The following is a 72,089-nucleotide window of genomic DNA, read 5'->3' as shown; positions in this document are numbered from 1 at the left end:
TGAACTGGGAGCCCATCAGAACCCGACATGACATCCGGGCTGGGCTTGGGCCTTTTTTTATGTTCTTTTTATATGCAGAGCACGCATACAATAATGAAATTGGGTGAAATAATACATCATTAATCATTCTCTTATGTTAAGAGTTTCATGAGGCATTTTTTCAGTTTATTTAACACCACCGCAGCAGAAACAATAACTGTCTCCCTATTAAGAGATACGGTGTGAGCATTTACACACGATTTTAAATCATTATATAAGTCTGGTTTTTCCCTCATGTATTTCTAGGGGAGTAGTAGGGGAGATACTATTCATTGAGGCTAATAATTTCACTTTGACTGCGTGTGGCTATTAGCGCTGATCTTTGGGAATTGGACAGAGAGGGGCCAATTTTGCTCAAAATGTCTGCATATTACCTTATTTAAATATCACGGGATATTGGTAGCACAGTTTCACTCTGCATTGTATCCTTTTGAAGGTGATTTGAAAATTCCACATTTTTGTCATTTGAGCAGGTTGAGAGGGCGCGAAAGCCGCGCAATCCTTTTGTGAATTCACCCCTCAGTGTTACTCTCTACAATGTGTCATATGTGTAATGGAGACCTAGCAAATGAATTCGGTAAATGAGTATTTTCTTACTCAAAAAAACTTTTGCAATTGTTCGCAAGTTTTTTTTGCTGGCATATTGCTCTGTTTCCACCAAGAAAACAGTATTAGTGTCAGTATTAGTATTAGTCACATTTGCGAACATTTGGTAATAAATGCCAAAACTTTTGAAATGTCCCTGAACTGTATGTTCAATGTCCTGAAAATGTGCCCACTTTCGATTATATCAAATTTTCAACATAAAAAGTGTGATTTGCAACATTTTTTCTGACGTTAATTGTGACACATTTTTCCCGATCAAAACAAACCCCATACTTGCGTGCTATATGCGTTAGCATGTGGGAGCTCTGTAAGGACTTGCAAATGTATATCTGCCATCTACAAGCAACAATCTTTTGTGAAACGCAACACTGCCAGCATTTATATTCTCAATGTGAGCATTGCTTGCAAATCCCTTACCCTTACCAGGGCCACTGGTTCTTACTGTCCTCCAGTTGAAGACCTAATTCACATGTTAGAGCCTCGGAGGCCAGGGCCTCGGAGAATGGGGCTTCTGGGAAGTGTCTGTTAGTAATTCAACCCCGATCAATCCCATTAACACAATGAATGCGGCAATGCATCATTTATGAATGACAGCAGACCACAGTGTGGACCGGGTAAAATATCTTGATGATATCTTTGATGTTGAATTAAAGTGGGTTAATGCACTGTTCAGCAGTTGAGAGGTTGGTAATGCACAAAGGCAGATTTGAAAGCAATTCAATAATAATCCTAGTTCTGACCATGCAACCCTCTCTCCTACAAAATAACGTTCCCAGACAGCAAAACGTCTCAATTACATTTTGAGGGAATATTTTATCCCGGTCGCAGTTTGAAACACGTAGTTCATGTTGTAAAATGAAACAAAACCAAAAAATGAAAAAAACACGTGGTTGGGAAAGAACATCATAGGTTGTCTTGAAATGAAAATTGGAATATCTTTTTTTAAAGATACAAAGCTACTTGGTTAGGTTTAGCAATAACAAATCATAGTTAATATTAAAATGACTCCAAAATTGAAACAAACAATAAAGATGCAACCAAATTACTTCAGGTTGAGGGAAAAAACTACATGGGTATGTGTAGGCACAAGAGTACACGGGACACGGACAGCAGTCTCCATGGCGAAGACCCCGTTTGTTCCCCGACCCGACCTCCTCCCTAAGCTGAGTTCCGGGGACTGATTTAAAACTTGTTTGTGATACGTCAAAAGCAAACGTAGTCCACGACCAAATATGTTTCCCTCGAAACGTAATTCACAATGCAGTTTTGTTGTATGGGAACGCAGTTGTTCGTAGACTGGTCTTGATCATGGGATACTGGCTCCTCAAGAAGCCACGCAAATCGTGTGAAGGCAGGTCGTAAATGATTAAGCTGGACGTTCGCCACCAATCGACAGTCAGCATTTTGTCAGACTTTGTGGGCCTGTTTTTCTGACCCAGAAGCCAGAGTTCTTTGTGAAAGATGGAGAATTAAATTCACCATATTTGCTAAAAATCGTAAGCTCACTGCCATAGCTTTTGGCAGGAGACTATAAAAGCGTCCCTGGGAAGGGTTCTGTCACTCCATCTTCTCGGTGAAATGCTGACTTGTGTGGGTGCCAGAGGAATATGCAAAGACGAAAATTAGTCAGTACAAAACAATGGTTGTGGTGGTCTACAAAGGAGGAATACTGCCCTCGTGATTTCATAATTATGCACATCCCTGCTTTCAAGTCGAGGCAAAAATCACAAAACTCACATTACAATAGTTCAGGAGCACAATCTGCAGCAGTCATTCTAAAACGATCACGAAACAGTCCAAGGTAATCATGGAGTCCATTCGTCTGTCTTCCTCCATTGGTAAACTCGCACAGAAATGTACTATATCGCATGAGCACCGCGCCACAAGCTTCCCTTTGCATTGAATATGTATGAATACAAATGCAAACTCTCAGCATGAGTGCGCAAGTACAAAATACATTTGAAGGCAGTATCCCCATCACAGGAAAGGTGACGCCATGGATGATATGTAGAGAATGAGCGCAACTGTTGGAGCATATTGATGAAAATATTTCTCCCCAGTGGGGAAAAAATAAATAAATGGTCATCATCTCATGCTCCTGCTATATAATATCCACTGACTAAAGCAATGGGAACCGCTTGTGTGTTTGTCAGCTTGCAAAAAGAAACCAGCAGCAAGTAAATCATAGAGTCTATGTTATGAAAAACACATTTTACTTGACTGCAACCTTAACATGTCAGAAAATAAGAGTCGTGTTTATGAAAACCTTCTTCTCTGTTAGTTACGAGAGATCCTTTGGTTTCCAGGAGTAAACCTGAACATCCCCAGCAATACCCCCGGGACCAGGATTTAATTTCTAACTTTGTTTAAGAAAAAGAAAATGTTATGAATGTTCAAAGGTAATGCAATTCCAGTCGCCATATTTCTGTCGTATAAAAATCGAATTTCCAGAGGTGGTTTCGTGCACCTTTATTGCATGGAGATCAATAAACGGTGCCGGGGCAGCTCCAGTGGTGCGAAGGCAGCCGCTGTTTACCGGAACACAAGAGGGACTATTCACAAATATTAGGTATGAACAGCGTTTATGTTATGAATATAGAGCAGGCCTTGAGGCTGGCCGTTTAATAATAAGGGGAAGTAGGTAAGGGGGACCTTGAAAAACCAGTTTAGCGTTAGGAAAACATCATTCTGCCTCCCATCGCCTCCTCTAACACAGCAGCAAACGAAAGCACAACTGTGTTCAAATGATCAATCCTATAATTGCTTCAAACATTTGACAGCCGACTCCTAAAAAAGGTATATTCATTTGCACACTAAAATAATATTGTAACGCTCCCTCATGAATAATGCAAAAAAGCAAAATGCACTTTTGTCCCATTTTTACTTAACTCAATTCCAGCTTTGCATTATTTGTCTTTATCACTGTCTCCTAAAAAAACAACAATGACATTTACTGTTTTCCAGTTAAAACAACAAAAGCAGCATAAAACTGATTTTCCACTCTAATTTACATAATCCATTTGACACCTGCTTTTTTTCCTCCTCCTCTCCACCTGCAATTCTGATAAATCCATAAGACACCGCAGTCCTACGGAGCATGTATTAAATCAAGTAGTTGTTAGCCAAATCAGCGCTTTTCCATGTACTGCTAGTACCGGAGACGGCAGAGGTGATGGGGAAGCACTGAGCGTCTCCGTCCCCCAGAGAGTATGTGCTGATGATATGCTAATGCTCCCCTCACATGTCTGTCAACGGCTGCACGAGTGTACCTTTGCCGGGAAACTAATCTGAGTTTTATTGGCCTGCCAGAAGGAATTTATACATTGCTATTAGATTACCGGGGTTGGCAGCTGTACAGTGCGTAGAACTAATGTACTCTGTCACAGATTGTGTGCACAATGAACTCGGGAGGAAAGTAGCCAAGGAAGCATGCAGTTGTAACAACGCCATCGGAGGCCGGCAGCATCTGTCCCGATGGCATCGGCGGAAGCGATGAGTCATCCTTTAGGACGATATGCATATACAGCGTTTCACTCCACGGTTAAGTGGAAACTTTCCACGGATTCAGACAAATTGTTCTGATCAACAGTAATTGAAAGGGGGGGCTCATGTGTCGAAGATACTGGGGATACGGGAGGGCACGGCCTAGCACAACACTTTCAGTTTGATTTATTCACTAAACTCTCTGCGAACATCTGAAGAATCTCTGACTGCATCGCTGCTGTTACACAGATAAAAGAAGGTCAGAGTTAATCAAATTGTTGACACACTCGCGGGTCTCCTTCGATTATTACTGTACGCTCATAGCGGTAAGCTTTACGAGCAGCAGTGAGCGCCTTATTGACATCCTCTTGCCCTGGGTGTTGCCTCTCGGGTCATGTTAAGTGTGTCTTTTAAGAGACTAAATCTATACTATATCTACTCGGATTAAAATGAACTGTTTACCATCAGCTGTGACAACATTGTGCTCACCAAATTCATTTCTGTGAGCAGCATCCATTAAAAGTGGTCCAACAGAGCGACAACACAAGGGGTTCAGGTGATACTGCAGGTTGTGAACAAGCCAAGTTAGGAACCACTTTCTAAATAGATGAAAAACGAGAGGTGAAAAAAAAAACAATGACAGCTAAAGCTGAAAATGAGCACCTGTAATGGAGCTGACGATCTCTCACTGTACTGAAAAAGTGTGTAAACGGAACGGTATAAGCAAAAAGACAATCTGTTAGGTTAGCCATTTCACTGTTAGCATTTGTTTCCCCCTACTAATCAATGAGAACCTCTCGTGCTTATTCTTTTTTTTCTCTTCTTATTGTGCTGAATTTAACTTTTAGTGATGCCACTACAATCTTTGCTTTGTTGCCGCGCATGTGAGCGTGGCTCGCTCATGGCCGCCCACTCTGCTCGCGCTCATACAGCGTTACCGGTTGATGATGCCATCGTAGCACGCAACAAAATGTGAGGTGGGAAGGGATCTCATGGTGAAATACCCGCAAAAAACTCTGCAGCCCCCGCCCTCAGCTCTATTCAGCGATTTACCATCTTTCAGCTTAATGTTTTGGTTCCAAGATCCACAACTTTACAGTTTGGTTCAATCTCACTGTGCACTCTCCGCCCAGCCAACTCTCACATTGTAGCTATTCAACAGTTGCAATGTAAACCTATCCGCAAGTGATGTAGAATAAAGAGCAAAAAAAGGTCTACCTAATTTGGATGGGTCCAACAAACATGGACTTTCACCCAGCAGACTGGTGTTTGTGTCCCATGTGATTCCATGTCTATGTTGACTTATTTGATCATAGTTCTGTCGTGTAACTTTTATTCTTTAGTTGCACCAGTGACTGAACAAAAATACATTTATGAAAAGACACTGTATGTGACAAGCGGGAACTAATTATTTTCAAATCACGGAGGCACTCTGCTGAATCAAGAACAAATCTGAGGGAAAATACCATTTACATCTAAATATTGTCGTGCCGCAGAGACGTCCTGTTCTACCCATCATATTCTACAGACTAAAGGAAACATATTGGTTTGGTAGGAAGGAAGTTAGTATTTTATGGTCATATACATTTTCACACATACACAAAATTTGACTTCTAAGATTTGACCCATCCCTGGATATAGGGAGCAGTGGGCTGCCATTGATCGGCGCCCGGGGAGCCGGGGGTTCAGTGTATTGCTCAGATACACTTCAACACATGACACGTCGCAGTCGGGGATCGAACTGTTGACCTTCCGGTTTGACCTTCCGGTTCCCAGACAACCCTCTTAATCCAGTGTGCCACGGTCACCCCACCAGTGTGCCACGGTAGACCCCACACCATGATCATTTTAATGTGTTTCAAATGTAAATGTGTGTAAAATCATTCATTCTTAATATTGTCAGAGGACCCCCTTCCCAAATAATTAGAGAACAAAATCACAACATGACAAAACAGGAGAGAAATGAAAGTGGGCTGTAAATATGTATTATGCCACATTCAACTGTAATGACCAAAATCAATATTTTGCTTAACCTCACCATCACTGCCTGCAATTATGAATCCATATTTAACGTATTCAGGGTCATATCACCAAATGCTTTGGGAGCTTAAACCTTTGTCTCCGTCACTTTTTTCTTTAAAAATACAATGCATATCCGAGGTAACGCTAGCCTTCTTGAGCACATTTAGACAAATAACTAGTTTTGTAAATTAGCCGAAACATTTTTTTATTTAATGAATTTAATCAAACTATTTGGCAGTACATTCACAGCCCAGTAGATGGCGCTCTGAGGCCCACAATTGGCTCCCCTGGCTGACCAGAATAGCTGGTTTACATAATGCATTATGCTTGATTGGTATACATGTAAATAAATTCAAGAAAGACAGCATTGACTTTGAATTCAGAATGACTGAAGAACCGCTGACTTCATTGTGTCCCCACTCACTCACCTCTGAGACCAAACCTTCGCCCGGCACAAAGTAGTTTCCTACCTCTTTTTTAAAAGCCTCTGTTGCATCTGCAACTTTTCTCCCGCTCATGCTGACACTTCCCTCGGGCAGCAGGCCTTTATTACGCGGCCGCCCCCGAATGATATAAACACACTTTCATAAGCATAAAAGCAGTGGGGAGCGAGAAAAACATACAGAATGCACATCCCTCCATGAGGGCACTGAGGAAGAAGAGTGCGTGCAGAGCATTGTCATAGATAGAGAAGCCGGCCGACTGCCCGGAGATGTAGTCAGCATGTTGTGTCAGCGAGGCCATTCAATGAATCACACGCTGTGCAGCCGCTTAGGTGATAAATAAACAAGCATGAGGTCTAATATACAAGATAGGACTCATTGTTGGGGCCCCGGCCTGTATTTCATAGCCTGGGCAGTCCCGATGATGGATGGCCTGGCGCCTGGTAATATTTCTTCCACAATCTTGGTTCAAGACATTTTGTTGAAAGTGCAGGAAGCAGTCCGCTGTGGAGGTAAAATAAAGGTGGGATGGGGAGTGCCGCGCGGGGCCAACCCCCACGATTAGCCGGGAGACAAATTTGATTATTCATGACTCAGTCGGGTAGAGTGCTGAAGCGGTTCTGCTTGGTTTCAGACGGAATCACAGAATCAATCAGGCTTTTTCGATCCATCTCTTTCAAGCCATTCCAATATATTCCCTTCGACAGCCACCAAATGTTTTTACTGCAAACCCCTAATGACATTTTTTCTTTTAGAGCATGTGCATGCGTGTGTGTGGTAATCCACTTAATTTTTTTTGGGATAGACAACACTTTCAGGCAACAAATTGAGCCACAATGTCTAAAAAGCATTCATGTGCACACTCGTTGTTTCGTGGCAACAGGTTCCCATGAGAAAACAACAACACCTTGAACAGCGTGGCCCTTCGTGACCGCACAGCATTTGCCTTCAGTAGAAGAAACCCGAAGGCAATATGACGGAGGCTAAAGGGGGAACAGAAATAAATAATGAAGGACACAAGCAGAACCTGAGGTAGGGTCTTGACACCTTGTCCAATTATCGTCATTTTCCCTTTTTTTTTTGTACAACAGCTGACAGCAATTGACAACACTGCCACACACAAACCTACAGACACGGCGTCTGAACACACAAAGGAAAATTACACGTTTGCACAGGCGGAATCCATCACCTGTGATTGCACCCCAAACACCAAACGGTGTGCTCTCCGTCTCCGTGTCTCGCCTCTCGTTTCAACGGCAAGCAGAACGAGCACGACTCCGGTGCTCAGAAGCAAACATTACTCCCTGCACACCTTGTGTTTTGCTTCTTCCCAGTTATTCGAGGTGTTTTCTCTCTCTGGTTGGTGGTCCCCACTCTCATACCACATCCAAAAATAAAATAAAAAAAGAACTCACAACCCCCCGAAGGGCTCTTCTGTGAAAATTAAATCAAGGTGGAGATTCAAGGAGTGAGACTTTGAAGCTTTCGGCGGTTTTTGTTTCCCACATTTGAGCTAACGTTCAACGAATGTGGATTATTCTATTGAAGGAGGTGGACTCTGTGTTTACATCATGATGCGAGGTGCTCAAACGCAGTCAAAGCCGATGGACAATGTTTTCCTGATGTCGAAAATGTCTTAAGATGTCGGCCATGTTATCTACCCAGAGAATTGTTTTTGTCGCTGCTGTTTACATTCCTTATTATGCAAATTTAAAACATGTACTTTATTTAAAACAGTTTTTGTCTTGTTAGTTTGTCATGTTTTTCTTGTGTTGAAAATGGGCTACAGCTGCGTTTCATTCCTGTGTTGCACAATAACATAAATAACACAATAACATAAATGATCTAAATATATATATATAGAGAGAGATGTTATAATGATATATATATATATATATATATATATAAATACATTTAAAATAAAGTGAAATCAAAATTAATAAATACATAATTTTATTTTATAAATATTTTCAGAATTTCCACTGTTTTGCTGATATTACTGTATTGTTGTGTAAGCCGCCTTTTAGAGGTTATAAACAAAAAAAGGATCTCCAGGAAGTATCATTCTTCACTTGCAGTAATGACGACTAACGTAGCTGCAGCTGTGGACAGCTTTAGTTGAGTTAATCCTCTGCACTTTGTGTGTGTGTGCGTGTGTGTGTGCGTGTGACCTGAAGCCACGTTTGACTTAAGCAGAGCAGCCACTGATACATGAAGCCCCAGGGATCCGTTGTTGCTAGAGACGCTTATGACTCTCTCCTCCCCTACAATGGTGTGCGCTCACTCAGACTGAGAAGCTGCTCTGATCCTCAACACAACTCTAAAAGAGGACTTGGCTTTTTCATTTCACAGTTATAAGGCATCCATCACGACAGTGTTTGGAGCCTGACCACAAGTCGCGTTTAGACACGTTTTTTTTTTTAGAGCAAAACAGAGATTTAATGTTGCATTAAAGTGAACCCAACATTTTGTAACCGTGAAAGGAAACTTGTGAAAAAAAATATGCTGCGACTCAGAAAATGTTCCTTCATTGTATCAGGCGAATGTATACGCTCCATTTATGATAACATCAAAATAAATTTTGTATCTGACTACCATTTTTTAAACAGCTTATAAATTCGTCCCTCTTACGCAACCTATTCATTCTTCTTCTCTGAGACGTTTAAACCATAAAGCCCCACTCAGTGCTGCTGTGTTGTGGAGGGACTTGTGAACACCCATGAATGAGCTGTTTGTAAATGTAAAGGAGAGAGTCCCGCTGTTCCCCCGCAGAACGCTGCGTAGCCTCCATGCTATTTTACAGAAGTACCCTCTCTGTGCAGCTGCTCGGGCTTTAAAGAAGCAATTAAAAACAAGACATTCTCCCGGAACTTTCACCGGGCTGCTCGCCTCATATGTTGCAGTAGATAAGCCGCTCCAACAGCAGAGCCTATTTTTCTCCCTCTCGCGGTGCGAGGTGGGTGAGAGGATGTAGGGAAGAATAACACGCTCTCTCTCTGCAAAGCTTACTTGACAAACTACGGCGACCAAGTTGCAGAAAAATCAACGGTGACAAACGATTTTAACTTGCTAATCACACATTGATCTTTGGCTATTATGGGCAAACGATTATCTTTTTGAATAAACTAGAAGGGCACCGTTTCTCCGTAATCCTGCTCACAAACCCCTCGATCCCCCCCTCCCCAAAAAATTAACCCAAAAAATAACCTACTGGGCGGAGGCCATCAAAGTGCTTAATTTGCGAGAATTGATCAATTTTCATTCCTAGCAATGATGACTCCACACAGACATAGGGTGCTGACTATGACAAAAGCCATCGAGCAGGGCTCAGCAGTAACAGTTGCCAGGTTGCCATTAGTAACCATTTAGAGAAATTGGCAACCACCTTTTGAAATTTAAGAAAATATTCAGCAAACAGCTAAATCTGCAGCCTAGATCTGCAGCCTTGATGTCTTTGCACTGGCTTCCTGTCCAACAAATAATTGACTTTAAAATCCTGCTGTTGGTTTACAAAGCACTGAATGGTTTAGGGCCAAAATACATCTCTGATCTGCTGCTACCTTATGAACCATCCCGACCCCTCAGGTCGTCTGGGACCGGTCTACTTTCTGTTCCCAGAGTCAGAACTAAACATGGAGAAGCAGCGTTCAGTTTTTCTGCTCCACATATCTGGAACAAAGTCCCAGAAAGCTGCAGGTCTGCTGAGACCCTCAGCTCATTTAAAGCAAGATTGAAGACTTTTCTGTTTGCTGCTGCCTTTAATTGAACCACATTCAATTCATATATTAATACATTTCCTGCATTTCTGCATTCTACTACTGTATTTTATTTCTTACACTGTTCTTAATTGCTGTTAAATCTCCTTTTCTTTTGCCTATGTTTTGATGCTTTTAATGGTTTTAAAAGGACTGCACAATATATCGCCATTTCCTCCGGGACCGAGTTCGTGCAAGGCGTACATTATAAAACGCAGATCGGCAGAGATCTTTTCCAGACGTGGTTTGTGTGCGAGTAATTGCAGAATTGCGGCAGTGTATGGTTGATTGCGTGCAGCGTAATGTCTCAGGGAGACATTGATTATTGTTTCAATGTATGTTTTAAATCTCCTTTACTTTTTACTACTGAATTTTATTTCTTACACTGTTTATTTAATTGTTTTTAAATCTCCTTTTCTTTTGCCTTATGTTTTGATGCTTTTAATGGTTTTATGTGAAGCACTTTGAATTACCTTGTTGTTGAAATGTGCTATACAAATAAACTTGCCTTGCCTTGCCTAGAACAACTACATTCTGAATATTTGTTGCATTCGCGATATTTCAATATTACTTTTTACATTCAGAACAGGAACCAGACATCGATTCACATGCATTGGTGCATTTACTTGCATGCTGATTCAGAGAAAGTGGCAGCAAATTAAGTTGCTTCTCTGCTGGGGAAAAGTTTGACTAAACAGCTCAAACTAATTTTCAAATTGAATTCAACGGACAACAAACAGATAAAACTGAACGAAAAAACAAAAAGGAAATGTGTGAAGTTCTCAGAGGTGAAGTATCCTGCCATTGCAGGATTCATTTCTGAGGGATCTGAGAAGAACGGCAAATGACAGCAGCTGCACAACTGGCATTTTGCAGCCCAAGAATTGAGGGCGGATGTATTAACTGCTATAACTTATTCTATATTGTTTCAGTTCTGATTCGACAGAGTACATTTTGTTGGCTTGTCGGCATAGAGAGCCAAGGTCAAACCAGAATGTTTTTTTGCAGAAAACTTCATTCAATATGGCTGTTTTCAAACCACGGTTACTGACAGTGGAAAGATGAACCAAGACGTGTTTGTTGAGTTGTGAGTGGTTTTGTTCCTGTCCAGTTTGAATGAAGTGTGTTTTACGATGAGTTTACAAGGCAATTAAGCCAGTCTTAGTTTGTATTAAGAGAGAAACTCGAATGAAGAAGGTTGTGCTTTTAGCATAGACTGTATAAAAGAAGTGGACGTAGTCCTCGTGAAGTCACCCATTGGTTTGTGGACTGTCGTTATGAAGCCTTGAGTTTTATGATTTCACCGTCGCCAACGTGGTTTTTTTGCATCCAACGCCCGCCCTAAAGCAATACTCGACTTCATGGTCTATCATGATGATGATCATGCTGTATTGAAGAAGACTTGAAACTAGAGATTAAGACCATAAACTCAGGTTTACAATGTTTACTGAGGTAATAAATAAGTGAGCAGTAGAGTCATTTTCTCATAGACTTCTATACAATCTGACTTATTTTTGCAACCAGAGGAGTCGCCCCCTGATGGTTAGTAAAGAGAGTGCACGTTTTAAGACACTTCCGCATTGGCTTCACTGGGTAGAACCGGAGGTTGCTGTTGTTTTTAGGGTTAGATGAAATTGACCTTTTGAGTTTACTTTGTTTATTTACGAGGCTCAGCTCTTGCATCTTGGTACATGTAGGCATAGACAACGCAGGAGGGATCAGCATTTTCAGTCATTATAGCACGCAATGCGTAATGTATTTCGGCAGTGGACTAATTTACCATCAATTTACCGGAACACTGACTTAAGTACCAGCACTGCACAGCTGTTAAATCTCTTTTGTTATTTTTTGCCTTTCTTTGACAGGGCAGCTGAAGAACGAAAAGTGGGGGAGAGAGGGGGGGGGGGGGGGGCATGCAATAAAGAGGCACGGATGGGATTCCAACCTGGGCCGATATAGTACTCAGCTTAAGTACATGAGCACCCACTCTATAGTTGAGCTACCAGGGCACATAGTCCTATCCACCCTGGTTTAAATAAAGGTTTAAATGTATAATGGCAAGCGGCATGTGGTAATTTATGTAGATATTAACCTCAGGCCCATGCTTCTTCTCTCAGAAAAATAGATAAAAGAAATGCTGAATGAGATTACATTGAGTTACAGAAGTTAGTTAACAGAGGATGTTTCTACTCATGTGTTGTCACTCTAGATCTGTGGGTCAGCACAAATAATTTCAATATAGTATTTTCAACAACACTACATGGGTGCACATACTTCTAAATAAAAATATTTCATGTATTTGGCTCATAATGGGGAGGAGTTAGGAGCATGTCACATTAGCTGCTAATGCTAGCTCTAGCTCGCTCCGTTTGACTGTTAACTGAACTGTACCGTCAGCATACAAGTCAACCCCAAATTAGTGCTATGGACATTTATGGTTCCAGATTAATATCTTATGGTACGTTTGCATATCTTACACACTGCAAATGTTAAGATTTCACTCAGTGTTGGACAAGATAGTTTAAAATTGATATTAGCTAGCTAAGAATGGCACACACTAGATTCACAGGAGCACAGAAAGTAAGATGGTTACTCTAAGGTTGACTGGATCTGTGGGGGTTTTGTTTTTTGTCATTGTAGCCATTTTTCTGTTATCTTTACACCCCTTTCTGTCTTATAGAGGTGACTTAAATGTTGATTTTGCACCAACCTGTCAACTTCTCTGTTTTTTCTAAATATAAAAAGCACCATGCTGCAGTGTCCGGTGGAGGCCATTACCATGGGTAGCCCAGCTGGTGGAGGCAGCTGAAAAATGGCTCGGGGAGCTGCCCATCTATCACAATCTGCCCCTCTTCTTCACGGAGAATCCATCACCTTAGATTCGGCCTGGAGTCACTCTCACCCAGGTAATTTTCAGCAGGGGAGGGGAAACTGAGCCGGGTCAGGGCGTGAGGTTTCACCCATGAAAGTGACCTCAAAGGTAAAGTCAGAGGCGGCTGGATGGACAGATTTACCTCCTCCGGGGCTTTTTACTCTGATGATGAACTCTGATGTGAGCTGTAAATAGGCGTGTTATTAAAGTGTAAATACAATGCTCCTGGTGGTTAAAAGAGGACCTTGGTTTTTTATCATGGGCATATTAAACCCTAATATTGATCCGTCCCTCCCTGCGACTCTCCTTCTCTCTGCCCCCATCTTCCGCTTTGGGTTTAAGATATATAAAGCCTTGACCTCACCATCTGCTCCAGCTGGTCGGATCAAAGATTGCCAATCTTGTTCAAAGAGTGTTCTCCCAAAGGCACTGTAGTGAGACAACAGAGACCTATACACATAAGTTGTCCATGTCACCAAGCGTAACGCAAACAATTCAAACACAACATGTTTTTGTGGTCGCTATTACTGGTCTCCATCTGTACTTTCAAATCGAGGAAACAGGCCGAGCAAATTGAAAAAGAGACAAATGGCCTGGACCTTCGGGAGGTTTCATTTATCAACAGACACAATCTGATCTAAGTATCCCGGGTGCCATTCAGATTGAGCACCTAGGTAGTGACTTAAGGGTTCAGTGTGCTTGAAATGAACCAGGGTTTGGTATTCCTTTTTTATTTTCGTATCGTTCAATCGTGGTCAATCGAGATCGTGATCGGCAATCCTATCGCCAGAGAGTGGCGGTGTGGCTCAGCGTCTTGCCAGGGCTATAAACAAGCAATACATTTACATAAATAAACATTTATGAAAGAGTGTGAACATTTTCATGTACATATCTTAACGTAAATAAAGAAACGTACTCTCTAGTATTCAAACAGCGGCTCCCTTTCTGTCTGTGCGTCTGTGCTTGGTGCGACAATATGACAGCATTAACAGTGTTCAGTTTAACATTAGGTTAAAGGCGAGACATTACAGGCAAAAACATGCACTGGTAAATTTTGAGATTTGGGGCTATTTAACTTCAATAACATGTCTTGTTTCAGACGAGTGGAAAGAGAACATCCAACATAAACATTTAGGTGTTATGTTACTTCTTTATCTCTTTGTGTCTGTAGATTTCGCCTTAATTCACAAATGTTAATATTAGATAATGCCTTATTTGTATATTTAAACAAGCTGTTCCACAAGAAATACCTCTGAATGTACAGTAGAACACAGACTTTTGAGATTATTTTTAAGAACAACTTCGTTCTAAAACAGTTAGTCAAAATCACCCTGATATAGACAGAGGGAAAAAAACAATTGTCCATCAGCCTTTCAATCGTCGATATACGATCCGATTGCGAATCAGCACAAGCCTAATCAGCACAAATGAGCTAGGTGGTAACACACCGTCAGACCTACTAATGACTGCATCCCTCTGGCTTCCAGTAAGAGTTCTGTCTTTTTAAAGTTGGATGGATTCCCACACGGAGTTGTTTTGGAAGGTAAGTTGCCATTTAACCAGCGTTTATTCGGCTACTGAGCCTTTGCACACACTTTACATCAGTTTACTCTTTCTAGTGCGCTCAAACTGGACTCCCTCTCGCAGTTTAGAATAGCTTGTTTTGCAATTCATTGTAACCTGTGATAGGGGACCGACCAACTATGGGGTAGGAAAAACAAAAAACAAAACTTGAAACTAGAAGGCAATGGTTCTGATCAGTGTTTGTTTGTTGGAGGAAATAGATACAGTGGAGTTCACATGATGATTGTATGGCCTATTACCTGAAACGTGTAGCATTAAATAATGCTAGCTTTTTGCTGTTTTCTAATACCTTGATAGCGTAAGTTAGCTTGACTCATGTATTCCCAATGGAAACTTGTTTTTAGTCCACAACTCCTGTAATTGACACTGTCAGAAACACAGGAGGCAAGAGTGGAGACTGAAAAAAAACAATTTTTTTTAGGAAAACGATAGCAGTCCCACAGTCACCTGATGGAGAAATGTACAAATCATGAGAGGCTAAATCTAAAATAAAAAAAAAGAATTGGAATGTGCTACATTAAATGATCATTTTCTGATGTTGCAAGCAACTTTTGTAAACTTATAGATACTGTTGGGGTCTGGCGACGCCTCCTGGCTGGCTGAGCCCCTCACATGTGTCCTTCCTCATTTAAGCCTGACCTGAGATCTGCCAGAAACTCCACCTAGGATAACTACACCCCCAGCTCTGGCCAAAACCGGATGCTGGCCCTCCATTGGCCAAGAAAATGCCCCCCGCTGTTTGTGAGACCTGGTTTATAAGCGCTAACACAGCGAGATCCAGCATCTTCCCTCTGGACTTCGTCCTGGGACAAGAAGATCCACTGGGCTCTTCTCTCCCCCGCCCAGCATCACGCTGACAACAGAAGGCCCACGAGGACCGCCGGCCTCATCAACCCTCATCTCAGCGCGCACGCGCCATTCGCTAGCGCGATCCGTTCTCTGCCTTTCGTGTGCACACCAACGGTAGGACAACTAAACCTCTTTTCTTCACCGATCATTACCGGGGGGTACGAATCGACAACGTGCCTCAGCCGACGTTGAACCACAGGCCCCCCTCTCTGCAGCGAGGGTGCCGAATCCGCACCAGCTCAAAAGCCGTGCCGAAAAGCAGCCCCACTCCTCGAGGAACGAACAATTCCTCCACGGACACTCTCCCCTCTGCAACGAAGCTTCTCACAGTAAGAGTTCACGGTGTCTGGGCATAGTTTAGCTTAATTTAGCCTTAGTTTAATCTAGGTTATTCATTTATGTGTTGGTATTCCCGTATTTTGTTGTGTTAAGTCACTGTCGTGTTATATTGAGGTATTGCGCAATCATCGCGGACCAAGGAGTCCCGTCATATTGTGTACTTCCTGCTATGACTGATTTGTTTGGGGATTATTTTATTTCATTTTGTTCTTACTCTATTTTCCTTAAATCAGCTCTGAGTGAAGTGTAGGATCGCGGCTATCGTGCATAAGCGCCGTCAGTTCACGAACGACAACGGCAGACTTGTGCAAGATAAGATCAGCGTTCCTCATTCCCACTACAACGCGAACCGCACGCAGAAGCTTTGATTCCTCTCTCTATCTCTTTTTATTTCTCGCTTTCCCTTACACCCACACACAGAGCTGCTGATTTTGGGTGAACCTCTCGCCCTCCATTGTCCCAACACACGTGCTGCGCCGCCACACGTGATTACACACACAGCTACGATCGTCTGCCATTTTGTCTAGGTCACTCGAGTCCGCCATCTTGGTTTGTAGTTCTTAGCTGTAGTTCTTAAGGCCCCTCCCTTTTCATCACTGATTGAATAGGTTACACCCCCCTCGTTTCACACACATAGAGTTACACACACACATACTTGCATACATACATCCTCACCTATATACATATATCCTTCCCCATTTTATTCATTTGACTAGGTAGTAGACATATAATTGTGTGATAGTGTTTGTTGGTTGCAATATTAATTGATTTGATCATTTACTATTTTTATTTTAATAAACTCTGTTATACTTGAAAGAGCAGTCGTCTGTGATTACTTGTGCATATGTGTGTAAGATAACTGGATGTAGTAGCCTGTGCCTGAACTTGCACTCTGAATGTGTAGTCAGACTATTGACATTAGGAGTGGCCACTAATTATGAGACTTAGTTTTATCGTTTGGTTATTAGTCCCTGTTCACAGGGTGGTGCCCCGTTGTTATTAATAATCATTAATAATTGTTACTTACATTAATAATTCTATTGATGTCAATAATTCAGTTTCTTAAATGCTGATAACCCAAACACACTCCTCTACGTTCCCAACAATACAAACTTCAAATATTGTCAGTTATGAAGAGTTGAGAAAAGCACAAAATGCAAGAAATCAAGCTGCTCAATGCATTGGAAGTTGTCTTTAGTTTAAACGTATAGTAGCTAAGATAAGGAAGTCACCTTTTCTTTATTTCTGAACCACCACCACAAAACCTCTGGTCTGGATGAATCATACGAATGGTAATTAAGGCACACACTGTCAAACAGTTGCCCCATGAAAACATTCATGGTGCAAGTTTCTTCAAATAAAAAGCCAGGGGCAAGATCTGCATACCTGGCTAATCACTATGTAAAGTGGGTGTGCTTGGCCGATTGTTTGTTTCAGAACATTTTCAAAAGTTGTTGGATGCAGCACCCCCATGTTCTAACATCAGAAAGCTGTGGGGGAAGTGTTTCAGGGTGTTTGTATGAAGCCATCCTCGTCACTTAAAGACTGTTATGAATGAAGATCGAGTGAACAGACTGAGATCGAGGCGTTTAGCTCAATTCAAGCAATAACATTTATTTGTGACAGAAGTATTATGTCCAGCAGTTAAACGTGCACGGACTCTAACCAAAGGCAAAAGGCGCAAAAGTGAAACCTAAGGGCGCTTATACAGAGTGCGCAGGCGTGTCCATTCTGGTACTCCTTGTGGAGCCATTGGTCAAATTCAAAGCAGAGGCGGATTTGTTTCTAGCATTCAAATGGCCTGATGGAGCACTGGGCAACGTCACCCACAATGGCTCACGTCCGGAACCCGCCTTCTCTGGAACGTCAGTGTGTGTGAAATGTTGGTGTACAGCATATTGTTAACACTTAAGGTGCAGAAAAAAGGGTGCAGTTCTAAACTATTTCGAAGTCTCTGTGTGAATAGATAAAAAGAGCTCTTCTCCTACTCTAAGATGGCAGTTTCCGCCCTAATCTGGTGGTTTAAGCAAGTGTTACTTTCAGGGCCACTGTATCTGTTTCTATCTTACGAACGGGTGACGGAATGCCCCATTCTGCGTTTTTGACCTACTTACAGTGACCTCACAACTCCGCAATATAAGCTTTACAAGTATAGCGCATATTATTTAACAGTGAATGAATATATTTTATTTACAAGACACATGGCTCAGGAACACCTTGGTGTACTGGGTAGTCCTATATGTCAAAATGCTTCACTATATTTGCAGTGTAAAACATGGTTAATATTTTTTATTTAAAAAACAAAAACTACTTGTTATGTTCAAGAAACAACACTGCTTAGTTAGGTTTATGAAAACATCATGGTTTGGGTTAAAATAAGTGTTTTTTATGTCAGTTAAATAGCTTTCATAATGTTTTCAGTCAACGTTGAGTTTTGATTTCATGCGGGACATGAACTGGGTGAAAGTCTGCTTATTGTTTTAATAACCATCCACCCAACACCCTCCCGACGCAGACTTTGCAACTCTTTGTACTACATTACCTATCTTCCGGAGCCGTTGCTGTGACCGTCTAATATTGACACATTAACATTGGAGTTAATTGAAAGCCTTGTACATTTCATACAGAAGCTAAAGGGTTACTAGGGTGTCGGTATCAGATGCCGATGGCTATGACAAAACGTGGATATATGATGACATGGGGAATGCGACCGGGCCTTTAGATGTTTGACGAAAGAGAGGTGGATGTTAGAGCTGCCATCACAGATGTTACATTGAATTAGGCCCACAAAAACCTACAGAGTGCTCCACTTGAGAACCACCCTCCACCACACCAGCTCTTAACACCAATCACATTTACACTGAACTGTAATCAGCAGTGATAAGGGGAACTCAGCTAGTGTCTGTGTGGGGGGGTCAACAAACATCCTCACTTTTCACAATCATTGGACGTCAGTGGCCAATCAGATTGCCATGCTTCCTTGATTCCATACCAATGTAATTTTGTTCCACAAGCAATAGCTTTGCCCGTGAATGCAAAATCAATGAGAAGTTGATTACAGCCATTCAAAGCTTCCCAGTGTGCAACAACTTTCTTTGAAAGGCCACAGGAATAAGCATCTCCGAAATAATGATTGGAGGAGGCTTGCATGCATCGGTGGGGCCGATGCTGAGCTTGAAAGCAAATGTATCGATTTTTCAATGTCTATTTTCCATTACGGCTATCTAATTAGTAGGGGTGTAACGGTTCACAAAATTCACGGTTCGGTACGATACAGTGGAGCCACGGTTCGGTACGTTTCGGTACAGTAGAAAACTATAAATGCCAGAGAAATGTACTTGATTTTAAAATATATTTATTCATTACAACTAACATCATAAAGTTATTCTTTGACTTTGATCAATGATGGAACTATACCTGAGTGACCCATCTTCTGGGGTGTCTTCTTAGCAACACATAAGCATAAAAAACTAAAACTGCACCTTAATGTTATGTAGTATTGTTACTTACATCTTGCAAAAGAGCTTTTTAATCTCAATGGGACTACCTGGTTAAATAAAGTTTTTTTTTTAAAAAAGATAAAAAAAAAAAATTTTGAATTAGTTTTTTGTTCAAACTTATTCGGTTCGTCATGCGTACCGAACCGTGAGCCTCGTACCGAACGGTTCAATACCAATACGCGTATCGTTACACCCCTACTAATTAGCACTTGTACCATTATGAAAGGCAATACTTTTTTCATTTTTGGCCTGTCAAAACCTTTTTTTTCTTTCTGCAGACCACATAGAGGCCCCGACACTGCTTTCCTATCCGTCAGTACGGAGCAACCCATCAGCCAAGTTACTCGTGGTGTGAGTAAAAAGTTTACTTTATACGGCTTGCAACAGTACACCCTAAAACCTCAAGATCTAACACATCTTCAGGCTTCAACCTTTTGCCTCAAGGCGGAGACATCAATGCACAGAACGCAGTTGGATCACAAAACAAAATGAATGGCCTCTCTTTACACTTTCTGTGGTATTTTCACACACAATCTGTTAACCTAAAGAGACATAAGTGAGATTTTTAGTCCCCCTTAAATTAATCTGCAGGGACCTTACTTAACGCCCCTTAAAATAACCAGCAGCAGCAATGACGTTGAAGCAACATCGATACGTGATTGTAGGTGATAATGTTGGCCAATCTTGCAGCCGACTTTTCCATGCCGAAATAACTTTCTCACACAAAAGAAAAGTGACTTTCTGTGGCTCATTTGTCAACAAATGTGAACTCAAGTATCAAGAGAACATGATGTATTTACCAGAACAGAACAACAGGAGAAACATAGAATTTGGAAATCATTATCCCTTCTCAATTCTGGTTGTATTCAGAGCCGTGTTGATTATGAGTTTGTTTACCATATTAAGGCGTACAGATGGAAACTGAGCCCTTTGGAGATTTCCTAATGCCTCATAACTGACAATGATAAAGCAATTTACTGCCTACAAATGCCATCAAACACATGTTCATCGAGTCAAAAAGTCAGACGATATATTCCAGGTACCAAAAAAGTCTTATCTAATAAATCACTGCGTAAACACGAGGGGCTTCAAATACTCACAGACTCCATATTGTCGAAGAAGAAATCACCAGTAGCACACCTCTCCATGTCTGCATCATCATCTTTGTGGATCCCACATCAGGGATTAGTCTCGGCAGTTATTAGATGATTTCTAACCAGGCCTGCAGGCAAACAACAATGGAACAAACAATCATAACCCAAGCCAACTGGATACATATCAAACCAGCACATGACAAATAAGCCTGTCAAAGCCCTCCCTAATCTTTGTGGCTCAAAAGATACAGTTGCCTTTGACAAATCATATTGTGAGATGAATAATGAATTACATGTCAACACTTTACGAAACGGGATTCAGATGGAGTGGCGTGTCCTGGAGGCTGGCTGTGTCTGGAAGGTCCTTCTCATTTTATCTTATTGTGTGACACAATCATTGATTGCCCTGACACTGTATCGTGCCAGTATATGAGTTCATACATGTGACCACAACATATCACTATTCAAACCACTGGTTTTTGCTGGCATTTTAATGACAACTGCTCGAACTGGTTAAAAATTAAAGCTACTACGAGGAACTTTAATCGTGTGTTGATTTTGGCGGTCCCTTTGGACAAAAGCGGTACTGTTTCTGTGTGCAGTCTGATTCCTTTTCGAAAACTTCTCATTTTACTGCAGCAGGGTCTGACAGTCTTGGTTCTGGTTCTCCTGTGCCTCCCCGTACTCCAGCTGGTCCCAGAAATAACGGAATGGGCCTCCAGCAGCGTGGTGTCGGTCTTGGCCCCCAGCTGGGACCGGCGGAGCAGGGAGGTGAAGCTCTGCCCCTGCTGCCGGACATGGAGCTCTTCTCTTCCTGCTGGAGCTCAGACTGCAGGTTGAAGGCGGCATCGAAGCCAAATCCAGGTCTGTCTGCGGTGCCTCTGCGGTGCAGTAGTCTGAGCTGAAGGAGTTTCTGGTGAACTGGTGAGTTTGTCTGAATTCTCGTGGAATCCGACCTAGTGGCTGATGGTCACGGTTACTTATGTAGGTCATATAGAGCAGCGGTTCCCAAACTTTTTAGGCCACGCACCCCCTTCTACATCCCGACCGGGTTCACGCACCCCCAATCCCCCCCACCTTAAAAAAAAAAAGCAACAGAGCCTTTATAGCCGCATACAAATCGGACTAATGAGACAACAGTTTACTCGCGCGTGGCATTTGTTTACAAGACAAAAAACACAAAAAAACTTCCTGCACTGTGCCTTCGAAAAGGTAACGGAGGTACACCAGAAGATTGGCCAGATTGGCCACATCTACAGACTCGTCTACTTGCAGAGAGTAAAACTCACTCTTCTTCACGCGACCGACTAATGTAGCCAGGATGTCTTCGGACAAAGCATCGCTGCGGCGCGACACAGTGTTGTTGGATGCGGGATCACGTCCAACTTTTTTGCTTCTCTCTCTCCAATCATACATTCCACCATCGCTTTAAAATTTTTTGTCCCTCTCCACCACCGCCTCTCCTTCTCCCTATTACGCGGTCAGAATACTACCACAACACGCCGCCTGTCTCCGGCAGAAATGCGCTCATCCACGCACGGGAACAACACCGAGTTGTAATATATACCTCCATAACACCCCGCCACTCTCGGCTCATACCTCCCCAGCAACGCGGCACATCACCCGGTCACAATACCTCCAGAATATCCCCCGGGTGAAATCCGGGACTTGGTTTTATGGTTCCGAGTGGCGGGCTCTCACCCGTTGGCGCCGGGACGCGAGGTCTCCAGCCGCCGCGAGGCACCCGATCGCCAGGTCTGTCAGCCCTCAGAACAGGCCACGGGTCAACAACTTGTGGGTGGCAGGGTAGAGGCGAGGCGGATCACAGAAAAATAATAAAGACTAGAATATGGCAAAGAGATGTTGATGAGAAACGTATTTGTAATATGTCAAACACAAACGTAATCGGGGAGAAAATACGTTTGTGGTCAAACGTAATTGACAATGCATTATAGTTTTGGGGGAACGTCATTTTTAGGAGACAGGACTGCACCATGAGACCACCATTACATTTTTCCTCTCGCGCACCCTCTAGAGGCAGCTTGCGCATCCCCAGGGGTGCGCACACCACAGTTTGGGAATCCCTGATCCCTGAACTTTAAATCAAAATACCAACAAAAATAAGTAAAGCTAATTTTGGGTTAAACACAGTGCAGACATGCGACGAGGACGTGGAGGAGAAGCATATATTTTGCGCAGATATCATTTACAAATATTACTGGGTACATTCCATATTTCAAAAACACAAATATTGACAATTTGTAAAATTGATTATTATTATAATTTTATTTCAAGATCTGAACTGCAACGGCTTCTCAAAGAAATATCAAAACGTTATTCAGTTAAATACACTGAGGCTTGTGACAATAGGTAGACAGGTAGCTGGGAGTTGAGTGCCTGGATACTTGAAAGTGTGTCCCCAAAGGATGAAAAAAAAGTCCAGGGTGCAGATTATGGCCCAATCCCCCTTTCCTTGACACCAAGATATCGGTAAATCCAACACACTGCACCTTTAAAGCAGCAAAAATATACATAGTACTTTGCTCACAGCAGAACAACACTATTTATAGTGCCCTTTCTGGATACTCAAAACACTCTAGATTAGGTAGTAAAACACAACACAATCAAAGAATAGAGAGGAACATCAAATCTTTAAAATGAAATAAAAGCATTATTAAAAAACGTTTTCAGCTACTAACAAACAGTAAACACAACACTGGCATATTCAAGGATTTGTTACATTTTATTTGCAAAATTATGAAGGCATTATGAAGGCAATGTTCAAGTGAAGGCTGATGTTCTTTTATTTCATTTTAAAGATTTGATGTTCCTCTCTATTCTTTGATTGTGTTGTGTTTTACTACCTAATCTAGAGTGTTTTGAGTATCCAGAAAGGGCACTATAAATAGTGTTGTTCTGCTGTGAGCAAAGTACTATGTATATTTTTGCTGCTTTAAAGGTGCAGTGTGTTGGATTTACCGATATCTTGGTGTCAAGGAAAGGGGGATTGGGCCATAATCTGCACCCTGGACTTTTTTTTTCATCCTTTGGGGACACACTTTCAAGTATCCAGGCACTCAACTCCCAGCTACCTGTCTACCTATTGTCACAAGCCTCAGTGTATTTAACTGAATAACGTTTTGATATTTCTTTGAGAAGCCGTTGCAGTTCAGATCTTGAAATAAAATTATAATAATAATCAATTTTACAAATTGTCAATATTTGTGTTTTTGAAATATGGAATGTACCCAGTAATATTTGTAAATGATATCTGCGCAAAATATATGCTTCTCCTCCACGTCCTCGTCGCATGTCTGCACTGTGTTTAACCCAAAATTAGCTTTACTTATTTTTGTTGGTATTTTGATTTAAAGTTCAGGGATCAGGGATTCCCAAACTGTGGTGTGCGCACCCCTGGGGATGCGCAAGCTGCCTCTAGAGGGTGCGCGAGAGGAAAAATGTAATGGTGGTCTCATGGTGCAGTCCTGTCTCCTAAAAATGACGTTCCCCCAAAACTATAATGCATTGTCAATTACGTTTGACCACAAACGTATTTTCTCCCCGATTACGTTTGTGTTTGACATATTACAAATACGTTTCTCATCAACATCTCTTTGCCATATTCTAGTCTTTATTATTTTTACAATTGGTCCGGCAATGAGTGGCTTTAGCTGAATAAGCTGAGCCATATCAACATGAGACGCTGCCATTTGCATGTGGGAGACTTTATTCATTTATCACATCTCAGATACTCCCGCAAATGAGGGAATTAAAGGGGGTCGGCTGACACGAGCTAACATGTGAAGACGGAAAAGAAGGAACGAGTGTTCAAGGGACAGAGAGTTACAACAAGGCAGGTAAAGAAGTGGAGGGGAAATGTATTTTTTACAGATAAGAGAGACTCCTCCAGCAACAGATAACAGCGAGGAACAGAGAGTGGGCAGTAAAAGCTACGATATTTAGACAGAGAATGGCTTTCAATGGATTTTGCGAGTGTGTGTGCGGGGGGGGGGGGGGGGGGGGGTTATAATCCAAACCGCTGCCACTATTAAGAAAGTGCCAGGTGATTGAACTTGGGAGCGATATTATCATGAGTGGGACAAAAAAGTAATAAGAGCCGCGGATAGAAAATTAAAAAACGGCATCTGAGCTGGTGGTGTAACGGACCGTTTTAATCCGTAATCTGTACGGATCCCCCCTCGCGGTTCGGCAAACATATTGTAGCGACCCTGTACAGTGGGTTGCCTGTTCTGTGTCGGGAGCTAGTGATTGTGGGGTTAGACCGGAACCGGAAGGGGAGTTGTTGTTGTTGTGTAAAACACACTGTAGTAGTCCGACGAATAATGTTCGCTAGAGACTCGGAAATAAGAGGACGGTTGTGGTGAATAAACCTATTGAAAGGACCCTGTCTCCGACTCTGTAAGTGGAACATTACACTGGTGTCAGAAGTAACTTTGTGACGGACGTAGACGTAACGCCAAATCCGTTCGTGAGCTTACCTAGCTTCGGTTGGGAGCTAGCCAGTTAGCTTGCTTTGGTCATGGATGGTGTCGGCAGGACGGAGGTGAAGAAGGAAAGGAGGGACATGGAGGAGGAGGGAGAGTGCGGGTGGTCGGAGGACATAGCCAGAGAGTTCACGAGAGGCTGCGGTGAAGATGGCTAGAGATGCGGGTATGGCTCCCTCATCATTTCCCGCCATTTCTCCGGGCAATGGAAATAACGATGGCGGCGCCCGGCGACAACCAGTAGCAGTCTCAATGGTGAAAACACCCAAATACTCCGGTAGGTCTGACTGGGAAGCTTTCCTGGCCCAATTTGAGATATTATCAGACGCCGGGGGATGGTCCATCGAGACTAAAGCACTGCAGCTGGCTTTGTGCCTCACAGATGATGCGCTGTCCTGTCTTCTGCTGCTGAGTCCGGAGGACACATGTAGTTATCAAGCGCTGGTGGGGGCTCTTCAGAGGTGTTTTGGACAGTGTTTGCAGCCTGAGCTCCTGCGTAATGAACTCAATAATTGTTGCAGAAAACCTGGGGAGCCACTGCGGGCATTAGCTAACGACATTGAAAGCCTGTCGCGGCGGGCTTATGTTCACATGCCACCCGAAGTACAGAGTGAGCTGAACTGTGTGTCCAGGTACAGCTGCAACACACACAGTATTTGCAGACAGCCTTGTATGGGGCTGGAAACTGTCAAAGAGAGGGGCTACCTGCCGTGAGGGCTGCAATGCAGAGCCCCTCAGAAGAAGAGAAACCGGCATGGTTGACTGAAGTGACTGAATTGATTAGGGCTGTGTCAGTACAGCAAACACACCGGCCACGACCCAGGCCCAGGGTCTGCTGGGAGTGTGGTCAACCAGTGCACTTTGCCAGGGACTGCCCCGAGTCAAGCAAGTTTCAGGGAAACGGCTCAGGGCCCGCATAGAGGAGGTTATGCGGACCCCGGCCCTAACTCCAACCCTGTCTTCACAAGCCTCAACATCAGATGGAGGAGCCCAACATCACAGCCGGGGGAGCCAGGCTCCACTTCCCCCAGAAGCAGATGACAGCACATGCTTGGAGCCTGTCGTTGCAGTGGGATGTACCGGTAAGGGCGATTCTTGTTTCGGCCCTGTCACTGTGGAAGGAGTACCCTGTTTTGCATTAATGGACACAGGATCAACAGTAACGTTGGTGAGGCCAGATATGGTCCCGGCCAGGACTCTGTTTGACCCCACCGCGGTGCGATTGTGCACAGTCACCGGAGAGCTGGCACCCATGAAAGGCATGTCTGTTGACTATATCTGTGGGGGGGATGACTGTACTGTACCGGGTGTGGATTGACACAGGGGACGCGCAACCTATCAAGTGCCGCCCACGCCGCCTCCCGCTGGCTCGCCAGCGGGCTTGTGATGAAGCGGTCACGAGCATGCTGCGGGCAGGGATCATCGAGCCTTCTGACAGCCCCTGGGTAGCAGCAGTTGTCATGGTTCCAAAAAAGATACGCGGCTGGTGACTCTGCTCTGACTACAGGCCTGTAAATGGAGTAACAAAGAAGGATTCATACCCACTGCCCCGCATTGACGAGTCTCTGGACCTGGTCTCGGGGTCCTCTTGGTTCTCCTCCTTGGACCTCCGCAGTGGGTATTACCAGGTGCCACTCGCCCCGGAGGTAGGGGGAGAAGGCATCGGCACCATGCAGGAAAAGGTGGAGTTCAGATGCCGGGAGCTGCAGACAGTGGACTGGGCAGAGTGGAGACATCACCAGGTGCAGGATGCAGACGTACAGCCTGTATGGCAGTGGGTGGAGGCACAGCGGCGGCCACCGTGGGAAGAGGTGGCAGTGTCCTCCAAAGCAACCAGAGGGCTTTGGTCTCAGTTTGGATCTCTGCGCCTGAGTTAAGGCGTGCTGCAGCGGGCGTGGAAGGAGCCAGCAACAGGGGAGGCAAGGTGGCAGATGGTGGTCCCCAAGGACCTACGTGAGGTGGTGCTGGAAGCCATGCATGGAGCTGCAGGGTTTGGGCATTTTGGTGTTTCTAAAACACTCCGTCGCCTCCGTCAGGGCTTCTACTGGGGACAGTACAGGAGGGACGTGGAGGACTTTTGCCGCCGCTGTGACCCCTGTACGGCAAGAAAGGGTCCCCCAGGTCGCTCCCACGCTCCACTGCAGCAGTTTCCAGTGGGGGCACCGATGGAAAGGGTGGCCGTGGATGTGGTGGGTCCGCTGCCTCGCTCAGACGGAGGAAACCGCTACGTCCTCACTGCCATAGACTATTTCACAAAATGGCCAGAGGCGTACGCCTTCCCAGACCAGGAGGCAGAGACAGTCATGGAGGCCCTGGTGGGAGGCATGTTCAGCCGTTTCGGAGTACCGGAGACCATACACAGCGACCAAGGGAGGAACTTCGAGTCTCAAGTGTTTGCGGCCATGTGTGAAAGATTGGGCATGCACAAGACTCGCACCTCTCCCCTGCGGCCCCAGAGTGACGGTTTGGTGGAAAGATTCCATCGCACCATGGGCCAGCAGCTTGCCATCCTCACTTCGCAGCACCAGCATGACTGGGACAGGCATTTGCCCTTGGTGCTCATGGCGTGTCGCTCTGCGGTGTAAGAGTCCTCATCCTGTACACCCACTCTACTCATGCTAGGGAGAGAGCTCCGCACCCCGCAGAAATGGCTTTTGGACGGCCACCTGAGTCCCCAGACACTGCCCCAGGTCCGGAGTATGCCCGGAGGCTACAGGACCGCCTCGAGTCAGCCCACGTTTTTGCCCAGAAACAGCAGCTGAGTGCTGGCGTGAGACAAAAACGCAACTACGACGTGAGGGAAAAAGGAAAACACTTTGAGGCTGGAGACCTGGTCTGGGTCTACAACCCCCAGCGAAAGAAGGGCCGGTGCCCAAAGCTCGACAGTCAATGGGCTGGCCCCTGCAGAGTATTGAAGAGGGTGGGCGAGGTCGTCTACAGGGTGCAGCTACCTCCGAAGGGAAGGAGAGTGGTGCTCCATAGAGACAGGCTCGCCCCTTACAGAGGGGTCTCTTCTCCACTGGCATCTGGGGCGTGTGGACCTCCTCCGCAGCCTCTTCCTCCTGCCCACTCCCTAGCCAGCACCCCTGGGATTACGCAGGGGGCTGCGGTGCCTGTGTCACCAGCACTCAGGAACCTCACGGCACCCATGTCCGGGTTCCCTGACCCTCAGGGCGGAAGCTGCCCACCAGAGTCTGAGTCGCCCCCCTTCTCTCCCCCTGGCCCATTGGACACAACCCCCCGAGCGGCCCGGCCGCAAAGACAGAGAAGGCCCCCGGGAAGGTTCAGAGACTTTGTTTTTCCATCTAGGATGGCAGATAGTTAAGAGTGAGACTTTAGGTTCCAGAGAGGGCAAGAATGCGCCCTGGTCTCACTGGAAGTGACGGTAGTCCACCCTGATCTCCAAAAAAATAACAAAAAGAAAATGTACTCATGTTTTCCCGTCTGCATTGTGTGGGAGTGTTCATGTACATTGTTTACATTGCTTGGGTTGTTCCTTGGGGGCAAGGAACTTTGTAGTGGGAGGGTAGTGTAGTGACCCTGTACAGTGGATTGCCTGTTCTGTGTCGGGAGCTGGTGATTGTGGGGTTAGACCGGAACCGGAAGGGGAGTTGTTGTTGTTGTGTAGTAGTCCGACGAATAATGTTCGCTAGAGACTCGGAAATAAGAGGACGGTTGTGGTGAATAAACCTATTGAAAGGACCCTGTCTCCGACTCTGTAAGTGGAACATTACAATATGAACCATCAGTTTCCCCATCATAGTGTTAAAAAAATAAGTTACTGATGATCATTATTGTCCGATGTTCAATAAAATCAGGACATCAGCATTCATGCTTTCTAGTCACCGATTCCTAATAATGTAACATTGTGAACAACAAATCTGTGTTGACATTGACAAGATGAGGGCTAGTAATGTTAGCAGCACCGCTAACAGCTAAGATACGGATGTTCCATCCATTTACATTATGATGCGTTTAGGCTCTGTTTAGTGGAAATTAGCATTAGGCGAAGGTATAAGTGTTATTGTTGTGTGGTAAATGGTAAATAAACTCGTAGAGCGCTTTTCTAGTCATCCGACCACTCAAAGCTCTTTAACAATACATGGCATTCACCCGTTCATACTCTGATAGCAGGCTACCATGCAATGTCACAGCCATTCATACACCGCCGGCAAGAGTGGCGGATACACTGATTGAAGGACGACCCGCTCTAGCATTGAGCCGCAGTTGCCCGTGTGTTAAAATGTATACTTGTAAAATGTAGTTATGGTGAGAAACTTGAATAAATCCAGTTGTTTGAAAGAGATGTTTTCACAGCAATATAAAATTATATTAGAGAGGGAATTATGTCCTGTTTATCTTCCTTACACTTGCTCTAAGCAGCTTATAAAACATCACTAAAACAAGATAAATGTATCCATAAAAATACAATACAATGATTAGGATATAAAAGATTGTGTTTTTATGGGGGGACACACACAAAGCCCAAGTAGTTTGAAAAGGGCTGATGTGGTGCCGTTCAGCTCTCTCTGTCTCTCTCTCTCTCTCTGTCACTCTCTCTGCCCCTGCCCAGGCCTCGTGACAACAGATTATGAGGAGACGACGCGTGTGATATGACTGGCAGGACCTCCGTCGCCTGCCGCAGATTGCCTCGCAAAGTGTCACATTTGCAAAGGCCCGAACAAGGTGGGAGACTCGGGGCGACCGTTCATTAGAAAAGTGATGTGCCTCTCTGCAACGGCCTCCGTCTCCGCACCCTATTCTTTGCTTTTGTGACTCGGCCCCCCCCCCCATTCGGCGCAGGTGGCGCATGAGCTAACGTGAAATGAACAATCAAAAAGACATCAGAGCGGCTGATATTCCTCTGCCGGGGCCTTTTCTTCTCAGAATGTCAGCCTGGTAATTCCTTTGCATACATCAAGTCATCCGAGCTGTTTAAGTGTCTATCGTATCGTAGCAGGGAACCTTTTTTGTTTTTGTTTTGTGATACATCCTCTGTGGCATATGGAGCGCTTCATACAGAGGCTAGCTTTTGTTAGGATCTGAAAGAAGGAGATGAATAGGACATCTGAAGAGATTGTCATTCGAGAGTGTGTGTGTTTGTTTGTGTGGGTGGAGGTGAAATGACTATGTTGATGTTTTTGCCTTGGTGTGCACCTTTGCAACAGGTTTTTGGACCAGGGTGTGACTTCTAATTGGCAGGTTTTTTTGCCACTCTGTGAATCATGCCTCAGTGATGCGCACCTGTTCTAATTACAGGTACGCTCTGACATAAAACCCGGTTCATCTGACGTGTGACCCCGCTCTTAATTAACGGGGGAAGTTCAAGTAAATTTGTCGACTCGTTCACAGGCTGCCACTTGTTTATTCGAGTTGCGCTTGACGACGAGCAGTGATAATCCAGCTCTGCCGTGCCATAATTATTCAGCTGGGAAAGTTACAGTTCGACTTTTACAATCTAAAATGTGCCACGATGAAAAGAAACTGATGGATGGCAGGCAGGTGAGACTCTGGTTGTGCTTTTTTTTCATCCGCCCACCCAGCCTGTTTACGAAGACATCACTCATCATCCGGAGGATACATCCATTATCCGTTGATTCAAATGTTGGTCTCCTCTCTTACTCAAAAACAAAAAACATAATGATCATTTTCCAACCGGCAAGGTCATGGAGTTGGAGTTTTGATGAGACATGAAAAGAAAAACTGGTGAGTCAGGGGAAACAGTATTAAGTCTTTCAGAGGGTAACGGCATTGAAATTTATAAGCGTGAAAAAGGAGGGGTGGAATACGATACATGAGGGGGCGGGTAAATGCCAACATTAATGCCGCATAGATAAGGGAAACATGTGTATCTCCAAGATGATGTCTTTGGATTGTTATTTCTAAGCAGGCGGGGAAATTAACATATTGATATTCAGGTCATTCCTTACGGTAGAGACAGTTGCTACACTTGAATGCTCACTTCAAACAATTCAAATTCAAATCAATTTATTTTTTACAGCCCAAAATAACAAATTTGCCTCAGAGGACTTTTCAATCTGTACACATACGACATCCTCTGCCCCGAGACCCTCACATCGGAAGAGGAAAAACTCCCCCCAAAAAAACTTTAACGAGGAGAAAAAAAGGAAGAAACCTAAGGGAGGTTTGTCTGCTTGCCAGAGGAAAGACAAGAAGAGGGCTGCATTAACATTTCAGGCATATGACTGACACTAAGTACAGTAAGGAGAGAGCGTAGAGAGCGTAGAGTCTGTTGTGAGGAATTTAAGTTTTAAAGCGCTCCTAGCGATGGCTATTAGGTGTTACAATATGTTTACTTGTAGAAGGTTTAAACTAAAGGGAGAGTTACTGAATTAGTTGTGCACTGTGAGAGAAACCAGAGAATTTATGACACCGCCATAAAGTCAGAGAGAGGGGGATGTTGCTGAAGAGTTTCTGAGCACAGCCTTCAAGAAGGGGGGAGGAATTGGCCGACTGAAGTCCGAAGGGTTCAGCCAATCACTGAGCTGATCGATGGACTAAGGAATGTGTAATATGAGACATTTCAGAGACTTGGAGGGACAAAGACACTGTGAATCCCCGGAGATAATCAGACCTCATCTGGACCATGAGGCGGACACACCAGTATGTCGTGTGGTGCGGATGGGGCCTCTATTTCATGAAATATTACTATTGCTAGTTAATTCAGTTTGTAATTAACTGAACTTTGTGTAGTACATTAAATATTGTTTTTAATTTTGAACCGGATCCAGCTCATTTTTCTGATGCGTGTGCGCAGTAAGAAGCTCACAGCAGAAAAGTACCTGCGGCCTGAGGGCTCTCTCATCCTTTGTTTTTAAACCTCAACACTGTCTCAGGGGCGTATTTACCGTTGCAGGAATCTCAGGCCCCGGCTACACCGCCTGCATGAGCAGTGCGTCGCCGAACCTCTTACTTTTTATTTCAGCGCCGATGTTCACAGCTTCAGCAGCACGGCTCCTCTGCTAGAGATTCAAGGTGTTTCTTTCGCGTGCCGCAGGCGGTTCACAGCAAAAAAATTAAGCGTAAATGACATGTTAATGACATTTATGAGTAAGTCAAATTAATTAAACTTCGGAATTCAAGTTTCAGACCGAACTGTGACAGGCTTGATTGCCATGACAGGCTGATCAGAGGAACTGATCTTAAAACACACTTCATTGAAACTGGACATGCATTGTAACCCACTCACGGCCCGACGACAGCATCCGACAAAAACTCCCCGCGCTGGCATCCATTACAGCAGAGTGATTCCGTTTCTGTTAGCGTCGAAGGGAGAGTCGTGTTTGCTCTGGGCTGCTCTGGTTCTGAGAGAGTCCCCCTGCCCACCATATCCTTCCTGCAGCCTCGAGCGGCCTTTCTCTGGCTAAATACAGCTGAATATACTTAACTTGGATAGGTAGAGATAAGGATGAAAATCGTCATATTTTCAATTTCAGTTTCACTCGTTTAATTTTAAACTCATTTTACTTGGGAGATTTTAGTAAGAAACACAACTGCCTGCCAAAAACCCACAGCCCTCGATATCAGACAGTAGTAGGCAGACGTTTTGTAAAAGGCAGCGAGCACTGGTCTAGAACCAACACAATAGGATTAAGTTAGCTGTTTTTGAGTTGTTGTTCCAACTGGAGGGGGTCTTCTTGTGAATTTCTTTGTATATGTTGGATTATCAATTTGCAACTGTCATTGTATTTTTGTGCATTTTTAATCTACACATTCTTGAATATATCTTTTTTCTGTTCAGAACACGTGTGAATATTTCATATGAGCGAAAATTTTGAAATTCTCGCATCGTATTCCACTAGTTGTCACATAATTTATACAAGGTCTCGCATTTGCAACATATTTACCTTCATACCAAATAGTCAAACGTCAAATTCAACTTTGGTGATTTTTGTGAAGCGGTCCTGACGGTGATGACCTTTGACGAAACAAGACAGCGGCCAACTTTTCAATAGATTTAGAAGTGATATTAAAATCCCTTCAGATTTCACATGGTCATTGTCAACATTGACAGTGAAATGTTCTTATTATCAATGATGTAATGTACGTTACCATTTCAATTTCACAAAAAACTGCACGGTAAAATGTCTTGAAATGTTTCATGGTCAGAGTCGTCCTTTACAAGGTTGTATGACAATGTCACCTTATCAATTGAGCTACTTTCCCTGTACAGTAATGTGGAGTGGCACTACTGCAAATTGTATACGTTCATATTTAGGGACATTTTGCTCAGAAAACCATTGCACTTCTCGGCAGACCAAGTATGAAAATTGTTTTAGTAGACTTTTTTGCCAAATCATTAGAGAAGAAAAGAGTTTGGAAAAGAGCAGAACCTTTGAAAAAGATATTTTCGATTTCTAAAAGCCTTCAGTACAGCTCTCTGCTCTTTCAATCAAGGAATATTGTAAAACTGCATTAAACAGCAGAATATCATGAAACTGCAGTAAACCGCAAAGTTCAAACGTTTGGTAATGTGACCTCTGTTTTTCCTAATGTAGTGTTATCATGGTAAGCATGGCCTCTGAGTGAGGCGAACAGCGTTTCCACGGTTTGGCACTAGTTGACAAATGACGGAACGGGAGGAGTGAGCGGAGGGTTATTCTGTCGGTTGATGCCACCAAATCCTACACGTTTAAGGTCCTGAATGTGTTAAACGGTTTCTAAGAGGTGGAATCATTCAAATTTCCCCCCTAAAATGTTTCGAACGCACACTAAAGAACTTCAAGATCTATGATTTGCTATTAATTGGCTTTTTTTTTACAAAACTGCACCTATAATAGTTTACATTTTAGGTACACAATCTTGTATCTTTGTCTCTCCGGCAATGAGACAATGTAACTGAAACAATATCAATGAAAACGACCGGTACTACATAGAAAGGCAGTTATAGCATACAAATACATTCCATGGCTATTGCTGAAGAAATACCAGCTATACACAGGATCAAATTGGGGCTTGATAAAATACAAATCTTTTGAATTGTCAGATTATAACTGCATTGTACTTCAAGAGTTAGGATGTGTTGTTGAGTTGTGATGAGGTGTCGTGATTTGCCTTCTTGTTTCCCTCAACCTAACTTGTCTACATGAACTTCTCCTTCAGACAGCGATTCCCCACATTCCCCTTGAGAATCACCTGCGTTTGTTGCTCCCTGCTGGGTTTTATTTGTAGGTGGAGGTAACAACCGCATTAGTGTCAGTGACAGCCGGGGAGCTGAAGTAGCGTCTCCAGTCGGAGAAACACAGGACTTGTTACTTGTTTCCTTTTTCTCTCTGTGTCTTGTGGCTTCGCTGCATTCTGGTCTTTAGAGGAGAAATAGGTGTCTCTGCCTGTTTTTGGATGTTTTTTTTCCTTGTGTGACTGTTGAATATTTAGATGTCTAAAAAGACGACTTTGTTTTTGCTCTTTGATTCCAAGGGATGTTTATCATTCAGTTTCACTTAGATGGTACATTTTCTGTTATTAAACTGCACTGTAGCAGCTGGAAATATCTCCGCATGGTGTCGCATTGTCAAATTGGGTCGTGACAAATACACTGCAAAAGAAATGCTACATATGTCTCCAGAAGCTATTTTAAGGTGTGCTTTTCCTTTAAAACATCGACCACAATGACAGTCCAAGAAACACTAAAATGAACTGCTCATTGGTTGGTAAAGTAGCTTATGAACCATCCCGACCCCTCAGGTCGTCTGGGACCGGTCTACTTTCTGTTCCCAGAGTCAGAACTAAACATGGAGAAGCAGCGTTCAGTTTTTCTGCTCCACATATCTGGAACAAAGTCCCAGAAAGCTGCAGGTCTGCTGAGACCCTCAGCTCATTTAAAGCAAGATTGAAGACTTTTCTGTTTGCTGCTGCCTTTAATTGAACCACATTCAATTCATATATTAATACATTTCCTGCATTTCTGCATTTTACTACTGCATTTTATTTCTTGCACTGTTTTTTAATGTTTTAATGAATGTTCTTAATTGTTTTTAAATCTCCTTTTCTTTTGCCTTATGTTTTGATGCTTTTAATGGTTTTATGTGAAGCACTTTGAATTACCTTGTTGTTGAAATGTGCTATACAAATAAACTTGCCTTGCCTTACCACAGCTGACCTTCTTTGATGTAATTGTACTCCCATGCACACACTCACACTCACGCGACCCACGGCAAGACAATCTAGTGCAGTGATTCTTAACCATAGGGCCGCGAGCGCCACCTAGAGGGCCGCGGAAAACGTTTAGTTTTGCACCTGTGGGCCATGAGGGTCGCGGGACCGCATAGGTTATCAATTGAAGACACCAGAGATATTACTGTTATCCATGAGACGCTCAGATACAATATAGCTTCCCACCACCTGGTGGCAGTAATGCGTCAGTCAGTTGTTTAACAAGCTGCAATAAGCAGAAGAAGACACTCAGCTAGCCGCTAGCCTGTAGCGAAAGTTATGGATAAGTTATTAAAAAGAAAAAATGAAGACGACAGTGGTGCCATACCCCCCAAAAAGTCGAAATATGTGCGCCAGTACAATCCTGACTTTCTTAAGTACGGCTTTGTGAACGGAGGCAACGAGGCAGAGCCGAGGGCTCAGTGTGTGGAATGTGTGCTAATGCTATCAAACGAAGCACTGAAGCCTTCAAAAATAAAGCGACACGTAGCAACGAAACATCCAACGCTCGTGGGAAAGCCTGTTGGGCTTCTTGTTGTGTATGCAGGTTTACATACACATGATAATAAATGTCTTTGTGATCATCACATTCTATCATCTCATTTATTTAACAAGGGTTTTGCCTGTTCAACTCTGCGAGGACACTGGCATCCTCGATCCCCCCTCTTCCGTTCCTACGGCTTGTTTGCGCAAATATGTCACAAAACATGGCCGTGTTTGGTATCCCAGCATGCCCAAAATCCTCATCTTTGCAAAGAAATCATCGATTTTCTTTAATTTCTTATGGATTCTCCACAAAAGGAGCCCACACACACTGTCCAAAGTCGCCATAACCGCTGCAAGTCGTTTCTTGCAGCATTTCGAGGGAAAAATACACATTACAGACCCGACAACGTGCTAGCGGATGTTACCATGGAGCTACTGGCTTCATAAAACGCTAGTACTTATAGTACAAACCGTATCTTCCTCTTCCAAAAGCCGTCAACCAACGTTTGCGTAACTGAGCTATTCTCATACTCGATCGTGCGCTCGGTCGTAGCCATTAAGCACAGCAAGTCCGCTACTCACACACCATGTCTTCGACCATATATACATAGTTTTTGCAATTTGCAAAGGCTAAAAATAAAAGGAAAATAATATAACATCAAAATATAAAGGGAGAAACACCTTTAGTGTGTCAGAACATCATTTGGTTACCATGTGTCCATTTGGGTCTCCAAATGTCCTTTTAGAGCTCCGCCTGGATCTCTTCATGGAAGAAACACTGTAGAATAGTCATACTTTGTCCAATTCTTCAAATGTGAGGCAGTTGTTCACTGATAGTGTAGTTACAGCCCTATACCGTCCTTTACCTGTACAGATACAGCCACCGGCAGTTATTTATACTGAAAGATACTTTTTTATTTTCTGTATGACCTACAGGTTTTCTGACACTTTTGATGCATATAGTCAGAGTGGGCCCCGGGACACTTTGTACTTGAAAAGTTGGGCCCCGAGGTCAGAAAGGTTAAGAACCCCTGCTCTAGTGGACCTGCAGTAGGTAACTCTAAACTTTATTTAGCTAAATAGGTGCTGAAACATGCCGCTTTGCATGTGTGAATCGCGCTTGTGTGAAAGCTCAGTGAGAACATGGTCTTCATCAAATGATGCTGGATGACTTTGATCATTTAGCCCCTGTCTAAAGTCCCCCTAATGGATCCCTGATCAAATAAGAATCACCAGTTCAGTTGCAGCCAAGCTGAGCGGTGCGGTACGAGGAGCTGTAGTTTAAACTGTAACACATCTTACATGAATCGAGCGATGGCGGTCACAAAGCTCTGCTAAATCTGACTAACCGGGTTTCAAAACCCTACTTTCCTGCACCGGTACAACAAAATCGTCCAACGGTTTTAAAGAGACCTGAACTCGTTTTTTAGTGAAGATTGAAAGTTGTCCTTCAGTATTTTGCAGAGAAAAATGACACAAAGCAGGGCCCACATATCAAGGTCCCGAGGAAATTGAGTGGAACTGATGTTATCCTGCCCCTTTCTCTCCGGCGCAGCCTTGAGAGCATTGTGTATGAAACACAACGCTCTGCCTGTATTGTGAATCTGCCAAGTTCTCAACATAAAATACGCAAAGTATGAAGACAGGCAGCACCCTAGCCACCTATAGATTGGACAAATAGCCAATGTAGAGTCCAAGGGGAGAATCTTTTCTGTGGCGTTCCTTTCTGAATGTGTAATAGCTGAACACCATGAATGCAACATGAGCGGGGCTGCAGAGTCTCGGAAAAGAATAACGGCATGGCGCATTTATAAGTTTCATGTTGTTGGGCTTGAGATAAACTATTTCACTTTATGTAGTGCTCTGGTCATTAATCTTGGTGGATTGCACAGACAGTGCCTTCCCCTTCCATTTTATTTATCATGGCTTCACACAGGAGCCTCTTTCCCCCCACCAAGCAGTAACCTTAAGCACAGCGGTGCTCCACTTCCCTGCCTCCAGTCGCACCGCTCGTTTTAGGATGACACCTATTCTCATTGTAACTGTGTAGATATACTCTCTGGGAGGAACTTTAATGGGGCCAATGATAGACCGTTGACACCCATAGTAAAACTTCAAGAGGGCAGTGCACAGGGGCAGGATGGAGACCACAAAGACACACAAAACAGCTACAAAGACAGGCAAAAAAGATACAAAGAGATGCAGAACGACTACAAAGGAATACAAAAAAAACACGGACACAAAACCACACAAGACAAAAATGACTACAAAGAACTACAAAAAAGAACAACATAGAGACGCAAAACAACTACGAAGACACAAGAAAAACATAGAGATGCAAAACACCCACAAAGCTTAAGGTTGTTCGTGTCGTGGAGTCTCTTTTTAAGAACGACATGGAGGGTTGCTGTGTTGACATGTAGCCCCACTGTGGGCTAACGTTACATGCACCTGAGGCATGACTATGTTAGCTAAGGTTAGCTACACATGTATGACACAATTTAAAACAAATCCCATGTCGTTCTTAAAAAGAGACTCCACGACACTAACAACATGAGAACAAAGTGAAGTGCTGCTATATTTAAAATAATTTTGACAAAACAGAGCAGTCAACTTACCTCCATGTCCCCGTAACCTCCCGTCCGTGTTTAGGTGATGTCGGGGCTGGATCTCACCCCAGAGCGAGAAGGCCAGAGCACATGGCCAGCTGCTGTTTACAGTGGACAAGCTGCGATAATAACTCTACCAACACTGGTTTACAATTAAAAGGAATTTAATCCCACTGATGCAAGTACAATTATACAGTGAAGTACACTATTTCTATGAAATATCATCTTATCTCATCCGGTGCAAAAAACTCTTCCAGTTCCTCAGAAGACACATCCGACGCCTGGGAACGTCACCAACAGAAGAGAAAAAGTCTTCCTAATCCCGCCCTCATATCCGTTTGAAACTCCTCCCCTTCCGTCTATCCCAATTCCTATTGGCTAATTCCCAGGAGTGTAATCGCCTGTCTGTTGTTCTGTCCCTGCTCACTTAACACATTCAATGACTGTCAGTTATTGCTTAATCCCTCTATGATAATCCTTCAGTATAAAAGATAAGCCTTTTGCAACTTTGGCAAAAGCTTCATGTCTCTAGTTCTGCTTTTAGCTACTAATCCTAAAACACTTTATGCTTATCTTAATTATGTATTTCCAAAACACGTATGATTATGACTAATTATGAATTCTTAAATATGAATCATTAAACACTTTTATTATAACTACTAAACACACAGTTCTACACTCAAATTTCCTACAGTGAGAGACAAGTCAAACCGACCAATAGAAACTCCTGGCACATTCAGCAGCGTATGCCCCGCCCACTACACCCAACTCAGCTTTTGTTTCAAAACCAAAGCTTTTCGTTTCAAAACCAAAGCTTTTCATTTCAAAACCAAAGCTTTTCGTTTCAAAACCAAAGCTTTTTGTTTTGAAACCAAAGCTTTTTTTTCAACCAGACATTTTTTTTTCACCAAAGATTTTATTTTTTTAACCAAAAATTCTAGTTTCAAAAGCAAAACTAACAAATAAATTATTCTCAGTTTATATATTTTCACTTACAAACTTGATTTTTGATTGCAGTACGAGAAATTTGCTTTTAAAACATTTTTTTTGTTTGCGTAATAAAGACACAAATATACCTTCATACATCTGTTTCAACCAAATGCATCCCCTAAATGCACAATAATGATATCAAACATGTTCTAGGAGTGCACACTCTGGGAATATATTTTTGGGAATAATATTTATAAACATGTCAGACTGCAGAAATTATATATATATGAGACATTCGCATATCTATATTGGGAGAAGTAGAAATGCTCATAGGTTGATATTGATAACAATGATGAAGAAATGTATATTATTAATGACAGCAGCAAAAAATTATGTATTCATTTATTGAAAGTCTAAGCACCGACCTTCAGTTAAACAATGGTTGAGAGAACTAGTGTCATATCGCACCCCAGAATAAATGATGTACAGTGTTAAGAGGCAACTTATGAAAATGACAGGATATAGGGCAAACTTAACAAATATTTAAAAGAAATAGATCAATAGATCAAGCATCTCTTTAGAAAGGTGTATTTTTGAATGGGAACTCAAGCCATGATGGAATATTGGTATTAATGGAAAGTTGAAGGGTGAAGGGACGGGGCATTGGAATGAGAAAATATTTGAATGTTGACTGTACTGAGACAGTTTAAAGCTATTCACTGTTATTCATTTAAAACACTATTAAAGTGCAGTTAATTATTGCCAAGAACCACAGCTTTAAAAGCCCTAGCCCTATTTTTAGGCCTCTGCTCGAAAATTGCATACCCATACTCAAAAGAGTGCATCTTTGCAAGCACAAGGTCTATTTGAATAATTGGTGTGTTGTAATAATAATAATAACACTTGTGAGATTTGTTCAGATGTGTAAATATCAGTGTATAAGTTACTGGTTAAGGGTAAATGAACATGGCACACAGCTCAAATTGAAAAGTTTAAGGTTCTCCTGAAAAAAAAGCCCCTTTATTGTTATTATTTCATTGAAATGATGCAGCGCCCAGCCTAAAACATCTCCCAAATCATAGCACATATATGTGAACAGTCTCTCTGCAAAGTTGTACTTTGATAAAGTGAAGTAGAACAAAATGAGAGAAGTTTTAGTACAGAAAGTTTAGGCGAGATTTCCAAAATGTGCATTTGGGCACCATGTGTGCCATTTGAATTTCCTCATGTACTAAACTACATATTTCACTTATAAATTACTAATGGTGTTAAACACATCCAAATGCAGCAATTTCTGGCTTTTTTTGGAAAAAAATATATATATATATATATATTTTCCCATTCAAAATAACACACAAATCAACTGAATCCAAATGAAACATTTATTTGTACTGTAAACATTTGAAACAAACTGTAAAAACCAAAAAACCACACACAAAAAAAAAAAAAACTATTTACACGATACCGAGCCGTCAATGCACTCTAGTATCCCTGAAGGTCTGGGGGGGGGGGGGGGTTATTGCCTAATGTGCCACAGGTAGAAGCAGTTGTTTTTGGAGTTGAGACAGAGGGGAACATCACACCTCATGCAATAAGTAGATGTCTTCACCCTCGGTATTCCATGTTCAGTGCACCTTTTGCAATGTTTCCTCTGCCCTGTTTTGAAAAACCTGGGCATGCAGGTGGTCGGGGGTGGGGGGGGCTGCTGAGCCTTTGGCAAACTCCAGCATCTCCTTGGCCAACTGCTCCCTGAAGGCCTTGTGGGTGAGGGGCTTTGTCTGGGTGGGGTCCTGCCTCAACTTGAACAGCTCCTTGTGTAAGAGGTAGCTGTTCACAGCAGCGATGTCAACAAAGTGGTAAATAAAAGTATTTTACTACTTCATGGTCTTGCGGTGGACGGTGTACGATCCGATTAGGGAATCGGACAAATCCACAACCCCCATGCTTTGATTGTAATCTACAATGCTGTCTGGAACTGGTATTGATTTGTGCTGCCACACCCCAGCAGTCTTCACCTTTCTCTTCACCGTCTGTCCACTATAGGCCTCATGAACTGTGGAACACATCGTGACCTCTCTCGTGTCCATCCACTTCACGAAGAGGAGTTTGCCACTCTGGATCCATCGCATGTCTCCCCTCACAGCCTTTTTGGGCAGGTCATTGGTCTGGGTCTTAGGGAAGCCAATATGATTTCTCCTGATGGTTCCACAACAGCCGATGTTCTTTTTGGACAGATCGGTGAAGAGAGCAGGGCTCGTGTAGAAGTTGTCTGTGTACAAATGGTAGCCTTCACCGAGGAGAGCAAATGGCAAAAGGTCCATCACTGCTGAGTAGCTCAGCCCGTGGCGGACACACTTTTTCCCTGGTACACAAAGAAATTCCAGGTGTAGCCTATCGATGAGTCAGCCAGCACATACAGTTTGTAGCCCCACTTTATGGGCTTGTCCTTCATATATTGTTTCATACTGATGCGGACTTTGCTGGCAACCATCCGCTCATCAATAGACACATTCTGGTGCGGCTGGAAATGTGCTTTGCAGGCGGTCACCATGTCCGTGTACAGAGGCTTTATCTTGAACAGGCGGTCGTACTCAGCAGTGTTCCTATTTTTCTCGTTCTCCTCGTCCTCTTCTGGGTTGCTGAGGTGAAGGGACCACAAAATGGCGTTAAAGCGGTCCCTCGTCATGCTGTCACTGGGGAAATGAAAGTTGTATGGCCAGCTCTTCCTCCAGTAGTCAGCCCTGTTGTGGACCGTCACAAGGCCAGTGACTATGATAATGGAGAGGAATACGTAAAAGTCCTTTACTGTGACCACAGCCCATTGGAACTTCATCCCAGCTAGTTTCCGTTTGGCAGCGTTGGCATTCGTGTTGTCAATGATTTTTCGGACAACAGATAAGGAAAAAAAAAGCTGGAAGAGGCCAAGGGGAGACCATGGTGTGGTGGTGTTAAATGTGGGTCCTGGTGTCCTGGCTGGCATGAACCTGAGAGGGTCTGGTTGGATGCACTCCTCCTCTCTGTTGTGCCACCTGTCGTAGTCATCGTCCTCCTCACTGTCTGAACTTGGTTTTCCATGCTTGGATGCTGGCGCAGAAGCTCCCAGAGAGTCTCTTCTATAGAGCCATGGGGGGAGGTGATGCGGCTGGCTCAGGCTGTGGACGTCCTCGCCCGATCATTGAGTTTTCTTTTGTCCTCGAGCTGATGGTTGAGCCGTCTTTTGTCCTCGTCGTGCTGGCTGTGAGGAACTTGAAGTGCCTGGCACACTGGCATGGGGGGGGGGGGGGGGCGTATTCCTCATCACTGTAAACCAGAATATGGAAGAAAAATAAATATGTGCAATCAGTAGTTTGGTTCTGAAATTGTAATACATGCAAGCACTCACGCACACACAAACAGAAACAGCACAGAGTATGAAAGTATGCACCATGTGGTTATGAAATGGTAATACATGTAAGCACACACTTTGCTAGGCCTATGTACTTTTATTGTTTGTGTCTGTCTTTTTATGCATTTGTCTCTATGGACCCGGAACCCGTGGACACACAGACACACTTGTAGGAGTACACTCTCTCTCACACACACGCACACACACGCACACACACACACATAAAAAAAGCACATGTTATGAGCAAAAACACACGTGGACACACACACTTGTATACTCACACACGACAGAATTTTGGCCTGAGAAATCTAGATAGATAGAAAATTCGACACCAATAAATCGATCAATAAATATAACATTTACAAGACAATCATACCTTTCTTGTGATGACGATGAAGAAGACGCAACACGATAATCAGATTCACTGCCGCTGCTGCTGCCCTGCGGATTTTCGGGATGAATTAAATCCTCCCCATCCGAGGACTGGACACAGAATTGTACGGCTTCCTGCAGGTTGTAAGTCTTCTGTTTCGACATCTTACTAATTACCGGTAATCCTAAAAATGAACGAACGGTGAAAAGTAACTCAAACGACACTAAAAAAGGCAGCTGAGACCAAGCTGCAGCTGAGCGTAATCTGCTGTGCGTAATGCCAGTGGCAGCGTGCTCCTCGGTTTTATACTTACGCAGAACAATAACTTTCGTTCCCATTGGCCGACCTCCATGGTACATACCTCTCTGTATTCGTTAGAGCCAATAGAATTGAGCTAATGCTAAGTGTTCATCTCAATGTCACACGGTTTGTGATGACACAATGCGAGATATATTCTTGACATTTTTTTCAGAAACCAATTAAAACCTGAGCTGAGGAGAATCAGAGGCGAATAAATCATTTGAAAAATCCCATTAGAACAGACACGGGACTCCGCTGTGTTTTTAAAAGCCAAAAGGGTCAAAGAGAAGAAAAGTAATAGGCTTCATAGGTAGGAATAAATATACTGGGGAAAGGTGTCTGATGAGGAATTAGTTTTAATAAAAAACAGTTTTTATTTACAGGTTGACAGAATACAGAATATGCCAGTATCATCGGCCGCATCAGCCGGCGGATACGGAGTCTTGCTGAAACTATCAGCTCAGAGGCAAAGCACTAAAACAACCCAACCTTACCACGAATGTGGCTTCCCTTGCTCTAGGCCAGATGATCCAATCACAAAACATGAATAACCCCGGTGCAGAAAAGTAATTACCCTGCAGGCTGGACAAAGGGGCCAAGGCATCGTCACCTCCGAGGACAGAGTGGCATAATAATCTTTGTCCATTGCAGTTTGTTTAATCATACATAAACAAGGGGTTTCTACTAGCTCCTCCAGAGGCAACACTCTTAGACATTAGGTTTCCATACAAAACAGCATTGTAAATCACATTTACGGATAACTTATTTTCTCCTGCATTATGTTTGTTTTTGACGTATCACAAAATGTTCATGATCATATATGATCCTCTCCACATGGACGTCCACGTTGAGAGGAGGTTGGGTCAAACAAACACAGGACTTTCACCCAGGAGACCTCTGTTAGAATCCTCTACAAAATCACAAGTCACCGAAGATTTACTTGAATTTATGTCCGTCACTAAAGTAATGTTACAAACATATGTATTTTAAGCCAAACAATGATGTCAGAAACATTTTATTGCCAAGTATCTTTGCACATACAAGGAACGTTTTACCAAACCTAACAACATTTAACAGAAGACGGGGTTTAAATTTCACAACTTTATATCCAATAGACACCCAAACGCAAAAATATCAAACTCATGATGGCACTGGAAGCAAAGTTAGAGGATCATCAAAGTCCTTGGGAATTCATCTTCTGGGGACCATGAAGGTCTGTATCTTTCTTCTGTAAATGTCTCCATGCCATCCATAGAGACAGCTAATGTGGCTTAAAAAGACTTACATGTGCTGAAACTAGAAATATATCATAGCAATCAGCACCAGAAAATAAACATTTTACAGCATCCTTACACCTCTTTCCTCTAAAGCCACCAACCCCAATGCAAAGCATGGCACTGAGTTTGCAAATGTTTTTTCAGAGGACTTCAATCTAAGAGGTTGACCGTCGGTGAGCCTGCTTGGCCATGAGGAGAGAAGAGGGAGACTCAATTTAGAGCATCTTCAGTAAAAAAAAAACACGGTTGTAAATCTTACACTTAATTAAAAGGACCCAAATTTACTGCTCTTATCTTAGGTAATCATGTTAACCAATAGGGGTGCTAAAAACTCATTAGGGGTATGGATTTTAATTAGCAACCTTGTAGATGCAACATAAAATAGCCCCCTCAAACAGGAATCCTTTGGTAATGGGAATATTTGGGCTGCATGTTTGTTTGGAAAGGTAATTATTAGCTAACAAAGTGTATTCTTTTTCCTTTTTAGACATTTGACCATACCCTGTACTTGAATATATATGTACTTGTGTTTAGGCTGACCACACTGGTACACTATGAAGTCTAATGTTGTATAAATACATGTAAGATGAAGCGGAAGTAAAATGATCTGTCACATGGAAAAAACTGCCTTCTTAAAATGAAGATCATTTAGAAATGATACCTGTTAGATAAGCACTTCTAGATTTGGTGTGAAATACTGAGATGCAAAGTGATGCATATTATCCAAGCTGCTGCTTCACTGGAATGTATATAAAGCTGGCTGTCATAGGATATAAGCTATTTAATTTATCAGAGCTGTTTGCTTATTGGTGAATATGAAGCGATTTTTTTAATGCTACCATCAAGTGTTTTTTTTATCACAGAACAGCCTCTGGTATCAAGTGGTATCATTACGTAAGATGTCCTATACTGTACAATTGAAAAAATACACGAATAACTGTAATGAAAACACATTTGCCTGTGGAAATGTATCATATTTAATATGAAAAAAGACAACGGTAACACAGAGAAGGGAATAAATGTTCAGAGTTCTTCTGTTATTTTAGTACCTTCTAGGCTTCAAACAACATCAGACACAAGTTGTTGACTGAAAGGCTTGCGGTTTGTATTTAAACAGGGTTATTTGCAATATAAGAACTCAAACTGTCTGTCTTGGCGGTCCTAGTGTTAATCTGGTGGAAGGCAAGCCAACAGGCAGGCGCAGAGTGTTATGGTGTTTTACTTTTCCCCGAGGTAAATTTGAAAGGTGATATCAAAAGGTCAGGGAGAAATGTGGATCCAGAGGAAACAGCGCTGGGTGATGAAAGTGTTTCTAGCAGAGCGTGATCATGTCCACCAAATCTTCCAGTTAACTCTGAGGAAACAGCAGTCCATCCATTACTACACTGGGTGCCTGTATAGAATCACGTACGGCAATAATCAATTGTTCGAGTATGAGGGTGCTGTGGACAGCATAAAAGCCAGCCCATGATACGAGGATAGCCGCTGAGGTTGGCTGGGATCAGGCTTACAGTGGCAGGAGGAGGAGGAGGAAACATGTTGCTGCAGGCCTCTATTGCACAACACGATTGCACCGAAGCAGGCAAGTAAACTGTCAAGATTTGGACATTTGGCAAATGAAATCCCATGAAATGAAACTGTTGAGGAAAAATCATCCATGTTTCAAAAGGAAACAATGTGTAGGCTGGCCTCAGTTCCATCAATAATAATTTTAATTCTTTGATCAATTGAGGGATAACCTTGCAAGGAGTCTTCAGTACTGAGGCCTTCCCCTGCTCTTCACACATTTTACACTACAGGAGGGTAGGTATATGCTGAACTTTTCAGCTTGAAGGCCTAAATTAAACAAAAGTGTTGCATAGGGATCTTGTGAAAATGATAATTAAACATTTTGTTATCATACATTACACATGAATGCACAACAATGCAATAAATCTGAAAAATTGGCATCTGCATTCGCAAGTAATGCTTATTTACCAATTTGTTTCCAACTTTGTCTGCTGTGCTTCATGTTCTGCTTCATGTTCCGCGGTGGCCAGAGCGAGGAGACCTGCTTAATGGAGTGGAGTCCAAACACGAAGCAGCAGGTGGAGTGGCTCCAGCTCTGGGAAGTGTTGTTGTTGAGGACGAGCGGTATTGTGGGTAACTACAAAGAGGTAAACAGCAGGTGGGGCGGGACATGTCTGCTAGGGTGTGTACAATTATTATTCAGGCCAAATTCTGTCTTTACAGAGAGGGTGCTATTTGTTTTCATATTTAAAACTGCCATGAGAAGAAGTATTTTCCATACTGTACTGTTTAACCAGCGGTCAGTAGATGTGGCGTTATACTCTCACTTTCCAAATATGTTTTATGAGATAAAAAATATCATGCATTAATGCATTATCGACAATGTTTTATTATTCTTGTTTGTAAACAAATAGTCTTTCTTGAGCAGCAATATAAGAAGTTCAAATAATGTTACATTAGCAACTAAACAATTAGCTGAGCAATTATCTTTTATTGATTATCCTGTTTTTCTGATCAAACTCCGTATGACATCGCCAACGTTTCCTTCAGTGCCACAAACAGTAGAAAAGTGGGCATTTCTGCAGATTGATGTTCTGCTTGTTGGTCACATGTTGTGATAAACTGCTGTTGGGAACGTAGAGGGGCGTGTTTGGGTTATCAGCATTTAAGAAACTGAATTCTTGAATTATTAATGTAAGTAACAATTATTAATGATTATTAATAACAACGGGGTACCACCCTGTAAACAGGGACTAATAACCAAACGATAAACTAAGTCTCATAATTAGTGGCCACTCGTAATGTCAATAGTCGGGTGCGACTACACATTCGAAGTGACAGTGAAGGGTTAAGTTCGTACACAAGACTACTACATACAGATCTTATTACACAAATATGCACAAGTAATCACAAACGACTGCTCTTTAAAATATAACAGAATTTATTAAATCGAAATAATAAGTGATCAGATCAATTAATATCACAACCAACAACGCTATCATACAATTGTATGTGCCTGATATCTAAACAAATGAATAAAATGGGTGATGATGTATGTAATACAAGTATGTGTGTGTGTGTGTGTGGGTCTGTGTGTGAAAAGGAAGGTGGGTCTTAAAGCTATAGCTAAAGACTACAAAGATGGCGGCGTCGAGTGACGCAGACAAACAGGGAGGGCCCTTAAAGAGCTATAGCTAAAACCTACCACCAGATGGCGGAGTCGAGTGACTTAGACCAAATGGCGGGGGGGGGGGTCAGCTATATGTGGTTGCGTGTGTCGGCGCACACGTGTGTTAGAACAATAGGCAAGGCAAGGCAATTTTATTTGTATAGCACATTTCAACAACAAGGTAATTCAAAGTGCTTCACATAAAACCATTAAAAGCATCAAAACATAAGGCAAATGAAAAGAGAAATTTAAAAACAATTAAAGAAACAGTGTAAGAAATAAAATTCAGTAGTAAAAAGTAAAGGAGATTTAAAACATACATTGAAACCATTAAAAGCATCAAAACATAAGGCAAAAGAAAATGAGATTTAACAGCAATTAAGAACAGTGTAAGAAATAAAATTATTCTTTTAGGTGAGAGTTTCACCCACAATCCGGAGCTCTATGTGTGTGCAAGTTACGGAAAACAAGAGGAATAAAAGGGCAGAGAGAGAGGAATCAGAGTTTCTGTGTGCGATGTCGCGTTGTAGTGAAAATGAGGATCGCCGATCGTATCTCACACAAGTTGCCGTTGTCGCTTCGCGAACTGACGACACTTATGCCCGATAGTCGCGTTTCCACACTTCACTCACAGAATCGATTCAAGGAAATAGAGCAAGAACAAAAATGAAATCAAATAATCCCAAAAGCAAACAGTCAAACAGGAAACGCACAGTACGACGGGCCTCGGAGCTCTGTCGACGATTGCGCAATCTCTCAGCAAAACGAAAACAATGACTTTAACGAGACAAAACACGGGAATAATAACATATAAATGAATGGCCTGAATTCAATTTAAGTTAATTTAAGCTAAACTACGCCCAGACACCGTGACTCTTACTATGAGATGCTTCGTGGCAAGGTTGTAGAGTGTTTGTCGATGAATGGTTTTTCCTCCTCCAGGAGGAAAAGAAAAGCGTGTGGCTGCTGCTGTTTCGGCCCGGCTCGCTGCAGAGAGGAGGGCCTGTGGTTTCCAACGTCGGCTGAGACACGTGTCGGTTCGTATCTCCCGGTAATGGTCGGTGAAGGAAGATTGTTTGGTCTCCCTAGTACCGTAGCGTGTACACGAAGGTGGGGAGTGGCGCGTGGGAGGAAGGATGCGTCTCGCGGGCCAAGGCCTTAACTCAGAATAGACGTGGTCGATTTCGTCCAGCGAAATGGCACGTGCGTGCTGAGATGAGTGGGGGTTGAGGTCGATCGAGGAGGGGAGGCCCATGTGAGGGAGTCAACCAGCCAGGAGGTGGCGCCAGAACCCCAACACTGCCGTGTTTCCTCCCTTATTTGTGAAAACGAGAGTTCTCGGCATCTACTGGAGTACATTTTGTCTTCTCTCTGCCATGATGTGTGTCTCACGCTGTACTGAGCCAGAGACAAAGACAAAGAGACACAGAGAGGACGTTTGAGACGAGGACATCTCACTACGGAATTTATAAAGTACGGCTAGCAGGACCGTAAATTAAGAATTTTAATAAGCAATGTTGGGAACTAAATGGAGCGTGTTTGGGTTATCAGCATTTAAGAAACTGAATTCTTGACATCAATAGAATTATTAATGTATGTAACAATTATTAATGATTATTAATAACAACGGGGCACCACCCTGCGAACAGGGACCTGTCGGCTGTCGGTAGAACTGCCAGCAGTTATGTACGATCGCAGAGATTCCACATTTCACTCACAGAGCTGATTTAATGAGGAGAGAATATCACACGGAGTGTGATAAAACAAATGAAAATAAATCCCAAATAAAACAGACACTTATCACTGCGGTGAGATGAGAGCATTGTTTCCTATCACCCCGAAACTCGGTTGGCGAGACGAAGGTCTGGCCACCATAGGTTCAGTCTTTCAGTGATAATACACAAACTCCCATTCACTAGCAGTGACGGATCTAAATGCAGGCAGTTACAGCAGGCAATACACAATATATACGTCGTTCGTACCCCCCGGTAATCATCGGCTGACGAAGGGGGTTCGTCCTTGTCTTCCTGCCGGAGGAATTGATGAGGCCTGTGGGTTAACGTCGGGTGAGGTAACGTCATTTCGTTCCTCCCGGAAATCATCGGCGGAGAGAGGAGGTTCGTCCTTGTCTTCCTGCCGGAGGGTTTGATGAGGCCGCGCGGTCCTCGTGGCTGCGTCGGCAGCGTGATGCTGGAGGGGGAGAGCTGGATCTTCTGTAGCCAGGACTGAGGTCCATGCTGAAGAGAGCGTTTGTGTGCTCCCTAGCTCGACGACGGTCGAAGGGAAAAAGCATTGAGGTGTGAGCTGCAGGCAGTTTTGTAGAACAGTGGTTGAACCACAGGGGTCCTGGTGCTGTCTTGGCTCTTGGCCAATGAGATTGCAGCGGTGTATTCAGGTGACTTCAGGAACCATAGTTTTTTTGGGGGGGGGGGAAATTCACACCCTAGTGTGAAATTCCTTCAGAGGAGGTTTGCTCTCATCAAACCACAATCAGGATGAAACCTTTGCTTGCAAAAGGGAAGGCCTGATTCTCTTTGTTCACAGCACATGTTGCAGCCATATGGTCAGACCCCAACAGCAATTTACAGCTGCTGCTATACTGACAGAAAAAAATAACAAAAAACGCAGTTAGCAAACTGGTTTGCTATGAAAACTTCACATTCCACACATCGGATCTGCTCATGTCTTCAGCTGAACTAAAGAGGTTTTAAATTGATTGTGAAAACAGCGAACACATTTTATATGTAAAATAACGTTTGCTAACACTACATAGCAGCAGATGAGATATGATTGATTTAAATTTGGGGTAAAGAAAGAACAGAGATAAAGCTTCCTCCAATGCAAAGTCAAACCAAGAGGTTAGCACATGCAAGCAAAATGCAAAACGATGGTATGTGCAGAGGCAGTGCTTAACACTGGATGACTTATATCAACAGAGTCACTAGGAATCACAGTAACTAACTCGTATAGCTCCGGCAGAGGGAATTGGCCAAAGTTAAACATGTAGATGCACCTACGCAAGCAAATCACATCTACAATAAACATGAATGGAGCTTGGACAACTCGGACGCCATTGAGTTCTGTAGCCCTGTAAACTATGAAGGATTTACCAAAACAAATCTTTTCTCTTAGACCCTATACCGACTAGGCTGCTTAAAGAAGTGCTACCATTAATGAGCACAACTTTATTAGATATCATCAACCTGTCTTTAGTAACAGGTCATGTACCACAGTCCTTTAAAGTAGCTGTGATTAAACCTCTTCTTAGGAAGCCCACTCTGGATCCAGAGGTGTTGGCCAACTATAGACCGATCTCTAACCTTTCCTTCCTCTCTAAGATCCTTGAGAAAGCAGTTGCAAATCAGTTGTGTGACTTTCTGTGTAACAATAGTTTATTTGAGGATTTTCAGTCAGGATTTAGAATGCATCATAGCACAGAGACAGCTCTGGTAAAAATAACTAATGACCTTCTAATCGCATCAGACAAAGGACTCGTCTCTGTTCTTGTCCTGTTAGACCTTAGTGCTGCGTTCTACAATATAGACCACTACATCCTGTTGCAGAGACTGGAACATTATATTGGCATCAAAGGAACCGCACTAAACTGGTTTGGATCCTATTTATCGGATCGATCTCAGTTTGTTTATGTAAATGATGAAGCCTCGATGAAGACCAACGTCAGTTATGGAGTTCCACAAGGTTCTGTGCTTGGACCAATCTTGTTCACCTTATATATGCTTCCTTTAGGCAATATTATCAGAAAACACTCTATAACCGTTCATTGTTATGCAGATGATACTCAATTATATATATCGAGCAAACCAGACGAAACCAACCAGCTTGCTAAACTGCAAGCGTGTCTTAAGGACATAAAAACCTGGATGACCTGCAACTTCCTGATGTTAAACTCAGACAAAACTGAAGTTATTCTACTAGGCCCAGAACACCTCCGAAATCAGTTATCTAATGATATAGTTTCTCTAGATGGCATTGCACTGGCATCCAGCAGCACCATCAAGAATCTTGGAGTTACCTTTGATCAGGATTTGTCTTTTAACTCTCAGATAAAACTTATTTCTAGGACTGCCTTTTTTCACCTACGTAATATTTCAAAAATCAGGCACATCCTATCTCAAAGCGATGCAGAGAAATTAGTTCATGCATTTGTCACCTCTAGACTAGATTATTGCAATTCCTTATTTTCAGGCTGCTCTAATAAGTCTCTTAAATCTCTCCAGCTGATCCAGAATGCTGCAGCTCGTGTACTAACAAGAACTAAGAGGAGAGATCATATTACTCCTGTATTAGCTTCTCTGCACTGGCTCCCTGTAAAATCTAGAATAGAATTTAAAATCCTTTTACTGACCTACAAAGCCCGAATTGGTCAGGCTCCATCATATCTTAAAGAGCTTATAGTACCATACTGCCCTACTAGAGAGGTGCGATCCAGTGATTCAGGGTTACTTGTGGTTCCCAGAGTCTTAAAAAGTAGGATGGGAGCCAGAGCCTTCAGTTATCAAGCTCCTCTTCTGTGGAACCAGCTTCCCATTTCAGTCCGGGGGGCAGACACACTCACCACATTTAAGAGTAGGCTTAAGACTTTCCTCTTTGATAGTGCTTATAGTTAGGGCTGGCTCTGGCTTGCCTTGGACCGGCCCATGGACAAACTGGTATAGGCAAAAACTACAGGGGGACTTCCTACACTGAGTACCTCTCTCCTCCTCTTCTTCACCTCCGTCTGTATGCATTGATGTCCCATTAATGCTCATTACTAACTTTACTTCTTCCCCGGAGTATTTGTGCTTTCTCGCCTCACAGGATGACCGCAGTTTTATCTGGACACTGGTTCTTCAACCAGCCATGGCCCTGCTGACACCTACTACGATCTTCATTATTAACATTATTAATCCGATTACCGATACCATTAATGCACAGTACTGATTTTGTCTCTTCCCCGGAGTCCTTGTGCTTCCTCTCCTCACAGGTTTCCATGGAGCATGGTTTCATCTGGACCCTGGTCCTTCCTCCTACCATGGCCCTGCTGACTCCAACTGCTAATATCACTTTTATTATTACTCACATTACCATTTCATATTACCGATACCATTAATGCACATTATTGACCTGCTTCTTCACCAGAGTCTCTGTGATTTCTTGCCTACAGGTTCCTGTGTATCCGGGTTAAACCTGGACCAGGTCTTGCCTCCTGTCGTGGTTGTGTCATACATTGCATGTGCTGTAATTACATTGAATGTGTTGTAATTCACTATCCTGTTCTACACATGACATCATTGCACTTCTGTCCATCCGGGGAGAGGGATCCCTCCTCTATTGCTCTCCCACAGGTTTCTTCCTCTTTCCTCCCCGTTAAAGGGGTTTTTGGGGAGTTTTTCCTGTTCCGATGTGAGGGTCCCGGGACAAGAGGATGTCAAACGTGTACATATTGTAAAGCCCTCTGAGGCAAATTTGTAATTTTGGGCGATACAAAAATAAATTGAAAATAAATTGAAATTGAATTCTCTTCCCTCCTCTACTTTATTTCTGTTTAAGTGTATATATGTGTATATAAAATATATATTTGTGTATATGTACAGTCTTGTGTATTTATGTATATATATATATATATATAGCCTGGAATAACACCTGTCACTCACCCATTAACCGGATCACACACAAGATGGCCACACCCACAAACACCAACACACACATCCAACACTATACATTTTGCCAAACCTATGTAAAACTCCTCAGTTTGCGTTTGTCCCCTTTGCTTGCTTGTTTGTTTTTGTCTTTGTCTTACTTTCTATCATTTCTTCAGTCGTTTATGTGTTCATGTACATCCTTGTCTGCACTGGTTATGTGCTCACTTTTCTACACGATAAAAATAATAATAAGCACTAGAAAATGCATTTCCTGCTGAAAATGCGTTGGGATGCTGAAAGCTGAAATGAATCTCAAAAACATTGCTGAAAATAGATATCCAATTTTAAAGCTTAATAATTCAAAAAGTTGAAAGATTACAAATATGAAGTCATATCACCCCTCCTGAAAGAGCTGAACATTTTGATATTCGAACGGTTTCTGTAGCTTAAAAGAATTCCAGCGGTAGTGATATTTGTTGTAGTAGTAGTAGAAGTTGTAGTTATAGTAGAAGTATTATTAGCAGTATAAGTATTAGTAGCATTTGAATAAGTACTAGTTGTAGCAGTAGTGATATTTGTAGTAGCAGTAGTAGTAGAAGTTGTAGTCGAAGTATTAGTAATTAGAAGAAGTAGTAGAAGTGGTAGTATCAGTAGTCATAGTAATAGCTGTAGTAGTGGTCGTAGTATTTTATATAACAGTAGTAGTAGTAGTATGATAAGTAGTAGTAGTAGTAGTAATAGTAAAGTCAGTTTTTGAAGTAGCAGTAGTAGTAGTACTAGTAGCAGTCGTACTAAAAGCTGTAGTAGTATTAGTACTGGTAGTAGCAGGAATAGCAGTATTAGCAGTTGTGGTATAAGTAATAATAGTAGTGGTCGTGGTAGTAATAGCAGTAGTGGTAGTAATCATATTAATGGTAGCAGTAATAGCAGTAGCAGTAGTAGTAATAGTAGCAACAGCAAAAGTTGAATTAGTAGTAGTAGTAGTAGTAATACTAGAAATATTAGCAGTAGTAGTAGTTGTCGCAGTATTAGTAAGAGCATTCATTATTTAAACAAAAAAGCCTAATTTTGAGCTAAACGTTTAAATATCCATGAGGCTTTTATTTTGAAAGGGTGGGGCTGCGTGGGGGAGGGAGGGGGAGAGGAGACATAATCATCATGTTTGACACACATAAACAGAGGTTATTAAATGACAGGCTTCATCACAAGCATTTCAGTTAGAATTCACTCTCTGGGGCTTTTATTTTGAATTTTATTTTTGACCTCTAAAGATCCCTAAGACTAAGATTGTGGACACAGTGGCAAAACACAAATGTGGGGAGGGAGGGGGAGAGGAGACATAATCATCATGTTTGACACACATAAACAGAGGTTATTAAATGACAGGCTTCATCACAAGCATTTCAGTTAGAATTCACTCTCTGGAGCTTTTATTTTGAATTTTATTTTTGACCTCTAAAGATCCCCAAGACTAAGATTGTGGACACAGTGGCAAAACACAAATGTTTTTTTCACAAGAACCACAAGCATTTCAGTTAGGATTCATTCTGTGGGGCTTTTATTTTAAAATGGCGTGTGTGTGTATGTGTGTGTGTTTGGGGGGGGGGGGGGGGGAAAGACCTCTAAAGAACCCTAAGACCTGTATGAATGACTGTATGAGAGACAGAGAGAGAGAGGGAGAGGAGTGTATGTGCGCGTGTGTCTGAGTCTGTGTGTTTATCAACATCACTAATTGGCTCAATCGTGAACACCTGTGTGCCTGAAGCCATTTCATGGAGATAAAACAGGGAAACACCTCTCAAACAAATCATCAAAACTCCCATAACCGTAGCTGCTATTGCTCCGATATTAATAATTGAGGGGAAGAATGAGTTGAAGAACAGATCCTGTAAAAATTGTGTCTGTAGTGTAAAATATGTGGCTTAACTGGCGATCTAGAAATGGGGTACCGTGTTCTGTGGAAGATGTTTTTGAAGCAAAATTTAACATTGGTCTCTATGGAGCAGAAAGTTGGTTTTCCTCTCAATTAACGGCTTCTGTGTCAAATGTGGAAATCTGTGGGATTCTACAGTAATTTTTCTACGACAAGGACAATATTAGCTACTTCTCCATCCAGAAATTATGCATGAAGAGTGAAGATTGTGGACACAGTGGCAAAACACAAATGTTTTTTTCACAAGAATCTCAAGCTGCTCTTCACTCTAGCGGTGACATCACGCACTCTAAGCTGCGCAATACACACCCATTATAAAGTCAGAAAAGGGCTGAAAAATCATAAAAGTTAAATTGCTGCAGTTCAAAAAGTTTAAATATATCAAAAAGCTGAATCATGTTGGCAATAGTTGAGGGTTTTCTCAACATTTGAAACTTGAAATGGTGTCTGTAGCTGAAAGTATGAGGAAGTTGAAGGATTTGAAAGTTGAAGAAGTTTAAGAGGATTTGTAAATATTCTCCATAGAGATCCCATTCAAAAAAAGTTTCTAAAAGCTTAACAATTCAAAAAGTTTAAAGGTTAGAAATAGAAAAAGTCATAGCCGAGATGAGCTAAAGGAGCTGAACATTTTGATAGTTGAACGGTTTCTGTAGCTTAAAAAATGAAGAAGAAGCGTTTATTGTTGGAATGCTTAACAGCATTCCAACAATAAAGAAACAGGATAACAATAGTTGGAATGCTTAACAGCAATCCAACAATAATAGAGAAGGTTACAAGCCTTTTAATCGTCATTGTACTACAGGGTTGCACAACAAAATGTATAGATTGTAGTCCCAATTAGCTAGATAGGGAAAAACAATGTGTATATATATATATATATATATATATATATATATATATATATATATATATGTTGTTTGTGATCCTGATTACCAGGAACTTAAAGCTGTTCACTTCACTGCTCCACCTCTGCTCCATTGATGTAGACATGGTGCGTCTTCACCTCCTTACTCTAAAATCAACATGAGCAGTAGGTTGTTCTCTGAGCACCACTCTGAAGGTTTTTGATTTCCTCTCTATATGAAGTCTCATTGTTGAGAATTTGCTCTCAGAATAGCTTGCAGTCAGGGACGTATCAGTAAATGAAAAGATGAGCTGAAATCTGAAATCATCATTTAGATATGCGTTTGTTGTTGGTCTATTTAATGCATCTGTTTCTCAAGTGTTGTTGTGTGCTGCTTCACCTTCATTGACCTTGGGAGAGCAGGGAAGTCGCAAGTAAGTAATGAGATTTAGTAATATTAACTACGACATTCATTCTGCCACAGGGAACATATCAATATCCCCTTTTACATTAGATTAGATGTATGGCACTATATTGCCATTTCAGTGATTAAAAACATGGTCGCCCCCCTCATGCTTAACATGTGACAACAGTGCAGTTGTTGTCTTTTCTCCCCTCGGATGTGAATATTTATGAGGTGCAACATATAAAATCCATCGTCCTTTCACCGCCGTCCTTGACCCGCTCAAAGGCTTAGAAGCCTTTCCTCCCGTCGCTCTGACAGGGCTGCCTCATCTCCTGCAGTAATTCATGAAGCACAGTGGAGTAGAGCGAAAGCCATTTCAGAATATTTCCCACTGATATTGAGGTGTAAAACGCTCCGTACTTTATAGGTCGTTGACCTCCCAGAAAATCTTTTCCCATACGAATGCAGTTCCCGATAGTCAAGTTCCCCTTCTTCACGTCTCACATCTTCTTGAAAAGGTTTTTTATTTTTTGCCAAAGGTTGAACATCGCGATAATATGCCATCTCACATAAAACACAAGTGAACACTGCTTCTGAATAATGAATAGCACAGCAACCAGTCATTCTTCACGTGTCTCCCGTCATCTTATCTCATCGCAGCTTTTTTTCATCCATTTTGTTCCAGAGTGCACTAAAGGTGGGAGGCGGCTCTCGGCTTCCCACAGCCGATGTTAAGTTTTGTGACTCAAGTTAACTCTCGGGCCGTCACTGAATAGAATGGAGCAAGAGCAAGCTGGTGTAGCCCATCAAGTTTAGAGGCATGTTACCTAGGAACAGACGTCCAGGAAAAAAACAGCTGCCGCAGCGGTCCTTGGTGGAGCTGAACGACCGGTCTCGCAGTCTTTCACCGGGTCCCCATGTGGCCCCCGTGACATGTCATACAAATCCTAATGGATGCCCCCCCTACCCCCGACTTTATATGGGGAAAATTAAGGTGAATTATCTGCATTTTGAGCAGCCTGTGCAACAACACCACATGGCAACCATATGGCAGACGCCCAGAGCTCAAAACAATAAGAAAAAAAAAGAATTGGGAAATGTTAACAGTCATATTTGCGTGGACACGTTCTATGAAAGCATTCACATGTGCTGCAAGACTGAAGTCATCTACAGCGGAACAGATTCTCACATGCAACAAAACAGGGAACGACAAGATACAATAAAAGTGGAAAAGGAAGTATTTTCCAGACCCTAAATTCAAAAGCTGCTCCCCAAAATACAGCTTCACTCTATCTTTGTCCCACATGTCAAGCAAGGACACAATCCCAGATAAAATAGCATGCGGCTATTTAGTTCTAATCGTTTTATGTTACAAAGAAATGGAAGATGACAAGCTTTTCCAATTGCCCGCTCTTTGACAACTGAGTATACATATTATGCAGCCTTCACTTCCTCCTACCGAAACCCACTTGTGGTGGGAAGCTGGCGGATGCACGCGGATTCAAGCGAAAAATTCATAATGGCTCCGCAGCGTATCATCAGAATCTGTAAAATTAAGGAAGAGTGATGTTTACAAAAAGCAATCAGTTTGATGAGTGCTTCAAAATCAATTTCAAGCAACAAGGGCCAAAGCAGCCTCCCTTGATTCGACGGCGGTACTGTAGCTTACTGCTCCCCCAGCAACGCGGCAGTGGGTAGACACATGCAATTACCCAGCATAAAACACTCCTGACTCCCTCCTAATTATAAACCCTCGTGAATAATCACAGCCCACTGCAATTAATGGAGCAACTCTTCGGCGGAACATTGGAGAGCGCTGCAGCTTGCACTAACGACATATTTTAATTTTGCAGATTTCATTAGGCCGCTCCGTTTTTGAAATTAGACTTATGAAATGTGGCTGACCTTCTGACGCCACATGACGCAGGCCCTGATTGCAAATCTGTCCCAGCTATAACATGTGAGAAAGTTTCTACATTTCTGTTTAACAAGGTCCGAAACCCCCAAAATCAAAAGTGGAAGACATCTTATCGCCAGCTGACAAACTAAAACAGTGTGCCCATCATGAAGGCTTTATTCCAGAAGAAAAAGTGACATTTTTTTCTTTGAACAACTTTATTCAAACTGATTTCTTTTGAGTGTTCAATACATTTATGTTCAGAACGGGCCGTATGCTTGGCCTGTGGTGTCACACTCCACTCTGTGCTTCCTTGAGTCCTCACAGCTGGCAGCCTCTGGTTGCGTCTTAAAATTGCATTCTCTCTACTGTCCAGCAAGGCGACTGGCAACTCTTCTTGTTGCAAAATGAAGTCAGATTGTATAGGAGTCTATGAGAAAATGCCACTATGTTACCTCAGTAAACATTGTAAACATGAGTTTATGGTCTCAATCTCTAGTTTCAAGTCTTCTTCAATACAGCATGATGTTCATTTGGTAAATGATGAAGCAGAGTATACTTTAGGGCAGGTCTACTGCTATTGAAAGGTTGCTGCCAGGCTACATCACTCCTCCGGATTCCAAATATGGTCACTTCCGTTCACTGCTTACAAAAAGCCAAAATGGCAATGGCCGTAATCCAAGATGGTGACGGCCAAACCACCAAACTCGAAGCTTCAAAACGGCAGTCCACAAACCAATGGGTGACATCACGATGACTAAATCCACTTCTTATATTCAGTCTATGGGTTCTCAGCAATACACCGCTTTGGCAGTCACACACACAAAAAAGGCCTGCAGTCTGGTTCAAGGGAAAAGACACCAGGGTCAGACTTTACAATAAATGTATAGCCCCAAACAACGATACATTTATTATGATGTTTAGACACAAAAAAGTATTGAACAATGTTACTATTCTTACTCAGCTCCCCAAAGCAAATCAAAAATACTGTATACTACTTACCGAGTACGATAATGAGGGAAACATTGTAGTACACTACATTTACTTGACAGGGAAATGTCACTGGTTACGTTGCAGATTCAGATTTGTCTCACAACATAACACAAAGTAAACAGTTGAAGGCAGGACTTTAACTGTGTTGTTTAATTAGTTTACGATTTGTAGTTATCAGTTGTAATTTAAACTTTGTTTTCGTATTTTCTCTACCAATGTCAATACCAGCATTTCCAGTTAGCGAAAGGATAAAAACTAAAGCAAAACAGGATCTTCCTGGGGCCCCAAATCACTAAATCCGGCCGTGGAAAAGACATTATTTAGCACCTCTCAAAACCAAATTGAACAGAAGCCCAGGCTTACTTGATCTCTTATGGAGGTAGAGCGTGTACATGCTGCACGTCCTCATTTCTACACGGGAACTAAATCCATCACGCTCCGGAACATAAAGGATCATGATTACTCAAAGTGTCATTTTAACTGTGTGTCCTCACCTCCTCGGTTATCTTTACCCGCCGTCATTTGTCTCTTTAATGAATGCTTTACACAGAGCACCATTCTATACAGGAAAAAGCTTTCAAAACGGGCGATATTTTTACATGAAAAACATACATTCATCATTTTAGCCAATAAGTATTACTAGACGAACCAAATACTTACGTTTAGACACATTCCAGATATGAATTTACTACTCTGCTGATTTGTACTATATTTGAAGATAATATGAAATTGACACAAACTTGAAAGTCTTGCTGACCATAGCTTCAAATATAAATGAAGGAATGCGTCAATACCTGGCCCCTTATGATATCTACCTTACACCAGAGGTCTCATCAATTTTGCAGGGTTGTTACTCTCAGGTCCAAATGGCAATAAAGACTTCAGTGACATTATTGGATCAAAGTTGGGAGATTGTAAGGCAAAAGGCTTCTTATATATGGGACTCTGCTCCTTGGGCCAAGACGGAGGGACTGATAAGACCCCGACTCCTGGAGGCTCGATGCAAAATGCATCAACGCACTATGTCGCCACCTTATATTGGTTCCAGCATGTCCTGCAACTGGAGAGATACAGGGGAAGAAAAAAGAGTTATAGCCGATGTCTTATTGACAAAACTGTGGCCTTTGACCCATGGGAGTTGGGGGGGATACAAATAATGGAGCAAAGAAGAGTTGACTCCTTCAAAAGAATAACAAAATATACCTCAAGCAAGTGGAAAAAACTTTTTTGCAATAGAGGAAGTTTTATCGAATTTAGCCATTTACACACAGCTTTTCTAATACGATATTTCAAAATGTGCATGAAAATATGTGAGTGGAAACATGGCTACTGAGTAGCCATCCACAGAAAGTGGTTCAGCTCAGCCAGTAAGACAGATGTTGTTTTTTTATGTTTGTGAATGCTCAGCTGTGACTTTAGTGTAGCTACTAGCTTAATGTGGATTGTTGGCTAGCTAGCTAATGTGAGCTAACTGTCTCAGGGGGCCTCTTCTACACGACTGTGTGTGTGTGTGTGTGTGGTGGAGCTGAGCCTCTCTGTTGGTTAAACACCAACACAGAGCAGAGTAGATCAGTGATTCTTAACCATTGGTTAAGAATCCCATGATTGGGCCGCAAGCGCCACCTAGAGGGCCACAAAAAACTTTCAGTTTTGCACCTGTGGGCCGCGAGGGCCGCGGAACTGCATAGGTTATCAATTGAAGACACCAGAGATATTACTGTTATCCATGAGACGCTCAGTTACAATATAGCTGCCCACCACCTGGTGGCGGTAATGCGTCAGTCAGTTGTTTAACAAGCTCCAATAAGCAGAAGAAGACACTCAGCTAGCCGCTAGCCTGTAGCGAAAGTTATGGATACGTTTTTAAAAAGCAAAAATGAAGACGACAGTGGTGCCATACCCCCCCCCCCAAAAAAAAAGTCTAAATGTGTGCGCAAGTACAATCCTGACTTTCTTAAGTACGCCTTTGTGAACGAAGGCAACGAGGCAGAGCCAAGGGCTCAGTGTGTGGAATGTGAGCTGTTGCTATCAAACGAAGCACTGAAGCCTTCGAAACTAAGTCGGATCTTGCAGCATTTAGACGAAAAAAGACACATTACAGACCCGACAATGTGCTAGCGGATGTTACCATGGAACTAGTGGCTTCAGAAAACGCTAGTACTTATAGTACAAACCTTATGTTCCTCTTACATAAGCCGTCAACCAACGTATAACCTTTGCGTAACTGAGCTACTCTCATGCTCGATCGTGCGCTGGGTCGCAGGCATTACGCACAGCAAGTCCGCTACTCACACACCACGTCTTCGACCATATATACATAGTTTTTGCAATTTGCAAAGGCTAAAAATGAAAGGGAAATAATATAATGTCAAAATATAAAGTGAGAAACACCTTTAGTGTGTCAGAATATCATTTGGTTACCATGTGTCCATTTGGGTCTCCAAATATCCTTTTAGAGCTCCGCCTGGATCTCTTCATGGAAGAAACACTGTAGAATGGTCATACTTTGTCCATTTCTTCAAATTTGAAGCAGTTGTTGTAACTACACTGATAGTGTAGTTACAGCCTTATACTGTCCGTTACCTGTACAGATACAGCCACAGGCAATTATTTATACTGAAAGATTATTTTTTATTTGATGCGGACAAAAATCTTACATTTTTACTGACTCCAAAGGCCCACTGCTCTGTTTCTGTATGACCTACAGGTTTTCTGACACTTTTGATGCATATAGTCAGAGTGGCTCAGAAGCTACAGACATTTTAATTTGGGTATGTCATTTTAGGCGGTTTTGCACCAAAATAGGGGTGGAGTTGAACAGGTAACAATATAGTTATTGAATACAAATCAAACCAAGAGTGAGATCAATTAGTTAAATTAATAGTGTTAATATTTGAATGGGCCCCGGACACTTTGTACTTGAAAAGTTGGGCCCCGAGGTCAAAAAAGTTAAGAACCCCTGGAGTAGATAATCAAGTGAATAAACCAAAACAGGGCCATATTTTTTTCTTCCATTCGGTTGTGAAAGAAAAAACTATATATATATGTTTTCCATGTCCTGGAAATCATGAGGCCTTACAGGTAAGAGGACTTTCTCTCAGAAGAAGCCCTCAAAAGCTGTGCTGCACAGTACAGGATTCAAATAGAGCAGGAAGAACTCCTGGTGGCTAACAGATTCTTCATGAGGATGAGGAAACTGACAAATGCTTGACAAAGACATGTTTCCCACACTGACGGCTGTCTTCCAAGTGGCCTTTGCGCTGTCTACAGACACGGTTAAGCAGCACCACGGGCCAAGACAGGCTCAACGACCTGGTCATCATGTCAACTAGAAAGCACAATCCGGATACACAACATTTTTCACAGATTCACTCGATTGAAACCACGTTGGTAAAGCCTGATGTTGCAGCCGGAAAAGGAGAAAAACCTCCGCGACCTCACACATCAAAAGGAGGGAAAAGATTGAGAGGAGATGAGAGAAAGGGAATGGAGGGACGGCTTGTAGAAGGGGGCGAACAGAATAAATTTCAGTAAGAGGAAAGGACGAAGGAGTGCACAGAAAGGAGATCCTTACATATCATGAGCTAGTTACTTGTCAGTTTCCAATGATAGAAGGATGCAGAGGAGAAATAAATGAAGGAGAGAGTGAAAAACCCGTGGCTCACTGGGTTAAGAGGGTCGTCTGGGAACCGGAAGGTCAACGGTTCGATCCCCGACTGGGACGTGTCACGTGTCGAAGTGTACCTGAGCAATACACTGAACCCCCGGCTCCCCGGGTGCCGATCAACCGGTGAACCCTGTTTCTGTCACTGATTTGGCGTGGATGGGGAGAGGAGAGTATGGTTTACATATAATCTGTTCGACAAAAACCATGACAGGAAGTGGAAACTACAAAGAATAAGATTGGAAAAAGAAAAATGTTGGCATAAAAATATTGGCACTTAAAAAACATGTGACATGAAGAAAACATCTGAAACACAATGCAAAACATTTTAATGCCCGTTTCTTTGACAGTGTAACTGTTTTCAGTGGCAATGTTTCCTTTTTCAAAGGCAAAACTTATGGTCGCTGCTCCAGCTCGACCGGAGGAGAGGAGTGCTAAGAGAAGAGGAGGTGGAAGTCAGGATATGAGGAGTGAGGAAGAGGAAGTAGAAAGGGAGGAGTGAAAGAGAAAGGGAGGAAAAGAATGAAGGAGGGAATCGGAAGTCAGATGGGAAAATTTGAGGGACCAGATATGAACATGTCTTGAGAAGAAAGAAGCGAATCACAGAGGAGTAAAGGGGGAGCAGAGGTGAGGGAACTAGATGTGCATTTCATAAATTTACAATCAGAACTTGTAAGACTTTTGTACTTTCATATTTCAGTGGAGGAAACGGGACGAACGAGCGGAGCTGAGAGAGAAGTTAAGAAAGGAGAACAGAGTGACCAGGCATAGATCAAATAAAGTACCGTTCCATAATAATGTATGCCCATCTTGTTTATCCTGCTGTTCCCGAAGCAAATCAAAAATAATTGAGTAAATGTTCTTCTGCTGACCTGATATTCAATTCAGAGTATTGATGAGCACATTTAGTTGCCATTGTTGGGGATCCTTGATTTGCAATTAGAGCAGCCCAGATTATTATGGTCTTTAGATCCTAATGTAGCAGATTTGTCAGCGAAACCGTCATTCCTGAACTCTTGTCCAGCACAGAAACAAAAAAAGGTTTCCACATTAGTAAAGCTGTTTACACTAAATTCCTGTCTCCTGCCTATGTATGATATGTACCTTAAACATGGTATGATCAGACAATGTTCTCCTCTTTGTAGGTGGCAGGAGTGAAAATGGGTCATCCTCAACATTTGTTGCGTTTAATGGACACGACCATGACCCATCTCCCCTCAGAAAAACATTCTTCATTGTTGTTGATATATTTTGTTGGGGCAGCTTTAATGTATATTCAGCTCATAAGACTACTGTACTGATTGATCCCACAAACAGCTTTGTGTTTGCATCCACAGCCTGATATACTACATGTCATTCATGAAACATATCAAGGAGCCACTGTGTTGCACTGGCTGCATGCAGTGCAACATGCAAGTGAACATGGGACACAAGAGTAACGGACATTCTAAATAAAACAGGAAACAAACTAAACCAAAACCCTGATGCTCAATGCATATTAACTCAGTTTAAAATTACCCAACAAACAATATGTACTTGTTCCTCTGGAGTTCATTTTAAATTTCTTTGAACATAATTTAAAATACATTTAGGACATCCACTCCTTCAGATTATAACGCTCTATGAGATATTTTCCCTCCTCCTCTCCTTGTTCTCTCTGGCTGGTGACTTGACTCGCAGTGCCCTCTGAGATAGCCCCTGCATTTTTACGCCTGCACTTTGGTCGACTCCGTTTCAGATGGATGAGCGGCGGCTCGCCCTCGCTGAGTTTCACTCGCTAGGAGTCGCAGAAATCCAGGCTTGGGGGGAGCTTTGGGGAGCGGGATCACTCTGAAGTAACTGTGAGTGGACGCAACAAGTCCAGATGAGGTCTCTGTGGGTTTTAGGAGGGACCTCTGGGAAACGGAGGGAAAAATTGTCAAAAGTTGGTGTGGCGGGTTGAAGGAAAGAGAAATCGCACAGCATGTACAGTCCTTGTGCTGACAGTTAACCTAGGACTGGAAACATTTGAGGCTAATTTAGGAAGTCCATCTGTTTTGCAACATTTTGCTTCTGTTATTTTGTATCATTTTACACCTCTTTGCAATCGTTTATGGTGTCTTTTCGTGTCGTTTTGGGTCCATTCCCTTTGTGACATTTTAAGTCTGGGATAATTGTGTCATTTTACTTCTCTTTGCGGTCATTTGTTGTTTCTTTACAGTTTTATTTGTCTTTTTAGGGTCCTTTGCAACTGTTTTACCTGTGATCCTTCTGGAGTTTTTAATAATTTTCTGACTCTTTCCAGTCATATTGTGTCTCTTTTCTGTTGTTTCCTGTGGTTTTGTGTGTCTTTATGGACAGTTTACGTGTCTTAGCAGTCAGTTTGTGTCTCTCGTTGTTTTGCGACAGTTTTTTTAATCATTTTAGATCTCTTCGTGGTCCTTTTGTTTCTCTTTCAGTGATATTTTGTAGGAGAAGCCCTCATCTGCTATGGCAGAGAGGGTTTTTGTCTTTTCATTGGATTTTATGCTCTAATTTTGAACTGTCTGGAAAACAAATAGTTGAATAAAAACCTGCATATTCACCATGAAGTCATGGCTGAGGCAGTATTTTGTGGTGGCAAGACTGATACCGTTTTATACAGGAAGACATGGGAATATAACTGGTGATACATAGCTGTTGACAAGAAACTTTCCTCCCATGTGTCACAGCTCCTCTTTTACCAAGCCACACATTAGCGGACGCAAAATTAACAAGTGAATGGAATCCAGTGCCGTAAGTTTAAACTGTCCTGTCAAGACCCATTGATCTTGAATAGTTGAAGTAGCAATATACCGTATATCATAGAGCTATACCTGAGAAAAATAATGCACTTTCATTTCTTGTCATCTATAGATTCATATGGTATCCACATACTCCAGGAAGTACATAGACCACAGAAACCCACACAGGAGGGTAGGTGGAAGGGTCCAACATACAGCGAGTTCGTTACCCATGTTACATGACAAGTCAACGTTGATTTACTGTATTTGTCACGTAACTTCTGTACTTCAGTAACAGCATTTCCACAATAATTTTAACCCAAAAAACAATCTTTTCTTAACTGAGTAGTTTGGTTGCCTTAGCCCAGGGATTCCCAAAGTGTGGTGCGCGCACCCCAAGTCCCGGATTTCACCCGGGGACATTCTGGAGGTATTGTGACCGGGTGATGTGCCTCGTTGCTGGGCAGGTATGAGCCGAGAGTGGCGGGGTGTTATGGAGGTATATATTACAACTCGGTGTTGTTCCCGTGCGTGGATGAGCGCATTTCTGCCAGAGACAGGCGGCGTGTTGTGGTAGTATTCTGAGCGCGTAATAGGGAGAAGGAGAGGCGGTGGTGGAGAGGGACAAAAAATGTTAAAGAGATGGTGGAATGTATGATTGGAGAGAGAGAAGCAAAACAGTTGGACGTGATCCCGCGTCCAACAACAGTGTCGTGGTTGGATTGGTAGATTCAAGGTTTATATTTGAGCTTTCCATATTTCTAAATTTGAATCTAATGCTGAGAGATTGCACTCGGCACCAAGCTGCAAATATGATGGTTTCTTTACAACTAGCATGAGTATACTCGCTAAATATTTTACAAGGTTAAATTTAAGGACTTTAAAGAACTTTCACCTTTTCCTCCAGGCTATTTCTGATCGACTGGAAAATCCATCACAGCTGGACATGCACTTGATTGGCTCACCCGAAATCCTTCAAAATCAGGTTAGTTTGCGGTTGTGAACCAGAAAGGCTCACCTCGGTGGGATTAGAGGTGCATCAGTATTGAGATTGTTCCGACTGTGAGGACTTAGTCTACAATGTGAGTGAACTTTTCACAGAGCTGTTTATTTCCAAAATAACAGATTAAATGTTTTTTTTCATTTCATTTTTTTTTTTACCTTGAGCCATTTGAGAATGACAAACCACAACTAAATAGCATTCAAATGGAGCAATTACTTGATTATTTAGCTTTGGCTCCTCTCAAGTTAGGGTTAAATCGCTTCAATGTCCTATTCTGTATAATTACAGGCCACAACAACAGAGCCCAGGACACGACACAGGTCGACTCTGTCCTTGTCTCAGCTTGTCACATTATCCTCACAGACTGTTTAGTTCCTCCACTCCAATGAATTAATTATGCGACAGACATCCCACTCTCTTCAAGGCTCTTTTCTTGAAACACAACACAATTCTCTGCTAGTATTTCCTTTTCCAAGAGGCTTGTTTTTTTCATATGTACAAACCAGAACAAGCAACAAAGTGCGCAGCGAGCCAACACAGTTCTGCTAGAATAAGAAGAGTGGTGGACATGTTTAAAGTAGTAATCTTTAAAGGCGCAACGTCTCATGGTATATAAATTTTTATATACGGATAGCTATTTTTGTGTACATTGAAAACTTTTTTGCAGTCGTATGTATATATATAGATCACAAAATATATTTGTGAATACTTCCGTGTGAATTCATGAAAATTAAGAATAATTTGATCCTGTATATTTTACCTTTCTTTTCCCTAATATATTTCAGTTTCAAAGTTTTTTAATGCACAAATGAAAATAAGCATTTCAAAAAAGAAAAATTAAAAACATTTCCAAACATTGGAAAAACACTTAAGGTGAGTCAGTCCATTGATGAAAAGCATTGTCATCCGTAGCAATGGGGCCCATCTCTTATGCCGTGTTCACACCGGTCGCGTTGATTTTTTGACGCGCGTCGAGATTACATACAAAGTCTATGCACAGACGCGATGAGACTGGCGCGCCGCGATTTTGCGATGGCACGCCGCGATTTTGCGATGGCGCGGCGCGTTGGACGCGTTATTGCAGTGCGGTGGACGCGTTGGACGCCGCAAAATCGCCAACGAGCGAGTTGAAATTTTTCAACTTCAGCGACATAATCGCGTGATGCTGTGGCGCGATAGCCTATCAGCGTTGAGTTGCTCCCCCTGTCATCACTGGCTTTCTGCCGTTGTTGAATCAGGAAATAAATCCTGTAGCCGTCTGTGTTCACCCAGAGCTCTACGATACCTCATATCAACAGAGACCGGACCAACCTATGTGTATACATGTGTGTGTGTAAACCATATGGTACAAACAATGAATAGACGCTGCCGTATTTACGTCTACGTGACGTTATTGAGTGCTGGTGGAGCTGCTACGATGTTAGCATAGCCTAGCACCGATCCATCAGAGCTACATTGAGAAGACCAGTAACCTACAAATCGGCATCATTACGTCGTTATTTCGGAGTCCCTTTTTGTCGGAGAAGACAAGTACAAATCGGCATCATTACGTAGTTATTTCGGAGTCCCTTTTTGTCGGTTTATTGCCGTTGAATCACAGCCAAATCAGTTTATTTTGTGTTCCTACAGCTGTAGTAAACAGCGACCGGTGGCTTGCTAGACACAGTGAATACAGCTCGATACAATCCACGGAGCTCCTCTGAACAATATTATGAACCAGACATGACGGCGTTTGGCATTCCGATGTTTGAGGGACTTCCAAAACACGTACAAAGCAGCAATTGTCCTTATTCCTTTCACGGTTGACAGCGGAAATAAATGGCGGCCAGATGGAGGCTTCCAGGACGATAAACCACGCCCCCTCTCCGGCGCTACGAGATTTTGCGGCGTCTGGTGTGAACACGACCGGCGGCGCGTTGGACGCGATTGTGCAGTGCGTTGGACGCTTTTTTGCAGTGCGTCAAAAAATCAACGCGACCGGTGTGAACGCAGCATTAGACTAAGTTCGCAAAATCTGAGTTGATCAGATCTTTAAGACGGACTGTCCGCACTGTTATTTGCAAGTGATCAGGGCCCCGTGCCACGTAAGTGGTTCAGCAAAGTCGATCAAATGTCCTATTAGCCAGCCTACATTAACGAGATGATTGATGTTAGGCTATCTCGGTTCCTGCAAGGCTGATCCGCTCTCAAACTGTCTCGTTAATTCGAACCAGACGATCGGGATCAGGATGATTGCGCGTGCTCGTCCTACGTCAAAAGGGGGAAGCGTCGCTCACCGAAACCATGATTTTCTAACAGTACAATGTCAAATAAAGTCAAAGAAAGAGCCTCTTTTTACTCCGCTGACGAGCAGGAGATGATCATGAACGCATATGACGATTTCAAGACCGTAATCACGGCAAAATCGAACACCGCCACCGCTGCGAGGGCGAGACAGGAAGCACGGCAAAATATCTCAGACAAGTTAAATACGTAAGTGTTGGGAAAATGTATCAGCTAATTTTAATGCCTCATCACCCCAATCAATCAGATTCTATGTCTTTAAATGTGCCTGCTGGCAGTAGACTTCATGATGCATCATCCAATGAGATCTATAGCGACAATAATTATCTCAACTCTTTCAGAATAAATAATAAAAACAAGCCCAAAGAGTATCTAATTGATACGAATTAATATGAGGATATATGTACTGTATGCCCTTATGTATCATGTAGCCTACTATATATGTGTCTATACATGTATGTATAGATTACCATATATAACTGTGTGAGAATCTGTTCATGGGGGCGGATCAGTATGTGTATTATTCATAATCAGACATTCAATCAATCGAAGCAGTGAAAAGAAATAGTGTCTGATTCTCTCTATTCTTATCATGAGTCCACCTTCATCATGTTCTACAGTAATGATCTGCTGGTGTACTAATAACACGGTCATATCATTATGAGTGCTTTAACCCCATGTATGCAACCAGCCATCAAGAGGACATGGGAGCAAGTACACACTAAGCACACACAATTCAGAATGGTAGTCAATACAATATGTGCCATGGTAATGTAATGAACACATCCATAAGTTTATTAAGCGCCAAATAAACTTGACGAACAGCACGGCATGCAGCGGCTTTCCCCATGTTCTCCGCATCGCCGACACTGTACTAAAATGTACCACTCGTCTCGCAGAACAGCGCAAGGCTGCATCCAGTCTGTGGGACAGTCAATGCTCGGCTGTGGCGTGTGGTGTTCAATGTATGGCTCGAGAAGGTCTAAATAAATGATTCCTTGTCAGCAGAATCGATAGCGCTCGTATAGGAAGTCATCATGATGTGATAACGGATCTCGGCGATGTGGAAGAACTCTCTCCCTATAAAACGCTAATCCAACTAATATCCTCCTTCATCAATGGATCAGATCAGATTTGTGTGACACCAACCTATCAGCATGGGTTTGCTTTGTTAACGTAGGAGTTCACCCTAGAATCAATCAATCGCACTGGCAAGTCACGGTGCAGAACTCCTCCATCGCACCAGAGAAACTCAGTGATGGAGGATGCTGGTAAACACTGCGATGTTAGAGGGGGAAGACGCAGAGTGAAAGCAGAGTGAAAATGAAAGCGCCAGCAGACAGTGTATTTTAGCATCTGTCTACGGACTGTTCTCCATGTTTTCCTCCATAGCCTTCTGCTAGTGGCGGTTAAGTTGAGGTTGAGCGCCCATACTGAGACATATCTGTGGAAATCTGATTGGAGTCGCATTTCAAATCACCTCCGGATGTGCTTCAGATCCGATTTGTGTGTGTTTTTTTTTGGCTATCCAGACTTTCCAAAATAAATCTGGATACAATCTGGACATGCCAAAAAACTGATTTGAGCTGAACAACATCTTACCTTGTCTCACCAAACCGGTCTCACCGGGGACTATTTGTGTTCATTCGCGTGAATCGTGCTGGAGAGGGGGCGGGGCTTATCGCCTTGGAAGCCATTCAACTGTCGGTCATCAACCATGGAAAAATATCCTATATTTCTGCTTAGTACGTGTTGTGGGAGTCACAGATATCCCGGGAAACTAAACGCCGTAATGTCTGGGTTCATAGTCATAGTCCGGAGGAACTCCGTGGATTTTATCGAGCTGTATTCACTGTGTCTAACCAGCCACACGTCGGCTGGTTTACAACAGATTTGGCTGTGATTTAACGGCAATAAACCGATAAAAAGGGACTCCGAAATAACTACGTAATGACGCAGATTTGTAAAAAGTCTGAATTCATGTTTAGTTCGTTCTCTCCGCAAGGTTTACACACACACACACACACACACACTCACACATTTATACACATAGTTTGGTCCGTTCTCTATTGATATGAGGTATCGTAGAGCTCTGGGTGAACACAGACGGAAGTATTTGTTTCCTGATTCAACAACGGCAGGACGTCAGTGATGACAGGCGAAACATCTCAACGCTGTTAGGCGTTCGCGCCGCAGCGTCACGCCATTTTTCGTAGAAGTTCAAAAATTTAAACTCAGGCGTTTGGGGCGTTTTGGCGATTCACGTCACTCCAGTCTCATCGCGTCTGTGTATATACTTTGTATGTAATCTACTGGTGCGAATAATTCGCGCCGCATTTGGTGTGAACGCACCTTTGGGAGTTTTCTCAGTTCCTCAGTAAGATTTGCTCTCAGTAGCTTTGTGTATATACAACACTCAAGGAGAGGATCATTTTACTCCATTTAGGAGGACTGATACTGCTAAAATAAGATCCTTTGTGACTACAGCCCAAGGCCCTTTGATTTGACTGTAACACTGAAGACCTCCCTTTATGGATGCAAGGACCATGTCACCTGTGCATCATGCAGGGACTCTCTGCTGTGTGTATTTGTGAGTCTGCTACTTAAACTAGCTGAATTCATATAGACGCTGTACAAACATTTAGCTGTGCAGCTACTGAAAGAAGAATTCCGACACTACCAGAGCTTTTTCTGCATGATTGCACACAGCTGAAAAAAAGGCACATAAATATGGACATGAACACAACACTATGGCAAATGCAACTCGGCAATGAGCACAACGTACAATCCAGCTCTGTAAAAATAAAAAACAAGACATCCATCCAAAGCAATAGGCCTGCCACACGGCGAGCCATAATACCTGCTTTTGTTCCAATCTCCC

Source organism: Melanostigma gelatinosum, assembly GCF_949748355.1.
Source record: "Melanostigma gelatinosum genome assembly, chromosome: 6".
In the NCBI taxonomy this organism is placed as follows: domain Eukaryota; kingdom Metazoa; phylum Chordata; class Actinopteri; order Perciformes; family Zoarcidae; genus Melanostigma; species Melanostigma gelatinosum.
The sequence above is the reverse complement of the archived record's forward strand: the minus strand, read 5'-3'. Positions refer to the sequence as shown.